The following is a 68476-nucleotide window of genomic DNA, read 5'->3' as shown; positions in this document are numbered from 1 at the left end:
TTGAGATTTTGAGGTAGACCGACGCCAAGAGAGAAAGCGCTGCCTCCCAACAGCGTGTCATGCCTCTGCTGGAACACCGTTACAAGCCAAAACCAAGAGAGTAAGACTGACGATGTTTATGTTTAGTCTCTTGGCAAAAGTTGATTTTAACAGAAACACAGTGAGTACAATAAACACTCCCCCCCCCCCTCTCTGCCCTATCCCTTACTCTTGCTCTGCTCCACTGTACAGACCTGTACAGACCCGAGGGGTTTTTCGAACGACAGCAGTGACCTTCGCTGCTCTCCTGCTGCGTAAACATCTGAGAGGAACTAATGAACAAACGGATGATCGGCCAGACAGCGTCAGTCTCTGCTAAAGCACAAACTCCACTCCCTCCAGCTTTTTCGTGTGCTAAGAGATGAAACAAAAAGAGAAGAGCGAAAGATAACGAAAGAGCTTGAGAAGAGATCGCTTTACTACAACTTTAAACAGATTTCATAAAACACATCACAATGAATAATGATTTTTCTTCTTTTGAGAAAGCGATGGTGCCATCCTTGAGATATTTAATTATTGCTGAAACGTTACATAGAGTATATCATGGTAATATTATTTATCCATTTAGAGTATATCCAAATAGATTTATTTATCTTTATGGGGCGGGTTGATTGGGAAATCTTGTTGCTGTACTTTTTATGTATAAACTGTCTGTCTTTTCTTTTCATTTTAGTTGAGTTTGAAGCATTTGTCACTGTAGGTCCTGATTAATGACATGCACGGTGTAGGAAGGGGAGAGATTTGTGAGCTTTGATATAAAAAAATGCTTTGAGGATGTGCAGCTGATTTTTTCAAACTTCTTTTGCAGCTCTTTAGAATAACACTTCTTGTTACTTATCTGAATTTAAAATGCAGTTACACCTTTATGTGTTTTATAGAGCCTTGATTTTCTTCAAAAATCAGCTGCGCAGCTTCAGGTAATTAAGGCCTATGAGCCATTAGACAAAGGCATGTTTACACAATGCGGTGTTTCTTGAATGATCAAGCTGTGTAACTGATCGTAGTTGCTCTCTAGGGACAGTTGTAGGTTGTTTGTTTTTTTAATTTCAGTGGCTTTCGTTTTGCATTTCTTTCCTGACTGGATTTCAGCATGCATGCATGGTGAGAGAAAAGAGAATGATGTGCAAGAAACAGAAAAAGATAAAGATGACAGAGAGTGTTGCACCTTGATTATTGCAGACGAGTGAAAGAGTGGCAGACTGAAGGAAGTCACGCTGGGAAAAAGATTGTATTTCTGGACACATACAGACATGCACGAGTTTATGATGCAAAAGATGGAGGGAACACACTGTGTGCCTACTGAACCAGATATAGAGACAGTTGGGTATACTTTCGTTCCACCAGCATGATTTCCTCCTGTAACTCTGCGGGGAGGAGGCCCAGGTGACTGAGACAAGGGCACAAGAACATAGCAGTTCATGCCAAACTCACAATTTGTCTGTTTAAGTCTTGTTGCAGAGGCCATAATCAGTTTACAGGTAATTGTTACAGACCAACACTCTGTGCTTTCGCCATTTAGGAGTATCAAGTGAGCATTTGCAAACTGATCACCCCTACGGAGCTCTACAGTGCAGTGGCTTCTTGTATTTTCTACACAGTCAGCCTTTAACTTATATTTTATGTTAAGTCATAAAAACCATGCAGAGTACATATAAATGATCACTGATCATTTTAAAAAGAAAAATCAGTGCCACAAAATGATATTGAAGCTATAGTGGAAATACTCTGGATATGACATGATGCTAAGTAATGGCCCTAGATCTGCAGTTGGCCTTTGAGCTTAAGCAGCAGCTCTATTTTTACATTCACTCTTACTTTTATAATCTCTGTGATTTTTACAGGTGATTATCCCCAGATTTAGTCTCTTCTGAGGATGCCGATGGGACTCGGTGAAATCAGCGAAGTTTACTACGTGGACTAGGAGGGACAAATGTGCTGACAGGCCATGCCAGAATGCCTAAGGGTTGAGCAACCTCTTGGCCTTCACTTACTGTGAGCGTGTACTTCTAGTGAAAGCTTAAATGCTGACCTTGAGCTTAAAAGCCAAGCCAATGTCCTGTACTATATGCAGCTCTGGCTGAAGAGTCACTGCACAGTACAGCGCTGATCTAATCCCTGCAGAGCACAGGTCAGTGCTGGTGTGAGGACTATTTTTACTGAATGGCGTGCACGCATGTTCAACATACACTCATTCCGCTACAAAAACAAGCGAATGCAAAAGTAGGAAGAGGAGTTTGAGCTCAGTTTAGAGCTCTTGGATTCTGTCGTTATGTCTGGTTTCATTCAGGTCAGAAACACAAACATGCACGCAGTGTGAGGATGTGGAAGGCCATAAACGTGTCCTGGTTTTCTTCGGTTTACATTTATCCAGAGTTCATTAGCGACTTGCAGCCAGTCAGTGGGTCCATCACGTTCCAAAAGTAAAAGCAGGCCTCAGTTCTTCCAGCAGTCCACTACTCTCCACCGTCTGCTTTTCTATTTGTCAATGTGAAATGAATTATGCAATTTATTTATTTTGTTTTTTTATTTGCTTCTCTTTTTGACGTGTGGGTTCATTTTGTTGTCTGTTGCTCTTTTCGTGCAGTGACATATCAAAAAAAAAAAGAAAGATGTTTTTTCTATGTAACGGAACAAAAAAAAACTATATGTGTAAAATCAAGGGTAGAGTTCTGAAATATAAGACTAGCAGAAAATATGTTATATTTCCTCCCTTGCCAAAGTGATATGCAAAATTTAATTAATTTTCAAAGATTTTGTTTATTTTAAATGCATGTGTAATTGCTAGAGTAAGCATGTTTCTATGTTTTCTTCAACAGAATCTTAAAAGAAAGGCTTTTTAAAGTCCAAAATATGGAATGAAGCTATTTTGTCTCGATGCCAAGTGTGTATATAATTTACCCAGTTTTCAGACACTACAGAGCCAGGCAGAGTATACCAACTCAGTGATGTTAAAACTACCTATTACATTTTAGCCATTTGAATTTCCAAAAGGCTAAACCACTGCATACGGTAAATCTTCTAGTTCAAGAAATTTGCACACCGATATATACCTTTATAATTAGTTGAGCTTTGTAAGCCAGTCGCTCAAATGTTGTACTGTAAAAACCACAGGGTACACAGGAATATGAACGTACAGGTAAAAGACTGGCACCATTTAGATGTCAGAACATTCCAGGGTTTAGCCTCCAGCACAAAGTGTAACTGACCTACAGTTTCCCGCGTTTTAGAGTTCGATGATTGACTCCTCAGTGAAGCTCCCTACGGACAACCTATTCAGGAAAGAAAACTGGTGATCTTTTACACCAGTCTTTTTTTTAGTACAAATACACAAAAGATTGCTTTTATAAAAACAGTATGCGTGTCAGCATACCTTCCATTTTCGATCGAACCTTGTACTGTAAAGCCCAACAATGAAAATTGTCCTCAAGCCTGATTGTTTACCTGTTGGTGCTACTGAGGTTGGATTTCAGATACATTGCCACATTCCCTAATGTCCAGCACACTACTGCCCACAAATGTACCACAGATCAGTGCAGGTCTCCTTAAAAAAAATCAAGCCGTTTCTCTTGACTGTTACTAACAGATGGCCACGTGTGCAAAAGCATACAGCCTGATGACATCATTTTCCACTTACTTTACAATGCAGAAAAGTAGCAAACAAATTGATTCCTCAGGAAACGCAGCCTGTAAATGAGCTGTTTCATTCATTCACTCAGAGCTCATTGAACTTCTACATAACTCTTTATTCTGCTGCCAGAAAGACCTTAAATTAACTTAATCCCATTATGTAGCCAATTTTAAGGGCTAGTAGTGGCCTCTGAGCAAGTTTTGAAAAATGCCCCTCTCATTCACTCAAGGGCTTCTTAGTACAAATTGAAAAGCCATGGAAAACAGAAAAGAAATTCAAACTAGGCATGGACAATGTGCACTCATAGCCCAAGATTAATATAGTATCGTCAGTTAGGCATTAAAATCATTTTTGCATTTAAATTGAAAATTAGACAACTTGTGTCAAATGAAAAGCTTTTTACTCAGTTTAATTAAATGGAAATGAAAGTTAAAAAACTCCTTTACCAGATGTTCAGCTTCATTTTATTGTGAAACAAAATGTTCCCTCTTCCTCCTCTGAGCTCTGGGCGATGCTGGTGCTGCCACCCTACAAGGTGCATAACACCCATTTCAGGTTTCAGGAATGCACCTCTCAGTTATAATTACTTCATCTAATTAGACTGAGTGGTAGATCCAGGCAGGATGGAATTTAACCAGTGCTGCCACCACCTACAGCAGTGGTCACAGTGCCATTAATGTGATATTACTACCTGGAAAGCTTCAGGTTGTTACAGTTAGTGGAAAAAAGGAGGTGCAGAACAAGTGGAACATCAGTTCCACTCCCTTATTTTCCATCCTCCTGATTAAGACCAGCATTTCATGAGCTCAGACCACGCTGTGTCTTTAAACCGATGTTACAGTGAGAGGGATGAAACCAGAATTGTTGTGTTTTAGGGGAATGGGGGAGCAATATCAAACATGGCCAATATTTGGCATCCATTAGTGGTGATCAATATTTAAAGGATAACAGATATAGAATATAGAGAATATAGTTTAAAAAATGTAGCCCTAGGCAATCATCATTTGTAAGCTTAACCTTTGCAGTCATCTGTGACATCTCCAGATGTAAAAAACATGGACTGAACATATGAACAATGGACTACACGCTGAAACACGCTCACACTTGTAACCGTGATCGGAGAACCTGTCGTTTCTGACTGCTGATTTTACAATGTACGTGACGGACCTTCGTTGAAGGTTCACTGTATATTTCTGACTGGTGTACTGTATGTAAAGACTGAATAAAACCTTGAATGTTACATCGAGCCTGAACTGGCATCCAGCCTGCTGATTTATGACCTATAAGCGAGCGTATTCGTCCATTTGTGTGTTACAGATCGGGTCGTTTTCTGAACGATGTGTTGTGTGCGTGCGTGTGTGTGTGTATAGAAAACGTGAGTGGGTGGATATGTGACCACGTGGGAATGATGAGATTTAGGGGGGGAAGCTTTCTGTGGTGTGAAGGAAACTGAACAAAGGTGGCCACAATTCATATTTATACAGGTCTATTTATAGCAGACAGAAAACAATATTTGAAGAGCTGCGTGCAGCACAGCTGGCTGGTGTAATGATATTTCTGAAGTCAATAGGTGACAGCAGGATTAAAACCTGATTTTATGATGAAAGGACAGGGTGCGTGTATGTGTGCAGTGCTTTTTTCACACTACATGCAACAGAGTGCATCCAAAAAATACAATGCCTGCATGTATGTAGCATGTTTCTGTGTGTGTGTGTGTGTGTGTGTGTGTGTGTGTGTGTGTGTGTGTGTGTGTGTGTGTGTGAGAGAGAGAGCCTATTTGTGTGTGTGCATGTGTGACCAACCCCCATCCACCTTCCTCAGCAAGGTCACATGGTGGCTGTGCTGGACTGGGATTGAAGGCTTGTTGCCACGGCGATAAGCCAGCCGGTAATATCTCTAAGCACAGCCAGGATTAATCTGCCAACAGATGGCTGGCTGCTCAGCACCACTTCCTGAAACACAGACATACACAGAATTCATATTCACCATCATCATCCTCGGCATTATTGTCCTCTTATCCTTTCATATCACCTTTGCTTCCGCTGGGACGCCGCCATACACATCATCAGTTTCCTCCAACATCGAAGCCATCCACCTTTACTGCATCAACTGTAAGACCAGGGTTACGAGTTTTCATCATCACCATCATTTCTCCTCATGTACATTATGATGAGGAGCCGTCATAAATTACTTTTTCTCTCACCTGAATGACCACGGCCATTATCTGAAACTGCCTTCATCTCACAGGGATCAATACACGGGGTATAAGTTAAATCACCTTGTGTGCCTCTCTATTCATCACCATGGCCTCATGAAAATGGAAGCAGGACCTTAGTTCACAGTTCAGAGATTTGACATGTCATGCACACGGCTACTGAGAACACTGCAGAGCAGATGTAAGCAGTGAACCTCACAGTGAAGGTGTGGGGTTTAAATCTTTTGGTTTGGTGGGTACACTTTCTCTGGAGAGTTTCTGTTCTCCATGTGGAATCAGTTCAGCATCATATACCAAAAGTTGGGGGAATTTATTTGTGAAGACAGTCATAGCAGTATTGCCTGCTGCATCTGGAAAAGCCGGTTTATCTGCAGCACACTGCAAGAAAGATGAATGTGTAAGGCAACCTGAAAATGAATGGATGGTAAATACCTAAATGCATGTCCACATAATAAAAAGTGTACCATATGCACATATGTGCAGACTAAGAAAATTTCCTCCTTCAACACAAGTGTCAGGGAGATGAATCTTTTAACTTACCAAAGTAAGTAAAAATGCATTTGTGCATCTGCACTCATCTGTTACAAGCCTAATAATCCATGACTTCATTATGCATGTGACAGGTGACTGTAGACTGATACTAAATAAGAGTCGCTGAACCTGACAAATAGCATGACTTCTTCCACCACAGGTCACCTAGAAAGTCTCTGCTTTAGTTTTGGCCACTAAATTGTAGTATTTTATCCATCTATACTGGTGTTAGCACTAATTACCAGGTATATGTATGTGTGCAGTGTTAGCTGATATCTTTTCATCTCACCCAAATATGTAGCATGATTTTATATCTCTGTGCTGGTGTTGTTCCATCATCTTCATAATAATGTTGACATAAATAATTGCATTTTTATTCTTTTTCCTCCATATTGCAAAGCTATGACATCACACGCCTGATCAGTTGCAATGTTGATGCTGGACAAACATGTTTGTGATGCAGCATCAATACCAACACAGGGAGATTAGACAGACCACAAATATGAGAGGGGTGGAATGTGCTCAAACAGACCTACACACCAGTGGGCAAATTACTGAACTTGAGGTGTAGTTGCTTTTTCAATCAGTAATTAGTGGAGTGAACTCTACACATATTTCAGGGCCTCTCAGAAAAGCCTTTACAAACATCTGGGAGTGAAATAAATCCCTGTGTGTTAAAACCAGGTGTTTAACACACAGGATAATGTGAGATGGGGTCAAGAGGGATAGCTGTGTGCTGCAGATCTATTTACAGTTTACAGGTTTTTATGATTTCTTTGCACTTTTCTTTTCGCAGGATGGAATGATAGTGCAGCATACACCTTCAGTTTCTTAGGTTTCCTTATTGTTTTGTGTACTGGTGAATCCAAAGTGCTGTCAAACAAATCCATTCAGGCTCACAATGTGAAACTACCAGCTGTAGTCAATCATGATCACTAACGAGAACTAGAGAACAGGCTTTGTCAAGTTAAAGGACAGCGTAGAACCTTTAGCACCATTAAAAACATTAAAGTGAATGTATGTATACATGTGAGTCTGTATGTTTACTTCTGACCATCTGCAGATCCAAGATAAAAAAAAATCGGGTTTGAATATATTTGAATATTCAAATCCGATTTTTGTTTTTTAAAGTCAATAAAGATGTAAGATGTACAATTTTTCCACCCTAGAAAAAAAAATAGTTCAAAGAAATCATTAAAAGCCCCAAATTACTATAAGATTTATGCTCATGATACATGTATCCCCTGTATGTATCACCAAAACGAGTAACCAGAACTATACTATAGACAAGTTGCCAGTCAATCAGAGGCTGACAATTAAAAACATGTCATGTCCTTGAACTGAAGGGACAGCAAAGGGAGGGGATGAAAACTGCGGGATGAAAAAGCGTTTATTTTTGGTCTATTTGACAAACAGAATTATGCTACTGACCAACAGCAGAGAACTGGTGCATCCAAAATAAATTAAGCTGTTAATGTGTATTCTCCCGTTTTGTCAAAAATGAAGCAACACTAACAGCTCTTTGCATTTTTTATGTATTTTGACTTGATAGTCAATTCAATTTTTATTTGTGTAGCCCAATATCACAAGTTTGCCTCTGGGGTCTTTACAATTTGTACAGCATATGACAACCTCTATTCTTAGACTCTTGATTCAAATGAGGAAAACTTCCTCTCTTGCAAATAACCCAGCACACACTTTTTTCTTTTCCCCCCAAGCTTTCAGCACTGAATATTCCTAAGTCCATGATTTTAAAAAATGAAACACTGTTTCATAAAAAATAATATACGTAAACACATAACAATTTGATAACATACATTTTTGAACTAATGTGCTAATTCTTGACAACCAGTAGTTAATGAAGAGTGTTTCCTGACACAAAGAGCTAATAGGCAACTGAAGCAGTTAGCCGAGAGCTGAATCAATATGACAGAAATATGTAGCGGTCAGACTCAATAAGTCTATTTATTTAACTGAAAATCTCTAACTTATTTTTTAAACTAAGCCAGTCTTACCACAAAACTCTTCTCTACATGATTTGCCATGGCTGATGGGCAAAGCAAGAAAATGGCAGGATGAACACATGTGAACACACTAACAAAAAGTGTTGAAGAAAGCAATGAAAAGATGATGGGAATCACAGGGTGCATAAAAATAAAACAAGACCATCAGAATGAAAGGAAAGAAGAAAGCTGATAAGCCATACTGGTAATGATAGAAGTAGAACGGGAATGAAATGAAGATTTGAGACAGGAAGAGAAACAAATGGCCTCGAGGAATGTTAAGAATGGTGCGAGAAGATAGAGGAGATGGGTAAGGCCAGAGAAAAGCCTGGAGGGGTAATGAATGGAGGCTCAGGGTGAAGTGAAGCATAATGGAAGGAAGGAAGGAGGGAAGGAAGGAAGGAGGTGAATGGAAAATTAACAAAGTTAGAAGACACAAGAAATTAAAAAGTCACAAAGAGAATGCTGTGTAGAATGCGTAAGGAAAGCATGTAGGGTGGAGTGAAGGGGAGGTGGTGTAAGGCGAGAGCAGAGAGGTTTAAGAGTGCTGCTGCAGCCGCAGAGCTGGAGTAAGGCAACATGCGAACATGCTGGCTGTTCTGCCTGGCTGCCCCTGCTCTGTCTTCAGGGAGAGCAGCTGAGGAGGAGGGAAAGAAGGGGATGAGGAAGAGAGGGACGAGGGTAAGCGATTGCTTTGAGACTGAATATAGAGAAAGATAAATAGGTTGCGGAAAGTGTTGATTTTTTTTGAGGGGGTAACAGGTGAAGAAATGGGAGATGAAGATGATGAAATGGCAGTCATGCTGTTCAAACAAAAGTGGCCTTCTGAGAGTCAACAGGGAGAGTGAGTGAAGTGAGAGGGGCTTTAGGGGAAATCAGTACTATGGTAAGATGGGAAGAAATGTAGAAAAGAGAAAAAGTTTTAAAAAAGGAGTGATGGGACCAGAGAATCAGGAGGCATTTAAACCAATGATGGACAGCGACGCAATGAGTAAGAAGGACAGTAGAGACAAGAGAAGAGGCATGAAGGAGGGTGGAAGAGGAAAAAGAAGAAGAAGAAAAAATAAGGAGAAGGAAAGGAATCATGTCAGAGTGATTGTGAGATGGCGAGGCAGTAGCTCTGGGCAGGGTGAGAGGAAGTGATGCGTATGCTAACAGGAAGGAGCAGATCTCGGCGGCATGCGCCAATCAAACACCAGTCCTCCCAGGCGCCCTCTCTGACCGCCAGCACAAACATATACTACCAACACGTGCACACACACAAACACACAAACAAATTACAAAGCATTGGAGCCGATCCTGGGACCACTTTGCTTATACCTACTTGAACAGACATCTAACATGCATACACAAAAATTAGGACCGGCAGGAGCTTAATGAAGGGATCAAGCACGAATGCACACACAAGGTTCACCTGGCAAGCTCTCAGTGGCATGAGACAGTGTCCAGGCAACGTCTGACCATTTCATTAAGCACCAGCCAATGCATATTCTAACATGCTATGTATATGGAAAATACTGGAGCCATGACGTGAGATGTGCATCATACAGTAAGAAGCTTTAACTCAAGTGTACACCACACACTCACTCACTCACTCACACACACACACACACACACACACACACACACACACACACACACACACACACACATCTAATAATTCATTATGCAGGCCCATCAGACTGTGAAATCATGGAGCCTCCAAGCTCATTAAAGATGACTTTTTAAATAGTACTTATTTATATATTTATAATATTTAACACACATATAATTATTTTGTAGCTTAACTGGAGGTTTTCAAGTTTAACAAAACAGGGAAAGTTACAGAAAAACCCTCTAATTATTAACATATGAAAACCTGTGGTATCTTGAATACCCATCAGCTCTGCTAATCATGTTTTTATGCATACAGTTGCCATATAAATCTTTCGTAGTAACCTGAATAAAAATAACTTATGAGAACACTTACATAAAGCAGCATTTTCACTGGTATTAAAATGATAAAATTACAGTGGCATTATTACCCCCCTACAAATCTCAACTTACTTAGCATTTAGCAGGTAAAGCTAAGCTAACATAAAACTCAGTGGGTGCAACATTTTTTATGTTAACATAACAGCGCTAATGTATGTGGGACTAATAGTAAGAACAAAATTTCTCTCTTGATTTGCACTTTTAAAACAAACTAAAAAAAGGGAGAGGTGCTCCAAACACCAAGCTTGCACAGTAAGCTAGCAGGTAGTCCTGTTAGCAAAGTTAATTTAGCTCGTGTTTTAGGAGCAGTAACAGTAACTACAAGATGAACACAGCTGTAGCCATCAGGTTCATGTCAGCCCTTCACACTCACCATTAGAGTTAACATAGTAGCCCCATAGATACGTATCCCAATGTAGCATTGGGAAGCTATCCTGGAATCTGTGAATGTTTTAGATTAGAAGCATTGTTTAATACCAACCACAGACATACTATTCACATACTAGTCACCTAAAGCCAAGGTACACTTAACAGTTCTATTAATCCTTGATAATTTCATGTTGTGATGAATAATTGTCTTGGCCACTGCTGCTTTATTTAGTTTTTTTCTTTTCAATTTATATAATTTATTTTATTACACTGTTTCCTGTTTATATTCAAACCACCAATGTGTGTTTTTATTAAAATTTGTAAAATTAACTTCAGGATCTTAAAGGTATGGTGTGTAAAATCTCACTATTAGATGTCAGTAGATTGCAGACTGCAGTCTGCTGAGTCATGTTTTCTTACCACTCCCAATTCAAGCACACTAGCTACAGTGACTGCTGTCGGACAAATAAGTGAGTTCCTCATTCATCTGTAGTGAGTGTAGGTCTGATATGAGTCAGTGAAGCTCTTTCCAACGAGGTTTTACTGCTGTTAAATGTTGTTAGCTGGCATTGGTGAAACTTTCTCTGTAGCTAATGTAACATTTAACACTTTAATAAAGTTGAATATGGTCTTTCAGTTATTTGTCAGTAATGTCAGTCAGGTTCTGCTTCCTGTAAACAGAGGCGAGGCTTCTGTGTACATGCACTGAGGCTGAGGTTACAAACCAGGTGAAGAAGATGGCTGGTTAGGAGAAGTTCAGCAAGAAACGACGCTTACTTAGGTGATATGGTTTGTTATGAGTACTGGCTGTCTCCACTGAATCTGGATTTCACCCCAGAAGGTCATTGCAAAGAAAAACTTGTTAAGTTTTTACCTCATCTTTACTCTGCACCTTGCAGAGCATTGCATTTCTAGTTGAAATGGTATCTGGTCTGGTAACACCTAGACTTCCACCTTTACCTTCTTTAAGCTATAGGGCTGACCTATGTTTTATTTGGCATGGGATTGGTTGGGATTGGTGTCACAAGTACATGAGCTGGTCCATGTGCTCTGTCTCTAGAATAACTTTGAGTAGTTCAGTTTGTGGTGGGAGCATTTTATTTTAGAGAAACTTTTCATCTTTCAGGTAATGACTGGAAATGTCTATACATACAGATGCCTGTATAGCTATATCTAGAGGGATATCTGTATATATCCCCCTTCCCCCAAGGCAATGGTAGTATGGTAACATACTTTATAACTTTTGGCTGCTCCCTTGATTAACAAAGGGTCCCCAAAACAGGTAGTTTTGTTTGATTTGGCTAAATTGTTACATTGGATGACCTTTGTATGCAACCCCATAGAGGATTTGTGTCTAATTTTATATTATATTTTAAATGACATTGTAGCCCCACATCCATTTTGGGGAATTTAATGAGGACTAAAAGTGAACGACTGAGGCTTAACTTTTAAGAACAATTCTTTAGGTGAAGACTACAGCTGCTGTATAATCCCAGTCCATGTGCTTGCATAGCAAGCAGTTACAATTTATAGTGTCAGCGCGACACTTTGCTTCAAATTGCTGATTGCTTTTAAATGGTTTGAAATGCATTCAGGTTTGTTTAACTCGTTGAGCAAAGTGGCATTTTGCACTATGAGTTACTCGATCACACATTAGGGGCTTAACTCACCACAGGGGCTCAAGAACCGGAGGAAATCAGAGCCTGTGAGATGGCAGAAAGGATGCCTTTTGTTTTTTTCAGGTTTGGATTTGGAATAGAGAGAAAGACAGAATGACAGTGGTTGTATTTGTACATTTTTACAGCAATTGCCTTTTCTTAATTTGGATTGTTTTTTTTGTTTTTTTTAAGGGCTTAGTGACTCCAGCTCCAGGAAAATGTAATATGATTACAGCCTGTACAAGGAATAAAAATGATAAGGATAGACATGTGATGGTTCAGAGAAGACGACCTAAATGCAGCTCGCCACAGGCAAATAAAATCAATTCATTGCACAATTTTGGGCCACGGGAACGTGGAACATAACATGACAATGGCTGAAAAACTGACAGGAAACCCAGACCCCAATAAGACTAAATAAAAATAAAGTTCAGAAAGCAACACAAATTATTTAAAATATGACAATATGGACCTGAAATCTGATTAAAAACATAAAAACTTAAAACTATCAGTTTTAACATTTGTGTGGTAAAACTACTTGCTTATTCAGAATGCTACATGTCATTGTGGCATTGGTTGTATTTTTTGTATACTTGGTGCTAAAATTAATATAGACCAGCAAAGCTGATGATGGCTTGCAGACTGGAGGGAATCAACATGTATAGCACATAAATTTACAGGTTATGTTCATTTTAAGCTGTAAATTATGGATGGTCTAATTTATTGACTATCTGCCTGACAGTTATTGCCTAGAGAATGACATGATGTATAACCGAAGCGTGAACAAAACCTTATAGGTGCACTCTAAATGATGGACCCTTAAATAAAACTCTCATCATCATGTTAGATTTTATGGGGTAGTGTGTTACCTCGTCTTTTAACAGTAAAGGTGAAATCTAATCTAGTCCATGTTTGATTTTTTTGTGAACATTTGCATTATTTTGATTAAAGCTTATTTTCTTCCTGTCATGTTGATGTATGTGGTACTTCCAAATGCAGACCAAATGCAGAAAAACTTGAAATGTACTGTTAATATTAATCTGGGGTTATAGTCCAAAAAAACCCTGCCAAAACAAAACAGGAAGTGAAATGGACTAAATGGAGGAACACAGACATGAATGAACCTAATGCAGGGAAACTGACACAAGAGGATGGAGCTAAACTCTACAGACAACCAAAACTAGAAGCAAGAATCAAGGAAAAAGAAAACATAAAGTAAATAACAAGACAAACTAAGAATCACCGGTAGATGTTCAAATAAAACAAAACTAGATGCTTTCAGATCTCTTGACATATCAAAACAAGAGAATCACAGGGGTAGCTAAGATTAATAAAGGCTGCACTTCATATTAAGTGAGCCATGATTTCTTTTTGTGTGTCTGTGTGAAACTAAGAGGAATTATTTTCTGGCAAGGGACTTTGCTACAGTGGTGAAATTTACTGTCTGCATTGTCCCATATAGATAATAACTAATGCAGCATATTCTCACAAGACTGTGGTATATTTAATCTGAGCATGTCTGGCACTATCGGTCAATCGTAAATAAAAACATCGTTATAGACTTGTGTGTACAGGGCATTTTGAATTCCTGGAACCAGTGAGAAAAAAAAAGAAAAAGGCAGCAGCTACGTTGTACTGTGTGATGCTGAATAATACTACACCCTCCCAGAGGTTAATAAGTGCATATCCACTGTGGGATTGTATTCATGTATACATAATAAAGTCGAGAATGGCATGCACAGTTACAAATATTTTATTATGGGGATGTGATAGCAAAGAATTTGTTGGAGAGTGAAGAATAAACTAAAGGAAGTTGTTGCTGGCAGTGACAAACTGTAATAACTTCCAGCAGAATAACAAATAGTCGGCCTGTTTGTCATGGAGCAGGAACCTCAATGTAAACAGAACAATGTGCCAGGAGCCATAAGACCTTTCAAACAGTGTGAACGCCGCACACCGCTGTGCCCATGGCAACCACGTGACTTTAATAATTGATGCTATCATTCCAGTTTGTTTATTTAAATCTTCAGCTTGTAAACTTTATAGCCTGTCACAACATTTACTTTGTATATGAAAGCTTGCATGCACTTGGGTATATTATTATTATCTCATGTGTGCCGGATGATGTCTCATATAGGCTTAACATAGCATGTTGTTATGCTTTGCACAGACATGGCATATTCAGTCTGACATGCCTTTTAAAGCAGCCTGGTTTGACAGTAGCCACTTACTAGAAACACACTCTTCAAGTCAGGAACATCAAGAATTGCAGTGAGATACAGGTAAAAGAAAAAATTACAATGCTGCTTTGGAACAAAAGGTATTTGATCTATAATTCAGGTTAAAAAAAAGTGAAATTTGAATTTCCCTTGTCCTATGTCCCTGGCTTACTTCATCCCTGAATATATCTATGAATTATTGAGCGTATCTTCCTATTGTTTTGGCTGTGATATTTCTACTTTTTAGTGGCTCAATACTCCTGGCGTCATTGAAAAAAATAAAACAGTTCTAATTTGCATTTAACATTAAAATCAGTCCCAAGATCCCATCATTGAAGTAATCATTAAAACCTTCTAATGGAGATTTAAAGCACACGACTAATACAAATTACAGCTTTAACTGCTACATTAAGAAAATCCTTTATAGTAGGCATTTCCACTGCCTTTGATCTCTTTTCTTCCTTCACTGTTGCCAGAGGAGCATTCCCCCAAAACTCACATCCTGTAACGTTACGCTGTGCTCCCAGTTTTATTTTAACTTTTAAAAATTCATACATCAAAAAATGAAAATCAGTGATAATATGGTACATGATATTTAGATATCCCAGTTTTGTTTCTGCAGTTGTTGAAATGACTGCACTGTGAAATGCTGCGTAGAGTCAAGGAGCATGTTTTATAGATGAGTGTTTCCAAATGCCCAGGAACAGGGACAGTGGAGATTAGACAGGAGCTCTTTACAGGACTGGACTGTGTCTGCTGAGCGCTTTCAGGGAAACAGCGTTAGGTCAACTTACACTGACAAACACAAATTTTCAATCAAACACACATACATATATATACATACTCTACCAGCCTGCACGTGTTCGCAAACCACAGATATTCCCTATCCATCCATACAACATGCTTTCCTCATATAATCCTCATCACTATGGATCATTACACAGGCTTTGAAGCTCCAATCCGTCACTTTAACTGCATCCCGGACCTCTGACACTTTGTTTATGGTAAGCTGAGGGATGCAGAATATCTTGGAAGCTCTCATCAAGTTACACACATGATGTAGTTTTAGCCACCGTGGTGCAGAGACAGAACAGTGATGATGAAACCTGAAGGGTGATTTCTCATCACTTGACATTTTTAAAGGTAACATACAGATCTGTCTGTAAGAAGTTCTAAATGAGACTGACTGAGAATGAATGAAACCTAATCTTGGTTTGGCAAATTTTTGAAAAAGAACTGAAATTGTTTTTGTTGCATTTGCTGTTTGCAGTAGCTTTAATTATACCTGCACCTTCATTGGTTACCCACAAGATCCCTGTGTGTATCCTCATGCGCACATTTATTAAACAGTTAAGCTGTCACATGCAGAGCGTATAGGAGATTTAGTCCTCAAATTCATCAAAGCTGACAAAAAATATATTTCCTGTCACATTTTCACATTTTTTTCAGATTACATTTAAGTTTAAAGTCAGTGTTTGCAGGATTGAACCCTTTCACATTAATGCGCCCAGGTTATTTTTTTTACTATCACTAATGTGACTCTAATCAAAATATGGCCACAGGTAACACTGAAGACACATTTTATGGATTCATATGTCAGTTTGGTTGGAGAAATTATCATTATACATGGACTGAAATTTTAGTGTGTAGAAAATCATGAAAACACAAATGAGCAAATTTTATTTCCAGCGTGTATTATGGTGTTGGCTTCATAGAAGTGACACCTTTGCCCTCAAATACAAGGTGGCACTAAAACTGACTATGTTCTTGCTGGTTGACTGCGCTCATATAATATAAAGTAATGTAATGACAAACAAATATGCTTTCACAATCTGAAATAGCTAATTTTTCTGTCAAGTACCATCGTGCTCTATATAACATCTGCTGGTCTCTTGATGTGTGTCCAGAGGTGCATGACTGGCCGAAGCGAGACCAAAACGATGACATCAGTTTCATTACACGGGGGCACAGGTGCGATGGGGGGTGAGCAGTCAGCATAAAAGCGCACTTATCCTTTTATCTGTAAATTCTTTTTCTGAAAAAAACTGCTATTTTTAAATGAATGTGCAGATCTTTTAGATTTAGATTCTTGTAGATATGTTCCAGAGAACTGTTCCATGAACGTTTGAAACTACGCTGAAGTTTTACTCTCTGAAAATGTTTATGGATTACCAGGAACAAGTTTTATGTAGCTTTGCCACTTTGTAAAAGTATTTGCAGATCGTTTTGGCATCTTTTCAGATTCTTAACTTATATCTTTCACACCTTTTTATAAAATGATGCCTCTGATAAGAGCAAAAAAGGAAAGGGGAAAGGAACATATCTGTAAACCTTGTCATGGTGATCAAACTCATGTGGATATTTTTGATGGTGAAATGGAAACAAGGTCGCCATGCATGTCTCCATTTCTGTATACATTAGTGAATGAGTATACGTTCTATTGCCTGCTTCCTCGTTACCACTTCGAATGCTGTTGCCGTAACTTCTTTTGCTAAAGCAAATGTTAACTTCATGCTATTGGAGCTCAAATTATCTCACCAACTTGACCACATTTGGAACCAGAAACTGGTTCCAAATAAATGCAAAACTTAATTTTCTCCCCACAGATGATAAAACAACAACAATGATAAAACACACCAGATGCACATGCTTATGGACCCATATGATATGTTTAAACCCACAAGCAATATATTTCCCTGCTGAAGTTTTGGAGAGAGGAGATGGGAAATGGATTTAATCGCAGTAGATCTAAAAACTGCAAGAACTCACAAGAAAAACAAAAAGAACTTCTGCAGCTGGGAAACGGCTGCGATTGCCAGACAACCAGTGATGATAACAAAGAAAGAAGCCCACCTTGCACTAGTACTGTGTGCAAGAAATCAATTATCCCCAGTGCCGAGGATCTGCCGCTACAGATCAGTTCTTGTAAAGGAAGGTGCCAAGGTTATTTTAAGACAAGCTGAGATGTCTTCCTGAACAATTTTGTCCACCTCCACGGTTGTTAAAAAGAAGACTTCCAGCCTTGGCTTTATTGCTTGTGGTAAAACTGTTCTACCTGGTGATTCAGAAACTAGAGCTCTCAGCATTCAGAGGATATTGTGTGGGGGGCTGACAGCAAAGGCAATGCAATGCATTGCCTGCGAACATATGAAGAAGTGCACAGTAAACTCTTTTCTTCCTGACAACGCCAGGAAATGTTGCTTGCAGGATGGATGTGGAGCACTGAAACCAAATGACTTGAACTGCATATTTTTTTCTGGAATTAAAGAGCGTAGTTGGCCCATAGCATAAAAGCCATTATGTGATATAATTGCTGTTTTTGAAACTACTGCAACATGGTTTTAGAGACTGCGTAAAACCAACAGGAAGAAGGCTCCACAGCAAAAACTCCAACATAATTTATACCAAATTCATAAATGTTGTATTGTTGAGGCTGCTGAAAACATATGAGAGATGGTTTTAATGGGGCATGGAAATGGCAAATGCATGACAGCAGAGAACAACAGTATTGCATCATTTACTTCTCAAGGACCTCTAAAGTAAATCCATTTGAAGCAGACCGTGTTTTAGAAAGCCTTTGTTTTTTATTCAGTAGCCTATAAGTATTTTCAAGGGCAATGTTATTTTTGAAACAGCCCTTCTTGTACAAATGTTAGACAAGATTTAACACACAGAGGAAATCGATACCTTAAAAACGCTGAGGTTCTCGCCAATCAGATGACTTCTACATAGACTGCTTTTAGTGCTGCATACACATTACATTCTGACAGACTGAAAACTAATCACAGGAGCCTGCTAATGTAACAGATGCAGCTGCTGCAACATTTCAGGATGTAAACATTAGGACAGCATGTCCTTAATATAAAGTTAAATGAAACTTTCTCAAAATAAATTGTGTCTACAATTTGGATTTGATCCTGTCTGTACTAAATTGGCCACTTTTTTTTTTGGGGGGGGGGGTGTAATCCCTGTTCAACTGTATGTTGCAGCTGATCATGTTGCAGCTATCTGACACATTTAGGGGCATAATCAAGTCGACCTGTTGAATTTCAAACTGGAAATCAGAAGCTGATGATCTGCTGGGATTTTAACACACAACGTCTCTAGTGTTTGTAGAGAGAGAAAAATATCCAGTGAGCAGAAGTTAGCTGGATCTTGTTGATCTTATAGGTCAGAGAAGAATGGCCAGACTGCTTTGAGCTGATAGGAATGCAACAGTAAATCAAATAGCCACACATTACAACTAACAAATGCAGAAGAGCATCTCTGACTGCACACGTCGAACCTTGAAGCAGATGGGCCACAGCAGCAGAAGACCACAGCAGGTTCCACTCATTAAATGACTGTGATAACTGCAGACAGATGCAGGATTCAGGAAACAACGGTAAGCTCAAAAATCAGCTGTTAACTCAAAGGAATACAAAAGTTTGAGTATTTGCAGAGCAAGAAATACAAAAACAAAGATTCTTTAGGAAACCACGGGACAGGAAAGCTCACAATCAAGAGAGACAGCACGACAATGGACAAGAGGAGACTCAGACAGTATAAAAACACACACACAGGATAATAATGGGATTGGTAACAGGGGGGAAACACAGCTGGGGATACACACACATAAAGGAATTTAAACTAAACACAGAGATTAACAATCACCAAAATAAAACAGCAAGAGGACTGAACTGAATGGGTTCACTGTACTAATATGGCCCCCACAGGCAGTAGATCTCAATCTAATAGATGCTAAAGCTCTTCATGTGATTTCACATCACTGTTACCTACTTCTTTGCTTCTCATGCGCCTTAAATGCCTTGTAAAAAATAAATCGATAAATACAAAATATGTGTGTAGTACTATTTTGAAAACTCTTGTGCTGGTACCTCTGTCCTGATCAGCGCTGTTGTGCAAGTAAATTATGGTGGTTGAGAAAGTGTTATGATCTTCATCTATGTATAATAATTCACTGTACGTAGACGGACCAATCCAGCTCCATGAATTTTTGTATAGCCACATTTTTGTGTAGGTATATTTGTTTCTTCATGTTGAGCGAAAAACAGTTATTACAAAATTATTTCAAACTGAGTTTTGTCTTATGTAGTTATGTCAGAGATTTGCAGAGTTGCGTCAGCCAGATCTAACATTGCTAGTAATTACTTGTAAGATTCTGAGCTGTCACTTCCCCTTTCTGTAATTTCGTAGTAGGTCTGTCAGCATCAGCAGTTAGTCATCTGACTTTGGATGTAGCTATAAGCCAGAGTGCCATCAATAATTCTTCCCCTTTAGGCTGTTAGATGTCGGAAAGGCACGCAGATGGACAGATGAGTCAACTGCCTCTTCAACAGGAAAAAAGCTGAATGTCAGGAAGAACTGGCAGAACTACTAATTAGATTTGGATGGAGTTGACCTAAACTCTGAGGTGAAGGTGAAAAGAGTCCATCTAAGTCAGTCATTATGACCTCTGTGTAAATTGCACATTCATACTGGTTCGTTTCCCAATGTGTGTTAATCTCTGAAGCAAAAGAAGAGTGGCTCAAAATGTACTGTAGTTATATTACACTAAAACTCTCTCTCTATAGGAGAAATGTGTTAATAGACAGACATGTAGCAATATTAAATGACTACCATATTGCAGTCTGCTCCAGTATATGGAAGCCTCCACACCTCTTCTGAATCATCCTGAATAACTGTGGCCCGTTAGCAGGAGCACTGAAGCTCCACAGTGTGACTAGTCTGTCAGTCGCTGGTGCACAACTCTGGCCTGGCTATGCTCATTGAGCTGGTGGTGTGTGTGGGTGGTGAATGGCTGGAGATGTAGGTTTGCATGCGTGGATGCCTATAACAATATGAGCTGTCGGTATGTATGTGTGCCATGTTTTCTCCTTATTATTATATTATGAGTTTGTCATTAATATTTTAGACATTTACATTCGATTTTAACTTCAACTTTTTCCCCTCATCATGCATTATTAATACAACTCATATTGTTAAAATCCAACCGGGTTCATTTTTAAGCCATAGTATATGTGTTCAAAATGAATATGCAAATGAGTATTTACAAAGTATGTACAAATATATACAAATAAATGAGGTCTATGAAACAGTGTTAACGGTGAACAAGTGGCACCGACTGCTTTGGCATAAGTTTTTCTAATGTTCAGACTGGGTGAACATCTACTAATATTACACTGACAACAGAAAAAGACAATACAATACACACTATCTGCCATCAGAATGTTGAGGAAGATTAAATATTTTTCCATAATTGCATGATCTAGTATGATCAAGGTGGCGGCATCTCCGAAATGGGGTATAGGAACAGTTACAAGTTACAAAGCAAAAAGATCAATAAACAAAAACAGACCCTTAGTAGGGTGATAATGTGCCAAATGAAGGTCCAAAATTTGAGTTTATTATTACAGACTGCAGAAAAGTCTGTATTTTGCTCCGCCTCTGAAAGGAATACAAACAGGATAAATAATAAATCAGTTGACTCTAAACACTTATACAACCCATTATACTGTGTGATCCACTGTGGTTAGAGGAGAGGAAAAATGAAAATACTGGTGGCCACCAGTGTTACCCCTCAGCCTTGTAGCCTTGTGGTATAAATTTGAAAATCCTAGGTGATTTTCAGAAAAGTTGGCCTTTGACCTTGTGATCAAGGTGCAAAAGATTTTTGGTAATTTAATTTATGGGAGGAATTTGAAAATCTCACTTTTCATCGTTCTCAAGACGTTGTGTTCCAAATTCTTTATATTATTTTATTTATTTATAATATTTTCAGAAAACTTGATCTCTAGCCGTGACGTTGAGGTCAAGATCACTGAAATTCGCTGACATCCCAGATTTTTAATGGATGGACCTATTGGATAAATGTTAAAATCCACCTCGTTCTCATGTTATCGCCTGGCTTGGTGACGACAATACCAAAGGAGGTGGTTGGTAAAAGTGATTGTGAAAAAAACCTCTAGCATTATGTGTGGCAAACTGAAACAAAGATATTATTATACTTTCAGAGTGACCATATTGGTCCAGTTTTATTGGAAATACAGGATTTGCAATCAGTAATCGTAATCAGTGTAAGGTTTTCCTGACTTTCAAAGTTGACCCATGACCAACAATGGTCTTCAAAAGGCCAATGATGACATCAGGTAGACCGACTATCCATTCATCCATTTTCTACCACGTATCCAAGCTCATCCAGGGACACCAAGTTGTTCTTAACCCAGCCAAGAGACATAATCTCTCCTGCGAGGGTCTCCCTTGGTCCCTCTCCTAGTAGTATATAACTGAAACACCTGGCCTAGGAGGCATCCAGGAGGCATCCTAATCAGATGCCCAAGCCACCTCAACTAGCTTTTTTCTATGTGGAAGAGCAGCGGCTCTACTCCGAGTCCCTCTTCAATGATGGAGCTCCTCCTCACCCTATCCCTATAACCACCCTTACAAGGAAACTAATTTCTGCTGCTTTCGGTCACTACCCACTACAGTAAGGTCAGATCCCCAGTGGCAACAGTCTAAAGAAATGTACTGCAGACATTCCTCCACAACATTTTCCAGATGTAAAAACTCAAATGGCTCTCTAAAGGAAACTCCAATCTAGTTCAAGCTCCTGTGGGTTAACCCAACACCACCTGATGGAGAAAACACATTTTGGCACTCCTTTTTGTAATCTCAATCTTTCTTTCAATACTTGACGTTCTTGCCAAAAGGTGAAGGCTCGAGCAGAAATCAAATGGCAAACATAATGCTCTGCATTCCTCTTACCCTCACCACACTGTTACAGTACAGTTTTTTGGTTTTGTTTCTTACTGTAGAAACCCTTTCTCCTCTTTCTTCTTACAGTTTAATGTTGATCCTAACAAGATTCAGAAACTTGAACTCTTGATGTAGAAGTAATTCTAAACCTTGATGGAGAAAACCACCATTTTACAGGAATGGACCAAGACGTGGGTGTACCCAGCCACACACATAATGCTGCAAACCACTGCAATGCAGGTTCAATATCATGATTTGATGGCACCAGCAAAACAACCCCTGTTGCACATTTTCTGTCATTTTTATTTTCAAATGTGTTTGTTTTTCACGCTCATCCAGCTCAAATAACTGAGTTTCATCAAAACTCAGTTACTTCTTCAATTTATGGAAATCAGCACCAGCAGGGAAAAGATGCACAGAACTAATTCTACTTTATGAGACAGGCAAGTAAGGAAAGATAGACGGAAGATTATACGACACAGTAGATGAAGATGAGACAGATGAAAAGAGAGGCTGATTGCTGCACTATGTGCTTCCTCTGCTGTCCAGCTCCCGGCTGGTGCTCGCATGACATGACAATCTTGGCTGAGCACGTATTAAGCACGAGCCCCATTAATTAGCTTTCAACCTTCAACGCGATAAAGGACTGTTGGCATGCATGGGTGGAGCAAGGGTGGGATTATGATGATAATGACAGAGGGGGAGAGCGGGAGCGCTGTGCAAAGAGAAAGTGAAGCTGATGAGTGATTTTGAATTCACAAGCGCAGGCCAATTTCTGTCGAAAAATTTTACTTCTTACTACAGCTCATACAGTTGCAGAATTTCGAATGAATCCAGCATCAGTGGTACAAAAGCATGAGAGAGCATGTGTGATGGAGAGACAGGGTGAAGCAGATGATCAAGGCTGAGCTGCATGGATGGATGAGTGCACAGATGGGTGAAGAGTGAGAGATGAAACTGAAGAGATATTGTGGGTACGTCAGAGGAAATAAATGAACGGAGGAAGAAGGAGGAAAGGGCAATGATGAAGCTATGAGGGACAAAGACAGATGAATGGATAATGATGCTGGGGTGTAGGAGATGAAAGTGCGCTGTAGATTATGATTAACTTTGTCGGCACTGTACATGTACATGTCCTACATCATACTGAGTAATGCTGTAATGCATAGTTCGTGGACTGCGCCCATGAAGAACTTGACAGATCTTATGTGCCAATGCCAAACAGCTCATTCTGCAACTGACTCCAGTTTTGAGCACGAACTCTGGATGGACCCTGCTACAGCAGTACATTGGTGCGTGCTCCAAGCATGCCATATTTGACTGATCTGGATGGGGCCCATGCCATAGGGATGATATGGCTGAGATCATAATGCAGGGAATAACGTTCTTGTATTGTGAACTAAAAAAGTGATTATTTTTTTAATGAAATGTTAAAATATTGATGACCAGGATACCATAAGGGCAGGCTCATGGTACATCTTGGCTTTATGGCCAGTGATCTGGTGTTATGATTTACAATTACATCTCACATTTTTCCAGTGTGCAATCCCTGCCCACTCCACTCTGAATGATTCCTTGGATATTATACTGAACTGTTACCCTTAAACATGCATTAGTGTGTAAGTATCATAGATAGGTTTGCTTTAATACAGCATCAATACCAGTAAAAAAATTGATTGGTCAAAAACTCGAGCTGTTTGACTATTAACGTGCTCGACACTTACAGATCCAGACTCCGTGTGCCGAAGGAAAGAAAACACTCAAACTCTCCAACAACTGCAGATAAGTACTACTGAAGTGTTATTTATAAACCTCAAATCACAGGTCTGTCCCACAGCTGCTTTTAATGATGTCACTTCCAGTCTTTTACCAAAGATGTCACTGCTTTTTACAGTTTAGGTATTTTCTAGGGAGCTGATGTGGCACTTCCAGTATGAGTGACAGAAAGATGTGAAGGGCTGCTATGCCCCATGTGGACATCAAACAAGTACAAAATGGTGACTGTTAGACTAACAGCGTTATTGAGCTATGGCTGTACAACAACACAGCTGGTCTTTTATCACATTTTATCACATGTGCATCAACGCTAGCTTTATTTACCTCAAGTGATTAACTGGGTCATGACATATGTCTTATAAAATAAAGACAATATGTAGTTTCTCTTCACAGATTTTTGAGAATTTAGGCAGTAAATACTAATTTCAAGAATGGTGAAAGAAAGCTATCACCTCATTCTGTTCTGATCTTTAGGAATATCGACACATTAAAATGATATCTGGAAAACCCGCAAGCAGAATAATCTTTACTCTGACTTCTGCAGAATCAAGCAGTATTTTAGACGGGGGTCTGGCTCCGCTTCATGAGACCTCCCGCTGCGCCTGTCTGTGACAGGAGGCTGTCATCTTGGTAATCAGCTTATCACCTGAAAGAACATTGGGTCCTGATTTAGGTGAGGGGAAGGGGCTAAGATTGGTTGGTTATGTAATGCCTCACACTCAACCACCTAACAAATCGGATGCAGTTATTAATGTATGACATCAAAGGTATGTTTTAGTAGTAAACTAACACACACACACACACACACACACACACACACACACACACACACACACACACACACACACACACACACACACACAATATGTGCAAAAACTGAAGTCCTTTGATTACATATACATTTTGTTACATAACTAAATGTACACAGTTACATTTAATGAAATATGATCAAATTAAATTTAATATACTGGTAAATGTTAATTTTATACCAAGCATATTTTCCCTAATGAATCAATATTTGAATAAATAAACTGTTGACTTTATATATTTCAGTCGCATGTTTACTCAAGGTCATTGCTTCATGTTTACGAGGGTCAAGAATCATGTTTTTTAGTGTGTTTCATCTCTCTTCTTTGCAACTTCTGAATCAGTTTTCCTCACCTTCATCTTTTATTGGATTGTTTTCAGCTTCTGCTCAGTCTCCACATCCCTTTTCCCTCTGTTATATTTTAGATTTCTTTATTTTTCTTCATCACTTCATCAGTGCTTTCTGCATCAAGTAGTCCGTAGACTCGCACAGTTTTAATTACATTAGTCAAACATTATGGTCTGCATGCTGAAGTACTTAAAAATCTAATAAATTATTAATAAATTATACAGCTGAAGCAAGACTTGTGTAAAAATAACTTTGAGCCCACTGAGCGGCTCACAACTTCTAAGATTACTGATCTTTCATGTGACGTGTTGCTATTTTCAGCTAAGATTTCTCTTGTCTCTGAACTCTGGTCCATGTTCTGCCTCATGAAAGCAGCTGTACTGACGGCTTAAGAACCAACAGTGCTTTTAATTTTAAATCCTGTGTACCATGAGTGGATGGTTGATAGGTAGTGGCATGGGAACCTGATATTTCAAATGACAATAAAGCAGACAAGCCAAGAATTTGTAGTCGGGACTGAAGGATGGACCCTGGCCTAGTGGTTTCCAGTAAACACCTTCTTAACAATGAAGCACATTTAACACCCAGTGACTCTGGCTGTCAAATGTGCTTCAGGCGAGGTTATTTAATCATAGTTTGAATAGAAGCAGATATTACCTAGATGATATGCAGCCCAGAGTCCATTATGAGATTAATGAAGCTGTAGCGGAGTAAAAAGATTGAGCCGTGATTGATGACGCCGAAAACGAAGAGCCAGAGTCTGAACATGCTTTAAGTTATTCATGATTAGCAGTTCGATCTCACAGTCAATTTGAATCTTTTGTCCCCCCTTCGTGTTATTCCTTTTGCACTGTGCACAGCATGCACTGTATTTATATGCATGTGCGCATTTGACCTGTAAAGTAGGCGTGCTTATTATGCGCCACGAGCTCATCTCAATATTCTGCTGACAAAAACGGAGGGAAGTAGAGATTAGAGAAGATGGTAAGCAGAAATGATGATGCATGTGCTGAGATTATACATTAAAGACCCGACTGTTTTATGAAAGGAGGACAAGAAAGGCTTTGTGTGCAAAGTTCAACAAGAACGAATGGGAATAAAAAAAGATGAAGAAAATGAGAGGAAAACTGTCAAATGACTGAAATGTATAATACATTATTCCTAATTTAGCATGTTCTAGTTATAGTTTTAATTTGCATGAATATATCCTTCAGAGCAGTGCATTATAATAATTCTTGCAATCTTATCTCATATACTCAGCTTTTCATTTTCTTGAATTAGGTGAAGCTCACCCATCAGCACAACTAACAACAGACACAGCATATAAGCTCTGTCAATTCAACGTGACTGTAGAGGACTGAAGAGGTCCTTCGGGATTTCCGTAGATACGCCACAAGTGAAGCAGGTTTGTGTTGGCATCAGTTTTTTAACTTGCGCAACTGATGTATTATGGCTCATGTAGCTAAAATGTAGAAAAAAGCCCTTTATTCCCTTTGCATTATTCATCTGCTGCTGCTTTGAAAAGTGTCTCCAACCTAATGGGAATACTCAAACAGTATGTACAAAAACAAAAGATACAGGGAAATAGTTTGAAAGGTTTTTTTTTAAATTTTAACTATAGAGGAGGACTCATATATAGCACATATATTTATATAGGACTTGCTAGATACTAAAGTACCGTGACCTCAGCTTATGGACATATACCCCAAACATGCTGTTCTGGATCATTCCAGCACACTTTAACCAATCAATTATACGGTTTTGCTTCTTTCATCTCTTTGTATGTGATAAGTAATAGATATACCTACACTAATAGGATTGTCTTTCATTTGTTTTTGGTAAAGTAACAAGCCTGGTTTGAAAATATAAGTAGTCACAGTTTTTGACTTTGAATTAAATTTTTTGAAAATACCTGTGTGTGTGTGGATCCAGGCTTACATAGACAGGGCAGTGATTATCATCAACTTTATGTACAATACTTACATAGTAAATGTTCTCCTCTCAAAGAAATAGCATCACACAGTCTGAGATCCTGCACAGGAAATCAAGTAAATCTAAAGAATCCACATAATATGTGCATTTCATTTGAAATAAAACAATGAAAATCTTCAGGAGCCAATGAAAATCCTTAAATATCACAGACTGACAGTGAGGTCATTGTTGTGGCAATAATTTGACAACTACATACTTGTGATACTTTCTCAGACTGTCCCGTAACCCTGGAGAAAGGAACCCAATGTAAGACAGAGAGGCAGGTTCAGTAAATAAAAAGCAAATCTTTAACGGCTGATCCAAAACACCAAGGACATACAAAGTCCCAACATAAAAAGAAAAAACAGGAATAAGACAGAACAGGATACGCTGGGCTGTTTAGACACAGATGAAAACAATTAACTGTTAACACAGGTGCAACCAATGAGGGCGGAGCGGGCAGTCACAAAAGAAGGAAAACACAACATGGGAAGTGAGCACAAGGAAAGACAAGGAGCTGCTTTTATTTCTCTCGTTTGTGCCGTCGTCTCCTCTGCCTCCAAGCTGATATGGCCTTAAGAGGCAAAGTTACCAAGTGGATACTTAAGCAGGACCCAGAAGACAGCAATTGGCAGTTCACATACTTTATTAACGCAACAGAGAGCTATATTAGGAAATAATACAAACAGGGAGGGATCTATTGGTTCAGAGAGGAGGCTCAGGGTCAGCAGCTGAAGGGACTGAGGCAGAGTGGCAGTACAGTGGAATCAATGGTATGTTTGAAGGTTTGCAGAACTGCTTTACTTGACAGGACGGTAGCTGCTGGTCTGGTTCCAGGGGTAACTCAAAACCAAAGCAGGGTGGAGTGTGAAAAAATGCATCTGGCGTCTAGGAGAGAGGAGCTGTAATCAAGGATCCACAGGTGATTTTACTTTCAGCAGATAAAAGTGGCACGACACTCGGCCAGAGTACGCAAATCACAGCAGGAGGACTCTTTAAGCAACTCTCAGCTTTACCCACGTGTTGCTTCAGTCACTTAAGATAATCAGACTTTCTGCCCTTAAACTGTTGCTGTTTGCATGTGTCTGTATAACATCTTATCACATTTCACCAAGTTGTGAATTTAATTAAATGTGGCCTTAAATATAGAAAGTGTCATGAACGCTGTCACATCTCAGATCATAGAGTACAGCTGTAGCTGGGCGGTAACAAAAAACAGTTTCTGATACAGTTTTGTCAAATGTCACATTTAATTGGCATCGCTTTAAAACTGAGCTCCGAGGGGAAGCCGTCTCATCAAGTTAGACGCTTGTTGCCTAGCCTCCTCGCTCGCATCTCGGGTGGGAGTACAACATAAAATCTGAACATTTCATGCCTCCTCTGTCAAACAGTATAACAGACACAGATCTAATGTAGCTTTCCTGGTATTCCATACAAATCTTCAGAAGAAAAGATGAAGGTAACGATAAGGGTAAATCACAAAACACACAAAGTGTTGTTGAGTATTCGTTTTTAGAGTACGGATGCTTCCAATCCAAAATAATAGTAATGAAATCTATGAACTCTTTCTTTAGCAGTTTCTTCTCTTAGTGGCCCATAATTGGCATCAACCCTATCTTCTATCAATTGTCCCACCTCATTAAACTGAGCTACTTCAGACAATGGGTTCCTTGTTTTCCATTTCTGTATGACATTTTAAAAGGTTATACTGGAATTTCTGTAATTTAATAATAGACTGTATTAAAATGGTTATAAGCACATAACTGCCACAACTAACATCTGCTAACTTTAGCCATAGAGTGCAACAATAATTGACTTGATCACAGGCGTTTTGTTAGTGTTTCAGCCACATGTCTTATGACACAATGAGTCAGCATGTTCAAAGGTTTAGAGAACAAAAACAGATTATTTTATTTCTGATGTGAATTCTCAAAGGAAGATCCAACCCAAGCCTTGATCCAGTTTTTTAAACCCTCCACGCTGGAGATGCACACTTGGGGCTGCCCACCCCAGGAGAGAGTACTGAGCTCCAAACTGCAGCATTTGATGGTGTTTGCATCCTTGCCTTACACGTGCACAAGCCAGATTTGAAGTCAGCGCAGCACGGTGAGCCTGCGTGTGTGCACGACACACCATCTCACGAAAGTCAGTGAATACTGGTAATTTTAGGTGTATCAGCATTTTCCAAAGCTCAATACAGCTTCAATCTAATGACATGCTCTGCTCGGCTTATGCTATTCTTGGTAGATGTGCTATTCCGAGTGAAGTCTCCCAGACAAGATAATGGTGCTGTGTGTAATTGGGCAGCATTTATAAGTGTGGGTTGGGTCGGCGTGCTGTTCATCACCATGTAAATTAATTCTGCCAATGGAAATTAGTACAAATGTGTGGAAAGGAAAGATAACAAGATGATGATTGTGTGCTCTGGTGCACGGACACACACACAACACGCTAAGGTGTTTGAATAGTGAGTGAATGTACAAAAGATCAGGAGACACACATCACATTAACAGCCCGGTGATTTAATGCAAACTTAATTATAGAAGATGTGTTTGCGCTTCAGGAAAGGAAAATTGGTTCATCCATGACAACAGTGCACTTATTTTACCAGTTAAACTCTCCAGCTTTTTGTCTGGAAGATACAAACATCTGTGCTTTTCAGAATTTTAAGCACAAATGCCCCTTTTGCCCCTCCAAATTGACTGTCCTTCAAAGACAGCATTAAACAAACTGGCCCAGTATGACCGCCCACTAATTGCTTTCCTGCCAGGACAGCAGAGATTTACAGACTCCGCTGGCCTTATGGGACCTGGTCAAAACAAAACAACTCTGACAGCCTCTAACGGTCTCGAGAATTGGTGCAGTGGTTTGTGTTTGTGTGTGCGTGTATGCATGGTGAACGTGTGTGTTTTTACTAGATCTCTCCAGAAACTGGGAAAAGCAGCAAGAGAGAAAGAACAAAAGAGACCATGAGCGGCTAATGGCTTTCCCACAGGGCCATCACTTACTCTAACTCACAGTAAAAAGTGGCAAGCCATAGGGGAGCAGGAACTGGGAAATTTCATTTTCTAACAAAACTGGTAGCAGTGTTTTCTCTTCCAGAATGAGAAACAGTCCCAGTGATGAACGTCTGACAAATGTGGGTGAAAATGAAATTTGCGTTCTTATAATCGTGGTAGTTTTCTTCAAGCATGCTCTAATGCTGCCTGAAGAGCATGAATTGCTTTGAACTCAATGACAGTCTGCCAGGCAAGCAGAAGGAATATTGGATTTACATCAGGCCGAGTGAGCAGAGAAGCATGTATAATTAGTAAATATGACGATTAGAGTCATGTGAAAAAGAGAGTACACCCTCTGTTAGCTGTAAGGAAATAGTAAAAAAAATGATCTGGTCCTTAGCAGTGCTTAAAATGAGGTAAACGCCTCAGCTCTGTACCATTTAGACATTTGTGTGAGTTAATAGATGGTTGAAATAAGGTTAAATTAACCACTTATAACAGCCTCAAAATATATCTTTTCAACTTTAATTTTTCAACCAATTTAGATGTAATGTCTCTTTTAAAAAGGCTATAGACTGGCCAACCAAAACTGAAAACAGTGTCATTTTTTTCTGGGGAAATGATAATAAAATTAAAGATTCTCTGTAATGTCATCAGAATTTTGTAAGCCTGCAGTCTCAGACTCAACATTATTACATACGTTAAACCATCCTGATTCCAACCTCTGCTTGGCATCACTGTTGTCTGGAGCAACCCTGTCAGTAGCTGAGAAGGTAAAAAAAGAAGTGCAGGGCAAATTGTTGACATCAGGTTGATTGACAGCAGAAAATTATTCATAAAAATAGTCCTCTTAAAAGCCCAGCAGGCAACCAGAACATGTTGTATGTAAGGATTCATTGATTTTATTGATTTTCCCGCTGCCACAGAGGACAAAAGAACACCAGAGAGCTCAGAGTGACAGTAAAACAGTATGATCACTCATTACTATTAAAAATACCCTACAGTGTATAAATACAAGATGTCTGTGTTGGTGTGCTTCACAAACACTAAAAAAGGATGTCAAGACAAAGAATATTATGTCTTGGGATCAGTGCATCTTGAAGACAGGATTTTGTGATTTTTATAAAAGAACTGTAGAAAGAAAAGTAGCTGCCAGTGCAACTCCTGAGCCTCCTGGCAGAAGAAATTTTTACCACTTAATCTTAATTCCTCCAGAATTAACATGGAAAAGCTTTCATTGCTCCTCCTATCAAATTGTGCCCTGGCCTGAAAATCCATACAGTCTGACAGTCTGAAAATCTGACAACAGAAGGGTGACTATCATTGTGAAATTTCACTGAATGCAAACTGTGGAAAAAGCTTTAAATGTCATTTTGTCAAAAGACTGAAACAGTGGTGACATCATAGCTACATATTATAGTGCAACATAGAGAAACCTGCATATAAAAAAATGCATGAATTTTATGAATTTTGCAGAATTCCAGACTGTCAAAGATTGTCTGTCGATGCAACTAAGATACCAGTATGAGAGGCATATATTATATCCTTCCTAAATAAATGCACTATGGCACTATGTACACTCTGGCTCTCTTCCACAGCATGTCTTTTGTCCTGTCTTGCTTCTGCTGGATGGCCCCGCCCCTCCCTGAGCCTAGTTCTAACGGAGGTTTCTTCCTGTTACAGTTTTTTCTGAATGCTTAAACCCTAACTGTGATTCCTGTAGCACAATCTCTAAAACTATTCAGACTTATAGCAAAACCACTCACTGAGTTTGCAAAACTAAAAGCACAAAAACTGCTTTGCACTCAGTTTGCAATTTTGTAACACACACTTTGCAAAACTGTAGGCACAATTCACTGCACAACACTCAATTACCAAATTTCCAACACACTCCTAGCAAAAGTATACACATGTATGGCTATCATTAACACTAATTTGCCAACTGTCTGGCACACTTTCACATGTGAAAACTTTTTTAGATAATTAGTTCACTTTGCAATCAGCCTAAGCACTATAATACAGGTAAGCTGTGTGTGCGGAGTACAATGGAGGGAGCAGAAAGAGTGAGAAGTAGAGGAGGCCGAGGAAGAGGACGTGGAGGTGAAGAAGTAGGACGAAGAGGACGACAAGGACAAGGAGGAGCAAGAGGAAGACGAGGAGGGGGGAGAGGAAGATGAGGAGGGGGGAGAGGAAGGGTAGGAAGAGTAAGAAATAGAATTGCTGATGACATCAGAGCTACAATAGTGGACCATGTCATCAACCGTGGAATGACCCTGAGGGTAGCTGGCCAACGGGTCCAGCCTAACTCGAGCCGCTACACTGTAGCAAGTACCATAAGGACATCTTGAAATGAGAATCGGTTAGTACAGTCACTTCGCACAAAGATTTGTAGCACTGCCATATGCCAATGAGAAACACACCAATACCATTGATGTAAAAATACTGAAATTGTTACTTTACAGAATTGCTAGATGACCAGATGCTGGGGGCAGAGGAAGCATGTTCACTGCAGACCAAGTAACCCATATAGTCATTATAGCGATTGCAAATAATCCTATACTTGGAAATAAACACTTGTGTTTGTTTTGATGTGTTTGAATAAACACCAGTACTTGAAGTTTGGATCCCTCTATGCTTATGGATCTATGACAGAAGTATGAGCTCAAACTGACATGGCCTACCTTGTGCACAGAGAAAGCAAAAGCCAGATGTGTTTTGTATTCATACCATCAGTGTGCAGTTGGCGCATTGTGTGCTTAGTAGATGATGGCTTGTGTGTACTGTTTGATACGGAAACACCATTTTTACGAAGGTGTGAAGAGTTAATCTAGCTGTGTTTGCTTTTGCAAGAGAACTACAATGTTTTGATGATTGGGTGACAGGTTTTCTTATTTGTGTGAAGAGTTTTGCAAAATTAGCCAATAGTTACAAAAAATGTGCTTAAGCAATCAGAAAAAACTGTAAAAGGGAGTTTTTCCTTCCCACTGTTGCCAAAGTGCTTGCTCATAGAGGATCATATGATTATTGGGTTTTTCTCTGTCTATTATTGTAGGGTCTGTTTTACAATATAAAGCACCTTGAAGTGACTATTGTTGTGATTTGGCGCTGTATAAAATTTAAACACACACACACACACACACACACACACACACACACACACACACACACACACACACACACACACACACATATATATAATTGAAATTGAAATTGAAACTGAATTGAAATTTCAGAAATCCTGTTGTCCTCCTTTGGCTATTATGTTTGCCAAATTTTCAATATCAAAATTTTTCGTAGAGGCATGTATCGTATCAGTTTGTTCTCACATTATTGTGTTCACAAAGTTGTCCATGCAGCGCCCACCCCAAGCCTTTCAAGCTGACGGGTAAATATATTTAAACTGTTTCGTGTAGCCAGTGGAATGTTATACAAGCATATTTTGTAATTAGGAGCACGAATAATGTATTTCCTTGTCTTCTTGTGTTTTGATTGTCTTTAATTAATGTCTTTATGCTACCCTGTAACAACAACAATAACAACAACAACAGGAAGGACATTTTATGGGTCAATAAATCTATTAATTAATGTTACTGGTTACCTGATTGTGACTTCACTGTAAAAAATGAAAATCACTCATGCACAAAATGCAGTCATGCATTCACACAAGTCAAAGTCACGTGAGTAATCCTAATTGGCCAGTTTTTGGGGAAGTAGATGGCAGCTTTTGTTGATATGACCCTCCTCTGCTCTTTTCCCGAAAAGCAGGCGACCATCACTGTTGGGCACAAGCTCAGGTTTTATATACCTGGTAACTGATCTAGCACCACTATTCTTGGCCGTTCACACTTTATGTGTTATTTAAGAATCTAATGCTACCTCTCCAAAGCATTTGCTGACATTTTTATGGCATAGACTAGCAACATGTGCAGTATAACTGTGGTCTCACTTTTTGTTGACTCCACACTTGAAGTGAACACCCGGTCCTTTAAGGCATATATGAACAGAATGCATCAAACTTTATGTGAATTATGGGAAAAAAGCCCATCAGTAACGCAGCGAGGTGCACGGAAAAGCTTCTGGTGATTTGTTTCTAGGTGTTTCCGAGCAGAGCTGCATGCAGAATACTTATTTACTGAATATCTCAAACTGATCAGAATCTATGATCATCAGTCGCTCTGACAGTTAACTCTGAGTCAAACCACTTCCACACATGAGCACTTTAACCATGGAGGGAAAAAACAGAAGCGTTGTCTAACAACCTCTGATAAAGCATTAAAATTCTGCTCTAGTAAGCAGCGCATCTATTCTGTGCACCAATCAATTCACTCATTACCTCTGCCAGTCACTTCGTTTACCTCATTGGTCCATATGTTCATTCAGCCATTCCTTCAACAGTGTGAGTTGCTTGCACTCCACAGAGACTCTTACTTTGTCACTAACTTCTCTTCCTCCTGCCATGTTTCCATTGTATGAATCGTGTGATACATGTGCAAAATATTCTGGCAGGGTGTTTTATTCATGCTGATTACTGCTGCATTGCATGGACTACCGACACAGCTTTAAGCACTAACATCAGCATCACCATCACACCAAAGAGATCTTTTTTCAACTGTGGCTTCTTTTCTCTGCCTGTCATTTGCAAACACTCAGGAAAAGTGCTAGCCATGATCTCATTTGCTAATTGTGTGCGCCTCCAGCAGCTGCGAGCCGCCCGTCACTTCATACTGATGGCCTACGTAGGGAGGTGTGTGCGTGCGTGGAAAAGGGAGTGTGGCATTGGCTTGTTTTTCAGCAGTAAATCTGTCTGATGAGAGACATTTCACACTCTCCCTTATCTCCCTGTGGTGTCAAAGAGAAAAAACACTCAGTGCTTGCAGAGAAGTTCTATAAAGAAGTGATACTGACATAGAGATGTATGCCTTGAGGTGAATGATTCAGAAGCATACTGACTGACATGTCAGAAGCAGACAGCTATTTGTATGGTCTGAATAATTAAGAGGCGACACAGGAGAATACAAACAGCAGCAGATTCATAAAATGACTTCAGTATCATTGGCAGTGGTGTATCACTGCCTCCTCTACCTCAGTGTAGAGGAGGCTAGACTACAGTCTATCTGCAGATTAAATTAAATCTCATTCACCTCCTTTTTACTGAAGGTTTTGGAAGCTGTAAAGATTTAGATACAGACATGATTTGCATGTGATGTTGTGATGACTGCTGTCTTTAGGGGTCACCACAGCTGCACACACAACTGCATCCATGGATCTTCTCTGTCGTCTTCCTCTTCAGCATCTTTTTTCCAGTATATCCCTTCTCTGCACATGTATAAACCATCTCAGCCTTGCCTAACCTTGTCTCCAAAAAGCTCCATCCTGGTCACCCCCAATAAAAATATTCACTTCTTCAGTTCTGACAGATTTTTGTCAGTGCTACCGTCCCCAAACTATACACTACAGCATGTCTCACTACCATCTTGTAAACTTCTCTTTCACTCCTACTGCTGTCCTGTCACAAATCTACCTAACCATGCCACAACTCCTCCTGGGAGATGACACCCACAGCAAACTCTGCAACTAACTGTCTGCAGGCAGGGCTGGAAATCTTAACACTTCAACCCCAAAACATAAATATCGTATCTGTTTGATTATTTCTTGGATTTCTGTGTGGAGGTGTGCAGCCTGACTAACCCAAGCTGGGAGAACTAGTGACCCCTGACACTCTGAGGTTTGCAGCATCAGTGGATTAGACGTGATTCTTCACTGTACAACCAAACATGTTTTCCGGCTACACAGGACGAATAACTTTATGGCTAAAACCTTAATCACAGGAGACTGCAATTAAAAGTTTTGGTTACCTGAAAATGAGCCAGTGATATCCTCTTTATGTTCACTTCAAATCTAGTCAGATCCTATTCCATGAGAATCTAAATAAAATCCCTCAAAATAGTCAGACACCTGGGAGACAATCAGGGACTGAAGCAGTTTTTCCTTTGTCCCAACTGGCCTGGTACTATGAGGGATTTGTGTCCAAACAAGCAAATAAACGGTTGATTGACCTTTAAACGTTTTTTTGTTTTTATGCTTTGCACCTCGGAGCCACAAAACCTACACAGCTGTTCTGACTCTGCCAGACAGAATCCCATTTGAAGGATGAATAACTGGTAACTGATTTTTACAATCAATTTAAAAATCGATGTTGGTATTCTCTTTGGATATCTAATTGTATAATTGAATTTGGACTATTTTTTGAGAGCCTTAGTCTGCAGTGATTTAAAGGTTGTGTTTAATGATACAGAAACACACTCAATTTGAATTGCAGCATCACATCAGCTGTGTTCTTGCATGAAAAGCAGAGTGAAGATGGAACAGGATTAACACTATCCCCGCTAATAATGCGTGTGTTATTCTTGAATATTTAGTTCACTGCACATATAAGCATCATACTCTTCTGCACTCTTTTGTGTTTGCCTGGTTATAAACGTAAGAGTGTAACGTGTTGACAGCTCTTTCTGATGTCAGGATGGGGGGACAGTAACCTGCTTAGTGTGCATATGCAAATTCAATTATACGCTCCTGGTGTTTTAAAACGATTTTGAAGGAATCGTTCTTAATAACAAGAAGATAAGACAGCAGTGCTTTAAAATGAGTTAGCACACTGGCAAAAACACTTCCAAATGTGACTTTCGTTGAGCTTAAAATGTTCCTTTTTGATAAAGCAGATAGTTAGTTAGGGCTGGATCATGTGACCCTGAAGCCTAGGTTGCTGGGGATTTTCCATGATGCCCTGAGTGTTTCTTTTTCACTCACAACATGCTGAAACAGCAATCGTTTAATCATTAGTTATTATTAAGCTCTGGATCTCTTCCACAGCTTCTCTTTGTCCTGCTTCTCTCAACTCACCCCCAACCGGTCTCAGCAGATGGCTACCCCTCCCTGAGCCTGGTTCTGTTGGTGGTTTCTTCCTGTTAAAAGAGAGTTTTTCCTTTCCACTGTTGCCAAGTGCTTGCTCACAGGGGGTCAGTCTAAACTGTTGGGGTTTTCTCTGTATTTTTGTGGGGCCTTGCAGTACAAAGTGCCTTAAGGCACTGTTGTTATTTAGCGCTATATAAATAAAACTGAAATTGTACTCTTTTCATAACAGTGTCATGTATATACATTTGGTAATCAAAGACATTGAATGCTTGTTAGACCATGTTTTTTTCTCACTGCCTCACGATTTGCCTAGTTGTAAGTCCGTCTGGACTTGATGAGGGAAGAACTCCACTCAGGAGCTTCTAATCTGGACTAGACACGTGGATTGAGCGACACCTTGCGGTGAACACGAAAAACAACAACAAACTGACACCAGCAAGAAGCGGAAGCGTGCGGTTTGTCCTTTCCGACTTTCTGTAAAGCGGCGTCAACATGTCGGCCCCCTTGACAGTAAGTTACCCTTCAAATTTCGACTTATTACTGCATTAAGCTGACTAAATTACATGTTGTACGTAAGGCAGGCCCGGCAGGCTTAAAGCGCATGGTGTTGTTAGGATTTTGCAAGGTAGCTGAACCATATAAATACGATAAGAGTAACGTTAGCTAATGTTAGAAAAGACCTGTGGTTGAATTTGTGTGAGACACGTTTTTACATAACCTAACTGTAAGATACGTAATTATGGCAAAATCTCCGTGTCTGAATGGAAAACAAAAACCACACTGTTAACAGACATGTGCTGTCATTGATTCTCTACTTAGGTTTAACCTGACAGTAGTCACCGTTCATATCCTCCATCCCATTTCCTGTCTCTGTGCACAGTATCTACACAGATGTTGCCAGCGATCAGTTCTCCTCGTTGTTGCTAGGCGACAGTGGAGCACCAACTCAGCATCTCCTCCTCCTCTGCACAGGAGACTCCTCCTGTTCCTCACCCAGCGTTTCTATGATGTAGAGATGCTCCTCAGGTGGAGGTATCAGGCACAAAGGAGCCAGCTTCAAAAGAAAAATGTGTAGGACTCATTTTGGGACTTTGTAACATGATGATGCACCTGTTCCTGCTCCTGCTGCTCTCTGTTGTTTGGTGTAAATCACTGACTTTTCTGCTACTTTTACTTTCTTCCAGCTACTATAGCTACACACAAAGGTTTTATGGGCCAGACATAGCATCAGCGTATTACATCTTGAGTCTGAAGGGAGGATTTAGGTAAGTGCCTTGTTCCCTTGTGCCTGCACTGTAGCTATAGAAGGATTGTTTACATATTTAATAACTGTCCACCAAACATTTTCAGGTTTAATAATGGTCAGTTTTTTCTTGAAATCTTGAAAAATAGTTCCAGGATGAAATTTGAGCCGTGTTGCAAACATTTCTTGCACAGAAACAGTTTATTGAAGGGAGAAAAAGAGAAAAGGTTCAGATATGCCAAATTACTCAGCTGGCCTGAATATCATTGGTAATAAGATAAGATAAGATAAGATAGAACTTTATTAATCCCTCGGGTGGGTTCCTCTGGGAAATTCGACTTCCAAAAAAAGCACAGCAACGACCGGAGTTACAGTTACAGAATTGTTATATATATATACACACACACACACACACACATATAAATACAGAGACAAATATAAATAAAATATACAAAGGGGATAAATAGAATAAATAGGAATAAAAAATAAAAATACAAGTGAATTGCACATTTCAAATATTGAGTCTATTGCACTGTTGACTATTTACAAAAAGTATTGCACAAGGTATTGCACAGTGAGGTGAAGAGGCACTACAGCTTAGTTGTTCCCCCCTCCTTTGTCCTCCTGTTTCCTGTTTCCCCTCCCTCTCCCCTCCAGAGAGGAGTTAAACAGTCTGATGGCGTGTGGGACAAAGGAGTTTTTAAGTCTGTTAGTTCTTGTCTTGGGGAGAAGCAACCTGTCACTGAACAGACTCTTCTGATTGTTTATGGCCGTGTGCAGAGGATGCCCAGCATTGTTCATAATGTCCAGCAGTTTTTTTAGTGTCCTTTTCTCTGCCACTGTCACCAGAGTGTCCAGCTTCATGCCGACCACAGAGCTAGCCTTCCTGATCAGTTTCTCCAGCCTGGATGAGTCCCTCTTTGCTGTGCTGCTCCCCCAGCACACCACAGCATAGAAAAGTACTCCAGCAACCACCGACTGGTAAAACATCCTCAGGAGCTTCCTGCAGATGTTAAAAGACCTCAGCCTCCTGAGGAAGTACAGTCGGCTTTGGGCTTTTTTATACAGGTGCTCTGTGTTGCATGACCAGTCCAGTTTGTTGTCCACCCACAGCCCGAGGCTCTTATGGAGTAATTAATCCAAATTTGAAATTTGTGGTTCAAATTATTGAACACAAACATCTTCACTGTGAGATGGGGATCACAGTGAGTGTCTACAGCCAACAGTAAAACATAGTGGAGGCTCTGTCATGGTTTGTGGCTGCATTCCCAGTGGTGTTGGGTCAAAGCTGATTGGCTGCATCAGATTTTGATTCAACATGCAATACCATGTTGAAAGTGTCTGATTGGCAACAGCTTCATTTTTCAGCATAAGAATGATCCCAAAACACTGGCAATGCAGTAAAAACTCACAGTGAAACACTGATAGTGTTATGGATTGGCCTCTCCAGAGCCCAGACCTCAACATTAGTTAAGCAGATCAGTGAGACAAAGAACAGAACAAAATGCAAAACATCGAAAGAAGAACTTTTAAGAAGCCTGGAGCACTATTCCTGAAGAAAGCTTGACCAAGAGAGTTCAGGCTGTGCTGAAGAATAAAGATGATGAGCAGATGAGTCTCATGACAAAAGCACTAGAGTTGGATACTTTTAAACTTTTTAGTTTTTTCTTTTCTCTTGCTATTGCTGTTTCGGGGATGTGTATATATATATATGTATGTATATGTGTGTATATATATATGTGTGTGTGTGTGTGTGTGTGTATACGTGTGTGTGTGAAGTGTTTGAGTTAAGTTCTTGTCTTTGTGCTGCTGTGATCCATGATTCTCAGGTATGTCGGCCAGTCTGAGTGGTTTCGTACAAACCAGAGGGGCAAATTCAGCTGGGACTTCTTAAATCACAAAAACACGCCTATAGAAGAAGCAGACATGAGTTATACCATCATCAACTACACAGGACTGGAAAATTTGGGTACTGAGTTCAAACTTAATTTTTTCACTTGCTGATAATTAATTTCTTTAATATTCAGCAAGCAAGTCTAGTTTCTGATCTGATTTATGTCACCACAGAGAGGCAGCGATCTTTGCGGACTCTAAAATTAAAAGGCTGTCCTGAAGTGGACGACTGGTTCCTGGCCAGGCTCCATTTGTTCCAGGACTCTCTGGAGGAGCTAGACATCTCACATTGTCCACGCATCACCACAGGCGGCCTGGCTGCGCTCAGGAATCTCAAGTAAATGAGCCAAAATGCATCAAAATACTAGTTAATATCACTAGTGATATTTGTTATAATACAGTTTTTTCTGATTGCTTAAGCACATTTTTTGTAACTATTGGCTAATTTTGCAAAACTCTTCACACAAATAAGAAAACCTGTCACCCAATCATCAAAACATTGTAGTTCTCTTGCAAAAGCAAACACAGCTAGATTAACTCTTCACACCTTCGTAAAAATGGTGTTTCCGTATCAAACAGTACACACAAGCCATCATCTACTAAGCACACAATGCGCCAACTGCACACTGATGGTATGAATACAAAACACATCTGGCTTTTGCTTTCTCTGTGCACAAGGTAGGCTATGTCAGTTTGAGCTCATACTTCTGTCATAGATCCATAAGCATAGAGGGATCCAAACTTCAAGTACTGGTGTTTATTCAAACACATCAAAACAAACACAAGTGTTTATTTCCAAGTATAGGATTATTTGCAATCGCCATAATGACTATATGGGTTACTTGGTCTGCAGTGAACATGCTTCCTCTGCCCCGAGCATCTGGTCATCTAGCAATTCTGTAAAGTAACAATTTCAGTATTTTTACATCAATGGTATTGGTGTGTTTCTCATTGGCATATGGCAGTGCTACAAATCTTTGTGCGAAGTGACTGTACTAACCGATTCTCATTTCAAGATGTCCTTATGGTACTTGCTACAGTGTAGTGGCTCGAGTTAGGCTGGACCCGTTGGCCAGCTACCCTCAGGGTCATTCCACGGTTGATGACATGGTCCACTATTGTAGCTCTGATGTCATCAGCAATTCTATTTCTTACTCTTCCTACCCTTCCTCTCCCCCCTCCTCATCTTCCTCTCCCCCCTCCTCGTCTTCCTCTTGCTCCTCCTTGTCCTTGTCGTCCTCTTCATCCTACTTCTTCACCTCCACGTCCTCTTCCTCGGCCTCCTCTACTTCTCACTCTTTCTGCTCCCTCCATTGTACTCCGCACACACAGCTTACCTGTATTATAGTGCTTAGGCTGATTGCAAAGTGAACTAATTATCTAAAAAAGTTTTCACATGTGAAAGTGTGCCAGACAGTTGGCAAATTAGTGTTAATGATAGCCATACATGTGTATACTTTTGCTAGGAGTGTGTTGGAAATTTGGTAATTGAGTGTTGTGCAGTGAATTGTGCCTACAGCTTTGCAAAGTGTGTGTTACAAAATTGCAAACTGAGTGCAAAGCAGTTTTTGTGCTTTTAGTTTTGCAAACTCAGTGAGTGGTTTTGCTATAAGTCTGAATAGTTTTAAAGATTGTGCTACAGGAATCACAGTTAGGGTTTAAGCATTCAGAAAAAACTGTAAGTACTTCTTTATTTCTTTTACTGTCTCTGCCTGCTGCAGGGGACTGAAGCATCTGAATGTCTCATCCCTACCTGGGATTTCAAATCCTGGCCTGGTCATCATCCTGCTGGAGGAAATGCTACCACAGTGCCAGATCACAGCTAATGGCTACGACCACAATCTGAGGAAGGTGGAAGAAGAAGAAGAGGAGCAAATGCAAAGACAGAGGTAGCATGTGGATTGGGATGGAAATCAGAGAGGAAACGGGCAATCTCTTCTGTCTGTTCATGTGCCATCTCACTCGATACAGCCTGTGAGACATCAGAGAAATGCAGCATGGAGAAGGGCAGCAGATACAACAGCAAGAAAAAATTAGCAGAGCCAATATATCTGACTTATGCAGCAGTTCACAAATCCCAGAATACACATTTTTCCTTAGAAACAGGTGGTTGCCGGGGGTCACTGACTGGTCTTTAGGCCTTTAGGCCTTTCCATTGACCTCAATATCAGACTTATAGTTTATGAAGTCAAATGTGATTAAACAATCACAAACCCAACAAACTGGGTTGCTTTAAACCAGAATCAGTTTATAGGTATGTACACATATGTGATGTAAATTTATATGCCACCTAAACCGTTTCTGTCTCAATTGTTGCTGAATGTAAATATAAGTGTAAATATAATAAAGACTGACAAAGAATAAAGAGTGTGACAATTATTGTTAGCTTTACTGCCAACTCTGAGTTGGCAGTTCGTCTTGTAACCGGAAGGTTGCCGGTTTGAGCACTGGCTCGGACAGTCTCGGTCGTTGTGTCCTTGGGCAAGACACTTCACCCGTTGCCTACTGGTGGTGGTCAGAGGGCCCGGTGGCGCCAGTGTCCAGCAGCCTTGCCTCTGTCAGTGCGCCCCAGGGCATCTGTGGCTACAATGTAGCTTGCCATCACCAGTAGTGTAAAGCGCTTTGGGGTCCTTAGGGACTAAATAAAGTGCTGTACAAATACAGGCCATTTACCATTTACTCTTGTCACATGTTTTAAAGATAGTGCAAGCGATGTCGTCACACATCACAGCGTGTCTGTATGTATTTGTAATCTGCACTGCAGGAGCTTATGTGAGGAAACTAAAGCCCATAATCCAGTGTGAGCCTTGTTCTGCAGCAGTGTCAATGGACTGATGAAGACACCTATGAGAGAAGAGTGAATGTGGGTGAAGAAACTGCTGCTACTTTTGTATGTAAATATACCATCTCAAGTCATTTGGTAGCATTTATTTTGTTATGTTGGATAGTACTGGAAGCTATATTAAAGTACAAAATGTATAATAATTTCAAATGTTAAGTAACAGTTTACTGACTACATGCATTTTTGGTGATATTTAATATAATATCAAGTATTGGGATCAGCTGTAGTGATGGGCACAGCGAGGCTTTGTGAGAGACTGAAACGCTGGAAGGAGTTGTGCCAGAATTAAAATGAGGTTTTGAACCAATCTGACACCCGCAGCCTTCTACTGACACCTACTGGCCACTTTTTCCTATTATCACATGTATTGAAAATGCTATTTTGTGAAGCAACACCAAAACAAATTAATTTATAAAACAAAATATATGGAGAAAAGGCTGCTGTGTTTATTGTAATATCCACACAGGTTGTGAGGATTTGAATGTCGTCCACTTTGTAGGTGAGCTCAGTGTAAACCAATGGATTTTGTGGAACATGATTCGTCTATGGTAGAATGAAGTGTGAATGAATGCAGCTAATTATTTCATGGGACATGAAAATAAATAAGAGAAAGTCGAAATGGTCCTCAATTAGTAATTTGTGGGTGGAAACTTCCTTACCCTGAGGATTGTTTGAGGTTTTAGTTTGCGAGCAAAGTAATTGTCACATTTATGGCCAGTTTTCTGACCTTAAATTGTGTGTTAGTAAATCAGATTCACTGATAAGGGATGTCTGTTCGTGTTTCCATGGGAGTGACCAGTCGAACAGTGACCATTAAAAATTTGAATAATAATTATATATATATATATATTTATTTATTTCAAACAAATTCTCCAGTGGACATCACACTCACGGTGAATTAAGTAAAAAAAAAACAAAAAAACAAAATCTGATATGAAAGAAAAAAGGAGCACGTGATCTGTCAGCCTGAGATCTGAGATGAGAAACTAGAAATTACACTCTAAATGATTACATCACCCAAGGAATGCGGGAAAAGGTATTTTGTGGTATAGACTGTAAGTAAATATCAAAATGTATTATTATTATTATTATTTACCTGGAGGCAATTTTTGTATTCAAAAATATATCATAATTATATAATAATATAAATTAATTTTAAAGCTGTTTTAGGGTTAAAACCAAGAAGCAGCAGTTAAGAACTTTCCAAATGCTGGTATTGGCATTGGATAGATGCTAGCATGACAGGATTGATGATACTTTGTTTCTGTCCTCGAAGTTCAGTATGTAGTCCACTGCATTTTTGGAAGTGAAGAAGAAGAAGAAGAACATCAAAAATGCACTCTGAAAAATGTCTGAGCCTTTATGTTTGACTTTGGTATCTTATTTTTTTAATTATTAAAAAAACTAAACATTTTTTTTTATAGCTAATAGCACATTTAAACAACAGAAGTTGATCAATAAAACCTTAAAGACAGCCACATTTACATTAAAAGAAGAAAAAAAAAACAGTTTCAAAATAAAAAGTTGAAAGGTGTGTTTTGTTGTGTTCATTAATTATTGTGGAAAGCAAAAATGACAGTGATTTATTGGTCATTAAAATGTGTTCAGAATTTCGAAATTGATTATGATTCATCTCACAAGTCATAACACACTGCTCCCGCTACATAAGCTGGCTTTATGGAGTAAAGGTCTCAGTATCGGTATTGGTATGGGCAATACTGACCGCGTCTTTACTTGGTGTTACATCAATACGTAACTTTGCAGCATGGTACAGCACTACCCACCTGTCGAAACTTGTGTGAAACACATCAAACTGTAAATTAGCATTGGCCACATGATGTGGGTGCTTTGGTTGGAACCACACCACCGAGCAGTGTTTCGGAGTAACTGGAGTCAAATAGTCTTATCGAAAGTCCCAAACTGAAGGTAGGAACAGACTTTTCTTGTGAAGCTGAACAAAAGAGTAAGCACGGACCGCGTTTGTGACGGACAACAACAGAACAGCTAGCTGTGTGTTAGATACCTCTCATAACTTCTTAAAATTCGGCATTTAAATCGATTGTCATCAGAACCCTTGTGGTGTAAGATCCTCAGCAGACGGATAAATGTCTGATTCGTCAGGTAGGACGGATGTATGATAGTTAAATTTCGGTTAAACTTCGAGAATGTGTCGCTGTTTCTGCGTGCTAGTGTAGCTAGCTTCAAAGCTAGGTGCATTCGTTTTACGTGAAACTGTGCGGTGAGTTTGACGTGCTGTTTTATTTTTACATTTGTAGAACTTCCTAAATCAGAAAAAGAGGAGGAGGTCACTCCCGAACCAGAGGTGAGAATAGTAGTGTGTGTGAAGCAGTGAATGCTAGCAGCGAGGTGTGGTTAAATCCGTCAGATTGACATAATCCAAACAAAACCCTCATTTGTCAGTGTCTGAGACAGGAAGAGGTGATAAAGCTGTTCAGCAATATTTCAGTGCAGTGTAGATAAATGTGATATGCTTGTAAATGTTAGTATTGTTTCCTATGCAGGAACAATCCGACGACAGCAGTGAAGACGAGGCTGCAGGAGACGTAGACAGTACGTGAACACATAGACACGGGATTTATAACTTCTGTATTTTCATTTTCACTCTTACTTTACTGCTTACATCCAGTGATTGGACTGGTTCCCAGTTGTATATATTTCTGCTGTTAGTTTGACCATTGTGCCAACCCAGCAGTATAATGTACTTCTTAGTAGCTAAATCCCAAGATATACTTTACTACTTGTGACTAAACAGTGTCAGTGTCCTCTGCATTTTCCTGCTAATGCAGTGGCTGTGCTGAGACATGTTTTATCAGACTAGGAGCTGCCTCTTGACTTGGCTGAATGTATCGATTTCTGCCTTTATCTGATTTTCCCTGTGTTCCCATCAGTGGATTTCATGCGCAACCTCTTCTCCAGCGCGCTGGGCCTCAGTTCAGCTGAGAAAGTCCTGGATGAGCTGACTCTGGATGGAGTGGCACGATACATAAACAGCGGCAAATGTGAGTCTTTGCCCGCCTTCACTCTGCCCCCCACCGGAGTGGATCGATTTACCGCTTACGAGCCTGTTTCCACAATGCAGTTATTATTGATTGAGCCGCAAGCTTCTCTGCTTTCATGCAGGTAAAAACATCATCTGCATGGTTGGAGCAGGAATATCCACATGTGAGTATCTCTCTTTTATATCACAGAATAAGCACTTAAACTGCTTAAAGATCACCTCTTTTATTAATTACTATTATTATAATAATCATTATTATTCTTAATGAGTAACTGAACATCATTTCTCTCTACAGCTGCTGGAATCCCAGATTTTCGCTCTCCAGAAACTGGCCTGTATGCAAACCTGCAAAAATACAACTTGCCTTACCCAGAGGCTATTTTCCAGATAGATTACTTTAAGGTTTGTGAGAGATTGTTTTGGACATGCTTGAGGGGAGATAGTGGCTATAAAACTTTGCCCATTTATTACTCACTTCTTAAACAACTTTGTATTCGCTAATATTGACACAAAAAACAACATATTAATTACTGTCGGCCTCGAATTCAACACATTAAACCATAACTCATATTTCAGTCAAAAAACTACTTTTTTATGTTCATTTTCAGCTCAATTTGTTTTATTCTTGGACTCTCCCAGAGTAGGTTCCCATGATTCACAGCTCAAAATAAACCCCTCAGATCATCCACTATCTGAAACATATCTCTTGTAGCTTTCTTTGCCCTCCCTTTAAACCATGTTTCTTGTGAATGGCTTTGGCCATGTTTAGTATGAACACGCACCATTGTAACAGGATAAAGTAAGTAAACACATAAAAGGTCAACTTCAAGGCTTTGGCTTTAACTCATCTAGATTTATCTTGTAACTTTTTTGAAATTGTTATTTTAGAAAAAAAATTATCTTTTTCTCCGTCTCGTATTTCAGAAACATCCAGAGCCATTCTTTGCCTTGGCAAGGGAGCTTTACCCGGGACAATTTAAGGTACAACACGCACACTTGCGGATTATTTGTCACATGTGTTGTTATATAGAAAACTACAAATGGCCTCACACTGTGTTCATTCTCTCATGTTGGACCTTTGCGGGTGTTTAGCCAACAATCTGTCACTATTTCATGAAGATGTTGAAAGACAAGGGCATCCTGAGACGCTGCTACACACAGGTAGGAGGAACACTCGCTTTTCACAAATGAAGTCACTATTGCTGCATTTACATTCCCGCCTGTGTTCATTCAGAATATCGACACGCTGGAGCGAGTAGCCGGGCTCGAAGGAGACGACCTAATCGAAGCTCACGGGACGTTCTACACGTCACACTGTGTCAGCTTCTGCTGCCGCAAAGAGTACAGCCTGGAGTGGATGAAAGGTGTGGTGTTTTTGTTTTCTTGCTTTGGATTGTTGCTTTAGTCTGATTAAGAGACACTTGGAATCTTAACTTTCTCCTGCTGTCTTGTAGAGAAAATCTTTTCTGACGACATTCCCAAATGTGACAAGTGCAGCAGTTTGGTTAAACCAGGTCAGTAGATGTTCATTTGTTTAAATGTTAGTAATGTTGAGTTTCAACCATGACTTTTAGAAAGTCTCTCTCTTCTGCTTTTTCTTACACAGATATTGTCTTCTTTGGAGAGAACCTACCTGCCCGATTCTTCACTTCAATGAAGATGGTGAGTGGACACCAGCGGCTTGTGAACATTCTGGCATATTTTGAGGAAATGTGATGCAGCTACTTAGTAACAGTAAACGTTGTTTTTGGGTTTGGTTTTTTTTTTTTGGTAAACCTTTCAGGATTTTCCTCGTTGCGACCTTCTCATTGTTATGGGGACATCCCTTCAGGTTCAACCATTTGCGAGTCTAGTCAGCAGGTACTGCAGCTCAACTTTCACATTCCTGTCTGAGCACAGAGACCGCCACAGTAATTGTCTGGTAGTAGACCACAGACCTGCAGGAGAGTTTGTTTGAGAGCTTTTGCACTCAACCACATTTTATAATTTCATGTAGATCTGGTGAAAACTTTATTTTGTGTGTTTCTTTTTCATTTAGGGTTTCAAAAAATTGCCCCAGACTGCTCATTAACATGGAGAAATCAGGGCAGGTAAGCACTCACCACTTCCTTTTCCTTCTTTCTTGGATTCTTTGTGCAGGCTTGTGTTGATGTGCGTCTCTGTGCAGGTTAAGCCCATGATGAGTTTGTTTGGTTTCGGCGAAGGGATGGACTTTGACTCAGACAAGGCTTACAGGTGATAATGAGACACAGCTACTCCTCTCCATAGCTTTACTCTGCATTTGCCGTTTACTACAAACTAATATAAACAAAAGATCTTAATGAGTGCAGTGTACTGTAGCCGTACCTTTACATTAAGCTGCACAATATATGTGTCAAATACAGTTTAACAGATACTCAGGAAAAGGTTTTTTGTTTTATGATTTAGTTATTTTTATGTGAAATGTATGCTGTAAGTTCAGACTGATGCACAGAGTAATGAACACACATCACGCAGGCCACCATTTTACAACCAGAGGGCACCAAAGACTTATCTCTGTCCCAAATGGAATTGGTAGATACTTTGAATATACTACATTTTTTTTCATACTACTCACTACATTAATGATTGAACTAATTTATAACTACGTTGCTCAGTATCTGACTTGCTAAAAAGTTTCTATGAAACTGAAAAGTCATCGAAAGTTATCAGATTCCCTTTAAATCAGCGGTCCCCAACTTTTTTTGCGCCACAGACCGGTTTAATGTCAGACAATAATTTCACGGATCGGCCTCTGCGGTTTTGCGGATAAATACAACAAAATAAGATTTCACGACCAAGACAAAAACTGTGATATTTTGTAAATATAATAATAAACGCGTATTCACTGTGTAGTTGTGTAACTTTATTAGCAGTGTCCTCCTAAAATCCGCCAACAACATGAGATTAACAGCCTTCTCTCTGCCCCTTAGCTTTCTGGTCGCTATGGTAACATGTAAATATTTCTTTCAAAATAAGACGCACAACTACAACACGGGAAAAGACCTAGGGAAACCAAGTTAACAATAAAAACCCTGAAACCATCAATTTCACACCCGAGCCTCAAATCTTGCAGCCCGGTACTAAACGCCTCACAGACTGGTACCGGCCCGGGGGTTGGGGACCGCTGCCTTAAATGACCAAGAAAGCTTTAGTGGAAGCAGTGAGTTTAATTTATTAGCATCTTGTGCCAAAACAAACAAAAAGCAAATAAATTAAAATGATGGTTATTTTTAAACTGCTTTCTTCAGTAAGGTGTCCATTGCTGCCTTATTTGCAGCTCAGTTTATGCTGTAAAAGATAAGCGGTGCTGGTGTTGTCAGTGAAATAAAAAGTTGTTTTGCACTAACACGTTGCTATTTATTTGCCTCTCTCTCCAGAGATGTAGCTCACATTAGTACTTGTGATGATGGATGTTTGGCTCTAGCTGATCTTCTGGGATGGAAGGTAAGTTACATGTCCCCTTTCAAGGATGCTGTCCTATGTTATGTTTTTGCTATGTTTTTAGGCCTATCATGTGTAAGGTTAAAACAAGTAAACACTGCTCAGAAAGTGATGGGAACACTTGATCATCAAAATATAACATAAAGTAATTTTAACTTCAGGGTATCAGTCTGTCTGGTTGGGAAGCAGAAACCACTGTGAGTCCATTTCACCTGCTTTGGTGCAAATGAGAGTGACAACAGTTGTACTGTAGAGGTGACAACCACTAAAAAAAATTTTGCGTGTGGACCATTTCTTACCTTTTTTTTTTTTTTTTTTTTTTCCCTTTTCTTTTTTTGGCTGTTAACTTTTTTTGATCTAGTTCTGCATTTTGCTGGTGTCCTTGTCACTGCTGTTAGGATGACACAGTGCCTGCAGTCAATTCAGATTGTACAGATAGTTCAGCTCATAGGCACAGCCATAAGTGCTGTCACACAGATGTTTGCTGTGCCTCGCAGCACAGGGCAGTAGAAGCAGTAGAAGCCGGCCTAGCAGGAGGGTCAGTGTCTGCTTCTTTGTGGGAGGAGGAACAAGAGCGCATACTCATACATATTTAACACAACTGTCAGAATCAGACTACATTAGGGTAGCACGAGGGCCTCATGTCCTTCAGTGGGACCTTTGCTGATAGTGCAGCACCATGCAGCTCGATTAACCTTTGCAAGAGAGGAAGTGGTGGGTCTGTCACTCCAGACCTGCTAGCTGAGAACCTCTGGGATGTCTTATATTAGTGGTGACCCATTTTCCTTGCAGATGAGAGCAGGATCAGACGGATCACATGTGACAGGCATGAAAGAGTCTGGAGACGTTGTGGTGAATGATATGTGATATGACCAGCTTGGCAGAGGATCAATGATGTTCTGTGGAGGCATATCCTTAGACAGTGTTAGCCAACAGTGCTTACTACTGTTAGGTACTGAGATGAAAGTTTCATTATGCCAGCGAAGATCCTGTGTTCCTCCTGGTGTAGGACAGTAATAATAATAATGGATTGGATTTATATAGCGCTTTTCAAGGCACCCAAAGCGCTTTACAATGCCACTATTCATTCACTCTCACATTAACACACTGGTGGAGGCAAGCTACAGTTGTAGCCACAGCTGCCCTGGGGCAGACTGACAGAAGCGAGGCTGCCATATCGCGCCATCGGCCCCTCTGGCCAACACCAGTAGGCGGTAGGGTAAAGTGTCTTGCCCAAGGACACAACGACCAGGACAGAGAGCCCGGGGATCGAACTGGCGACCTTCCGGTTACAGATACGCTTCCCAACCCCCTGAGCCATGGTCGCTGTGCACAGTAGCCGTGCTCATGTGGCCAGAGTGCATAGGCTGTTCTTAGATGATGCTGGCATTGATGGCATTAACTGGTCCTCACATGCCCCAAAACTGAATCCAACTGAGAACCTTTGGGACATCCTATATCGGTGCATCTGAAGCAGCCAAACAGCAGCAGGGAGACCCTGTTGGACATCATTCACCATCTCATGAGGCCTTTAGAATGTTGTGTACATGCATGTGGAGGCCATAAACATTACTGAGCTGATCGGATTTAAATTTTGAACTTTAGATTTTTTGTGCGATTATGTAGCCCACAACGTGTTGATTACTTTGATGATTTTGTTTAGGAAAAAAACAATGTGTCTAAAGATTTTTAACTGCTCTTATTTATTTTGTTTGTTTTTGAGCAGCAAAAACATCCTAGTGTCAAGGTAGCCTATTGTAGATCATTGTGAAGTTGTGGTTTTCCTGATGGAAGAGGTGTCGCAGTACAAAACAAAAAAAAAAGCTTGAGCTGTTTGTCTTGTAGCTTTTCTTGTTGCCACCACTTTGGGCTCCATATCTCAGTGACTCAGCTGCATTAAAGCTCTTGTTTGTTACGTCTCTCCAGGCAGAGCTGGAAGAGCTGGTGAAGAAGGAGCACGCCAAGATCGACAGTCAGGATGCAAAAGAGAAGGCCAGTGAAAACAAAGGAGCGACAGCCAAGGCGAGCTCTGCATCAGCGCCACCAGAACCCAAAGCTGAGGAGTAACCAATAAAAAGCTCCCTGATTAAATGAAGCTCCTGTGGTGATGTCACAGATTGAAGTGGCATCGGGGGGTTACCTGGAAGCGAGGCTGTGGTGGACTTTCTGACATCTGTTTATATCAGTCATTTGCATTTTTTTTTTTTTTAACTCAGTCTAAACTGTTTATCACTTTCTCTGTGGCTCGGCAGATTTTATGTTGCAACAGAACCTATTGTTCATTTATCTGTATTGCAGTAGCACATAGCGTGCCCATGTGCGTTGTGGTTAATGTCTCTAAAACAGGCGCCATTGCACTTCACAGCGGCTCAGACGAATATGCAAACCAGCAATTGAACATGTGATATTTTGTTTAATCAAAAATGATCTTTTCTGTGAAGATAAGCGGGCTGTTTTAGGTGCTGTGTTATTTCCCTCAAGCCAAAACCTGCTGTGCTGATAACTTTCCTACTAACAAAATTAACTTCCTGATGGGTGACTGCAGTTGGGCACATGGCTCTTCTAAAATGTCTCAATTTGTAATTTACCGTGTTTTTCATGTTCCTCTCATGTTTAATTTTTTTTAATGATGTTTAAAAAAAAAAAAAGCAATGTAAAAAATGCAAAAGAAAGTCTACACCTAAGTTGATTTGGGGCATGGGGGACATGAGAAGATCTGGTTTTATTGTAAACTTGTGTGATCATGAATTGATTTGTGGGTTTAAAAATACTCGGGTGGATGCAATAACATTAACATCTGTACAATGTCACAGGAACCAGTGCAACCCCCTGCAATAAATTTTACCTTTTCAAAGCTGATCATTTTCACTTCTGTTAAGTCTTTCATAGAGGAGTTGGTTACACTGTGGTTATGTATGCTACATGGACAAAGTATAGGACCACATGCACAACACACCTACAGGAGCTGCTCAGAAACCACTGCCATGACGCTCCTGCTTACGTTAAAGCCAGGGGGGGTCTGCAGATGTTGGGTCTTGGTGACTTTTACACACCATCACCTCACCTCGGCAACACCGCTTTGTATACTTCATACCTGAGTTGCTGTGATTCCTAAATCGTTACCGTGGCACTCTTGAATTAAGTGAGATTTTTAGAACGACTCTTTCTGTCGCGAATGTTTGTGGCTTAACTTTGTACGCCGGTACCAATGAGACCAATCAATGCTAATATTGTTTCTTTATTATGTGTTCTGCTATAACAATGTATCACACCTCAGTGTAATGGATCTCCTAAACTTCATCCTGATGACAGCATCCTTCCAGGGCCTTGAGGTTTCTCTCTCTCCACTGCTGCCCTTGTCACACAGGAAAATATCGCTTTAGCCCTGCAGCCTCAGTCTACCCCATATGGTGTAGATTGTTTTTTGGAGCATCTACCTGCATAAATCTGCATAAGAATGAATGCTGTTTTCCCCAAAAAGGCTGTTATTTTTCAACATTTTCCAACTTCTCGCAGGCTCTGCAGGCATTTCATTCAGGAAACAGATTTTACAGGAGAGCTCAGAAACACTATATTTACACCAAATACACCACACAGAGTAACCTAGGTAACGTGGTAAGATACAGTCTGCCTCATGTGCCTAATTTTGTCATGCTTCAAAATATTAAAAAATCTTGTTGAGAAACTTTAAAAAAAGTGCACACATTATATAAACATGAAATATATGGTCTTGGCCTGTTTCTGTCACTACTACAGTGATGGGTGTTTTCTAACAGTTTTTTCCTGGCTCTGTATGATGTCAGAGAAAGGAGCTTATTAGGGTCACATCAGGCACACAGCGTTGGCTGTGAACATCGAAGGTCCACCTTCATATTGCTTAAGCCTCCTGTTTACACGAAGAAGTCAATGACAAGAAAGGTGGGTTTAAAGGAAGAGGAGGAGCCAAAGCAGATCATAGACCAGGGATGTCAAACTCATTTTACAGTATAGGCCACATTCAGTCTCGGTGTAAAGAAGTGTAATGGCATATTTAATCCCTGGAATATCTTAATATATAATTGCCCAGACTGTCCTGTAATAATAAAACAAATTTCTATAGTAGTTAACTACATTGGTGTAGTGTGAATGGTCCTGGGGGACCTCTTCACTAAGAGGCAAAGATGTAAAACCTATGAAAAGTGTAAGTCTTATGTTTCAGCTTAGGGCGTAATATCTGACACCCCTGCCATAGACAGTACACAAGGTGACTGTAGCTACCATGTTATGATCATAGATAATTCTACATTTTTAAATAATGTATGACAAAGACAACAAAACAAGCGACTGAGCCCATAAACTCACCAATAAAGTGTTCACAGAGGTCAAGTCAGAACGCTGTTTTACCACACACCTCTACAGGACTGAAAGTCTTTTTGCAACCACAGCTGTTGCTATCGAGTGGCCTTCAGATGGGACGCAGGTTTAAGTCACTTCCACACCTTCATGTTTTTGAGCCGGAAGCTACCTCTATGCTTCATAATGCTGTATAAATATACTTAACACATTTAACTCAAGCCTGAAAAATTGTCTCTTAATGCCCCCGCATTTTTGTCAAGTGTATGTTGTTGTCATGTACTGTCATACAGGTAAATCGCAAAGGCACGTAAATATGCAATATAATGAAAGTTAATTTACTATATGGGTGCATATTAAAGTGAAAGAAATCATTCATACCAATTTGTCATTAAGTATATGAATTTGCCCAAAGCATGACCAGGTTAAATAATACTTAAACATTTGCATACGGTTGTAAGATTAATAAAGATTCATGGAAACCTTTTTTAGAGTCTGAGAATAAAATATGGAACTGGAAATTATCATTATAGGTCTATTTTTAAGGTGGCCTCATGTCAGTGCACATTAAATTACCCCAATGTATTGCCAGATATAGTTTGTTATGATGTAAACTGAATGAAATTCTGCTACCGTGCTTTCAAGGCTTTACTTTGCACACTGGTATTTTCAGGTGAATACTAACACAAGCTAACGTGTGCAGTTTATTTTTAGCCTTGTAGATGTGTTAACATGCAAGCATTCAATAAGAACAAAATACTTTTGCATGACCCATTTCAGACCCGATGACAGCAGTAGATAAACATCAAGGATCTCCCAAAGTCGCTTTTATTTATGATTGCATGCATTGATCTGAAAGTATCAGAATGTGCATAATCTCTGGTTCTGTAGTTTTTTACAAACTAAGCAACATCGACAATGGGGAGGAAGTTTTAACCTGGTTTTAAACTGATGGTTACAGTGTCATGGTGTTGGCAGGATATGATTTAAGCTGCAGGTGTGACAATGCTGCTTCTAAAACTAAAACTAGAAGTCTGCTTGCCACGGAAATGGTGACCAAACAGCAACACCCCAGTCTGTGGTTTCTTCGTAAGGCTGAGATGAGGTACCATGACAGAAAATAGCCTCAGACATGTTCAGCCCAGTCTTTACTTCCAATACTTCTATTTTTCTAAATAAAGTTGCAAGAAAAAGTGCAACTGATTTTGAATTACCAGTATTTATACACTGGTTATTTAAAATGCAATTAGCCGTAAGGTGCAAATATGGACAAAGTGACTAAATTAATCCATTCAGATCTTGAACATGTTATATAATCACTCACGTAACAGGCTGGCAAAAGTGAGTAAACTACACTAGGTTTGCTTACTTGCACCTCCTTTAGCAGCAAAAACTCCATCGGATGTGTCTTGTAGATGCTTATGTGACCCACAAAGAGGTGAAGAGGAAATATTAACCACAAATGTATACTCAATCATTCAGGTAAGGAAATCCCAAAAGATTCTGTTGATCTGGACGTACCAAATGAACAAAATCAACGTTTTGGAATTTAATTTAATTGATAATGGTTTATAAAATACTGTGGGGTTAGTGTGTGTGGCGAGTGAACTATTTTCAGTGTCTAAAGTAGGGCACGCCAGACAAACTTTGAGAACCGCTGGGCTGAGGTCAGGTCTGTGCTGGAAATGCCAAAACACTTTTTTTCTTTATCAGCCATACTGTGGTTGGTCCACTTTTCATGCTTTGGGTTATTGTCACCAAAACTCTCCACAGCTTCATACTTTGTTCACATTCTTCTGAAGAATTCTTAATGCAATTAAAATTCATTGTTGCCTCGATGAATGCACGATTTCCATCAACCTGGGGCAACAAAGCAGCCACAAACCATGATGCTCCCTCCACCGTGCTTCACAGCTAGAGTGAGGTTTTCATGTTGGTGTGCTGTGCTATCTTCCTCTGAACACAGCGTTCCTTATCGCTCGTCTACCCACAGAACAGCGTCCCGTAGCTGCGGTGGAACATTCAGACACGTCGGTAATTTTTGTACAGCATTTTATCCTTCACCTGATATTTGCAGGTGTATTGCTTTTACCATTGGATTGTTTTAGGGTAGCTTGTTGCGCTCTTGTTGTGATCACTGTGAAGAACTAGTGGAGAGGAGCTCTGCCAGAGAGGAAATACAGAGTTAACAGCAGTTCAGAAGAGGCATAGTATTGACAGAGAATTTGTAAAATGTAAATGTAGCTACAACACTTGTACTGTACATGAATGGAGTCATGGAGGGCGTCTGTGGGTGGCAGGTGGCAAGCCAAAAGCTAGCAACAGGCAGAGGGTGGGGCAGGCTGGTGATCAGGTGAGTCCTCCTTCTTCTTCACACGTTACAGAGAGTGGGTGATGAGCTGGAGGTTTCCACAGGCAGCTGACAAGTGTGTTTCCAAGGAGGCAAGATTTCCAAGAGAGCTGGGAGCAGGGAGAGAGACAGGATTACTACAGACAGATGATCATAAACAACAATAATAGTTACAAAAGTGACCTAAAGTTCACCATATTGGCAATGACGACCTGGCAAAGAATTGGCGCAGATATAATAATGATTAATAATCTTAAACAGGTAGGAAGGAGGAAACCAGGTGAAACTTCATCCAGGGGTGGATCCAGAGGGATCAGCCAGCCCAGGAACTCCAAGAAAATCAGGCTTTAAAGGCCGCACTCTGACAAGAAGTAGAGTAGCTTTAAATTCATTTGTGTACATTTTTCTTATTGTATATTTGTTATAATCTGGTCTTTAAAAAAACCCCCAAAAAACCCGTTTATATCACTAATCAATCTTTCAGACTTTTTCAATAATTTCACTGTGCATGCTTTTATTTATTTATCCATTTACTCTTCCCACACTCAGCATTTCTCACCAGTTGTTGGAACTGAATCTCAATGACTTTGTCCATCCTCCGCTGTGAGCGAGTTCTCACACATGAAAAGTAAAACCATCCGTGTGATCTTACTTTAATCAGATGATGTTTGTCTATAATTATCACAGAGATGAAGACATGGTGAAGCATTCTCAGACCATTGGCTGTTCTTAGCTTTGATGGTTTTACAGTTCAGAATCAGATCAGAAGAAAGGTGCTGCAGAGAGAGTAAGAAAATAGGCACATAGCTCTTTAGAGAACATGCAGTGTTTTCTCTCTCTCCACGCTGTAGTCAGAGCTGGGTTAACCACAGGCAGACTTGGAGGGGGGAGGGAAGGGTGAAGAAGGTGTCGTGAACATTCACATGAAAATTGAAACTACATTAAATGCCAGCGTGAGCAGGAGGCAGAAGCAGGCGAGCATGAGAGCCGTACATCAAATACCTGAATTTGAGAAACTTAAGAAAATTTTGCCGCGAAACCTTTTGACGACGTGTTAGTGAGAAAGATGACAGCTTCCTATTTCAGCTATTCTGAACTCTTAAGCAACACTTTGCACTGCGCAGAAAGAAAGAGTTCAAGAGTGGGAAGATTGCAATATGTGTAGAAACTGCTAACAGTGTAAAGGAGGGAAGATACGCCAACTAACCGAGCCAGCCTGACACATGTGAGTATCAGCTATTTCTATACCACTAATGTGCTTGTGTTTAATTCTCTGTCTAACATTGTCTTGAGTTTGATGTCTAGTTATTAAAAATGATTGTCCCAGAAGCCAAATCTTAGAGGAAACTTTCTTAGTTTTGTATACTTTTTTTTGCTGAATTATGCACTGTTAACTACCCAGATTGTCTTTTTTACTGAATGGACCTTCTGTTTTATCTACAGCTGATGTCCATAGATGTAGACAAAAATATGTCAATGTGTTTGTGTCCAGGGCTGTTCACAGTTCAGTTAATGGGACAACAGCCATCCCATGGAGGAGCAGCAGGAGGAAACTGTCACTGCTGGATCAGCTGAAAGGCTGCCAGGAGGCCTGGTGCCCTGGGGGAGCCTGGGACAGAGAGGGGGCTCACGCTGCTATCTGTGGGACACCTGCTGGGGTAGGAGCAGACATCACTGAATGACTCTCGCTGTTATTATGTGACATCAAGCGTCCAGTGTGTGTCAAATGAAGTCCAGATGATTGATCAAATCATTCAAGGATCTCCCTGTAAAGCTTCCCACTAACACTAAATAATGACTCTGTTTCCTCACACGTCCTTGATCTTAGTCATTGCCTGCTACTCAGTTTTTTTTCTTTCCCCTTGTCCTATTTGGCAGTGTGGCGATCAGAATCGTTGTCCGACGGCCAAAAAACGCCCAACAGATTCACTTTCCCAATTGGACCATTACGGCATAACAGCCCACTTGATAGTCATATTTTATTAGAATTTGACCAGTTTAATCAACTGCTACTCAGTCGATTCAATTTTGACAACTCTTATGCAATAAAACAACTTTACATTTAATGACTTACTTACTTTGCATTTACTTTTAGACTATTTTTAAAAAAAGAAATCTTAGTTCTTTATTTTTTTCTCAGTTTCCCGCCAGTGTCTCCCACTTCCCAGTGTGTCCTCTCTTCTGCTTCCTCTCCCAGTTTCGCTGCTTTTTGCGTTCCCAAGCTCGAAGTTGCGGGCATCATTTAAATTTTCTCTAGCAACCAAGTGTTTTTTGTGGGTCTGAATGTTGACATGCACTCGTCACTTAAATGTAGTTCCTTCTTTTTTTTCTATTTGAGGTCTGATAACACAACGAACGGTTTTAAATGCAGAAGTAGTGCTGAATAAAAGCGAGTTCATGTCAGGGAAATGACATTTCATGGTGGGTTTGGCTGCTGCACTCGCAGGGAATGTAAGTAACAAAGTAACAACGTATGATGCTTTACGTATTCATTGTTCTCGGTTATTATAAAGCGTGACATGGAGACAATTACACTGAAATGCAAAACTCTGACTGGCAGCAACAAGTCGTTGAACCGTGACAAATGTGTTATGGAGGAGGAGTGTGCTTTTTTTGTTTTGTATTAAGTGTTAAGAGACAAGTTTACTGGCATAATGTGATAAGCAGAATGCTGTGGAGGTTGTAGTCGACTTTTGTTCAATCAGATGTTGGAAGGGAGGGTTGATTGACTCATTTCTTCTTGTTTTTATGAATGGCAAACAGTAAGATGGCTGTTATGAATCAGTGGAAGATATATTTTTCCTAATTGCCGCCGTTTTTGCTGTCTTTCGGTGTGTTTCTGTGCTCAGAGTTTGGTGACTTCAAGTAAGCTTGTCAGTCTTTATTTTTGTACACACAGAGCCTGAAAACCACTTCCTCTGTACATGTTTGTAAATGTGTGCTGGTCTAAAGAGCACCTTTGAATTTGGCTGTGATGATGTAACTACTTGACAGAGCCGTTGCCTGGGATTACATGCGTTTTGCTTTACTCAAGTTAATTGTGTCTCAACTGGCCGTTTTATTGTCTTTGCTTCCAAAAAAGGTGTCGTGATCGATGCAAGTCTCTGTGCAGACAAAGCAAAGCTCTGTGTATAAAAGGAGACATGAAGAAGTGAAAGGGCCTCTTGAGATATTCACACCAGAAACAGAAACACTTCACATTTTTTTCTAAAGTGGACAAATACCAGGAACAAGATTAGTCTTTTACCATCACTGACGAGGCTAGAGTCAGCAGTACAACGTTTTAGCCTCATCACTGGCTGTAACTGATCCTGTTTCTTGTACATTTTTATGCCATCTAAGTTAAAATACATGAATCACGTTAGCCCGCTCGAGTTACAGCAGTGCCTGATTCAATGAGGCCTTTACAAAAGCTAGTCACAAGGCACGTTTAAAGACAGAATGAGTTTGATATGATCTGAGAGTAAGAACCTAAAAATAAATGCCCTAACTGCAAGACCCTATTCACAGTAATGCGAAAAAGAAAGTGCAGCCACTTTCACTGCTAAGGTTTTGCATGTCAGCACATATAAAGATCATCTGCTCTTTAGAAGGTCTTCAAATTATTCAAATGCAACCTCACATGAATGACAACAAATGTCATACTGTCATTGTTTATCAGCTCTATAACATCAAGTAGAAAGTACATTCTCTGATTCATTAGCTTGTAAACCCACCTTTAGCAGAAGTATTTCTTCAAACTAATAAAGTCACACAGAGAGTGGGCAGTTTGACTGGGCCATTCCGATGCCTTCATTTTCTTCTTTTTCAGCCATTCTGTCATAGATTCACTGCTGTGTTTGGGATCATTGTCCTGTTGCATGACCCACTCTGGGTCAAGCTTTAGTTGTCAGACAGATGGCCTCACATTTGACTCTAAAATACTTGCAGAGGAGTTCAGTAATGCAAAGTATCCAGTTCTCAAGCCCGAATCATCACCCTTCCTCCAGCGTGCCTGACAGCTGGTATGAGGTTTCTGTACTAAAAAAGCTGTGTTTGGTTTTTGCCAAACGTGGCGATCTGCATTACGGCCAATCACCTTCACTTTGGTCTCATCTGTCCAGAGAACATTGTTCCAGAAGTCTTGTGGTTTGTTCACATCCAACTTTGCAAAATTAAGCTCTGGTTTCTCCTGGCAACTGTTCCATACAAGCCATTCAGTCCTTTTATAATCGTACTGTATCATTTAGTGCTAACTGAGGTGTCGGTATTAGATGTAGCTCTTGGGTTTTCTGCAGTTTCTCTGAGCATTGCACGGTCTTCAGGTGAATTTAATAGGATGCCACACCGGAGAAGACTGTCATAAATGATCTCTACTTGTTAATAATCCCTATTACTGTATAATAACCCTGTACTTCTACAGTAATAAATTACCCTGAACTTACAGTCTATTTCTGCACGACATATTTCTTTGCTGCAGGTATCCCTGAGTGCCAGTTTAAGGAGTCAGCACATGGTTGAAAGCTGGGCAGGAAACTACACACGTAAAACTCTTTTAGTTATCGTTATGATTATGGTTGTTCGGAAGATGGTGGCATTTTGTGTTAGCATTTGTGTTTATTTACTTTAGTCCACTCTTGTACTGGTTTATAGTTTTTCCACCATGAGTTAAGACAGTTTAGTCGGCTCTGATGGCTAAAACAGAAGCTAGAAAAGAAACAACATCTTTGGGGTCGTGGTGTGTGCTGCTGTATCACACATGTGGTGTGAACTGTGAGTGAATAAAATGCACAGTAGAGAGCTCTCTCTTCTTGTCAGACTCAAGGGCTGCATGAAATATGAACGAGTCCTGCCACCGGCCTGTGGGCCACTCTTTGAAACCCTCGGTTTTCAAGGTTTTCTTGTATAGGATTTGATTGGTTTTAATGAAGATGGATTTGCGCACTAACAGTGTTGTGGGGCTCAGTTTCAGGTTTTAGTTTTGATGCATGCGCAAAATAAAACATGAAGAATAGAACATGGTTAAAGAAAATCATGTGATGTGAGCGGTCCTAAGCCACACTGGTTCGTCACTCAGAGTTAACCATCATCTACAGATTCATATCAGCATCTCTGAGTGGGCAAACAAACACTTATCAGCACTTAATGCATGAGCCCTTAGACATTTGCAGTGTGCATGACGCTCTGTCACGTCGAGATCAAATCAATTGACTCTTGTCACAGAAATTCTGACACATTTCTTTGTAAACCACACGCTAAAATAGTTTTTTTTCTCTCTGTGTCCATCCATCACTCAGTTGTTCTCTTACTGCTGCCTGCTTACCATCTGGCCATGCCTTGTAGCCTGCCAGCGTGAACATTTAACCCTCTCGAGGCAGGCGTTGCCGATTTGCAACAGTTAAAAACTAACAACCTGATTACCCCACATACATATTTTATGAGTTTTTTTTACTCAGAAGTACCACTGCAGGACTTGGTTGTGCATTAGCAACAAAAAGTTTAATTTGAGCCCGAGAGGGTTAAAAGTAAACGTTCTCCTGCTTAACAGGTTTCTGTGACAGTTGAAATCTTTAAATGAGTCACACGTGTGTTTCCCTGCAGAGTTTCCTGGTTGTGCGGGACTCTGTGACGTCTCAGCCAAGCCTGCTGTGTGTGTCTGCCGGAGCGCAGAATGAGGAAGTCTTTGATTATAATATCAAATGCACAGGAGCAGGTAGGATCCCGCCACATGCAAACATCTGTGCGTGTGTGTGTGTGTGTGTGCGCTCGGGCGTGCATGTATGTGCTTGTGCTTGTGTGTGTGTCTGTGTGACCAAGCTACCAATTTCCCTGCGTCATTTTTAGTGGTTATTTTATGAGTCAGTACTTCTGTCAAACATGTCAAACTGAACCGATAAATAGAAAATAACCTAGTAACGTCATGGTTGCACTTTCTCTTCTCAGGTTTGTGTACCTGCAGACATGGCAGTTATTGTAGATTGATGCAGATTAAAACATAAAACTCTGGTCCTATTTTATTTATTTACCAAACTTTTCCACTTACTGATCTACATGATGTATCTAAAAGATTAAAAAAAATCAAACACTAAAGGGTCATCTGACTCCTCTAGCCTGCAACACCCTCTTCAGGCTTTATAAACCACACACTGCCAGGAAATAATCAAGCTGTAAAGCTACTGTGGAAATATGTGAAACCCTAACGCTGGCTTATCTTAAGTTCCCTTTTAGTTTTTTTCTGGTATAAACTTTGGTGCATTTCCAGGAAAGTATTTTTCACCAGAGCATTTCAGAATGAGACTAAAGCTGCCCACTCTTTCTGTTTCTCTCTGACAGTTTTCCAACTGTCTGAGTCTCATCTGTCTTTCTCTGACTTGACTCAGCTGGTGCTCTTCTACTCTCTGACCAGGTAAGAATCTCCTGTCTCAGCTACATAAAAAACTCTCCATGCTTGGTTATTGGTGGAACTGTGGACATTGTGAAAGACTGTTCGAACCTGTGTTTAACCAAATCCTGTCTGTTTATCTCTTGGATCTCTCTCCCTCTGTGTTTCAGGGATGTGCTGGATGTTTGTCTCCACATTCCTCGCTGGATCTACAGCGTAACAGACACAAAAAAAGAGCGTCTTTCACAGCTTGAACCTAGTGCGTCCGGGCCTTCCTGAGCTTTTGCCTTTCATAATCTTCAACAAAACAATACAAAACTGTGTTGAGGAGCCTTGTCAGCTAATTTCACTGATATCTCTGTTGCAGAAACTTGGCTTTCCACACCGCCTGATCAACAGACTGATCAAATGTCCCAAAGGGAACCAAGCAGCATGATGTGCTCCATACAGGTATGTTGCTTATCTACGTGTGTGTAGATTTTTGTGAGGGAGGGGGAGGGACTTAAGGGGAAATGGTGTCTTTACTTCCTTCAGTGGGTAAATCAATAGCCTGGTAATTGTCTCAGAAACAGAACATTCATCATGCAACCAGAAGCACCACTCCAAAATAATGTTCAGGTGCCCACAAGAATATTTAAATTAAGAATAATTTAACTTTCTAAAGTGGTTATATGTGTCTATTATGTAACCAATGTTGCGTTCTATCCTGTTAACACTGTATGTATGTGTTTTTTTTCACTAGCTGACGTCCACAAACGGGGCCCTGTGTATCATCAATCCCCTCTACCTCCGTGAACACGGAGACGAGTGGCTGACCCACAGGCCAGCTGCCGCACAGCCGTCAAATTTCAGACGCCTCAGCACCACCCGGCAATGGGCAGGCGCAGGGTTACAAAGTAAACGAGCCATCTCTTTGGAGCAAGAAACCCCTGCTCCCAATACAGAGAGCTCAGGTCAGTGCACCAACTTCAGATTTCACCCAATATAAAAAAAAGCTTCCTCAGTTCTGAACAGCAATGTTAGACAGTGTAGTTTCATTTCCCCTCACAGTTTTGGAAAACAATGCTTCTATCTATCCAGATCAGGAGATGCTTTGAACTTAAAGTTCCTCTCCTTGCACTGTTTAAACCCCTAAAAACCTTTTCTTCCCTTTATAAAAAATAAGCCTACCAATAAACTCGTAACTGTGTTTTCCATACATTTTGTACATGCAGTCCTGGTCAGTTCTGCTGAAGTGTGTGAGAGGCAAAAACACAGGAGTTTCTAAATCAGGAAGTCCTGGGCCACAGAGAGTATGCTGTTCCTGCAGGTCAGGGGGAGAAAAAAATCCACTGTGTCTGGTGCAAACAGGAAGTGGCTTTGTGCGAGCTTTTAAAACTAAATGGAAATATCACCACAAAAAGCATTCATGTGGGTTAGCACTTATTAAAATACTTTAATCATTGTCAGCTGTTCTGTCGTCTTGCTCCACACTTGCACATGGCTTGACCACACTGTTAATTGCTAGCTCTGACAAGTTAGCCCTGCGTAGCAAGTGGACAAAACTAATTCCTATGGTTGTTTTTGAGACTGTCAGAGGTACATCATATTTCAGAAATAGTTAAAATGCCAGTCCTGTCTTTCTGTTTATGTCACTTGTGATATCAGTAAGTGGGATCAGTTAAATTCATTGCAAAAAACTGTGATGTTATTCAGGTTTAATCAGAGCCTGTTCCGCTGATTCTGCACCAACTGAGCAAACACCAGCAGGGGTGGTCCTCCGGCGGCCCAGTCGGGATTTAGTAATCGCCCAGCCTCAGAGGGTGAGCACGGGGAGCCTACCTTCATCCACTTCCTCCACCCCCAGAAATGGAACACCTGAGTTGCAGCGCCACAGCAGCCCCGTGCCTCAGTCTCCTCACAGGGTGTCCTGGATTGAGGATGGCGTCTGGCTGCCTCCACCCAGGCCTTCTTCCTTGCTCCAGCCTCCATCACTCGAGCTTGACTCGCTTTCAATCAGCAGCATAGAGGAAGAGATGGAGCCCCAGATGCTAAGCTCGTCACATCACCACGCTTCAGCACACCGTTTGGCTGATAAGGTCCTACATCGCCTTTCTGCCGTGGGCCAGGCGCTGGGTGGGCTGGTAAGCCAGAGAAAAAGACTGTCCAATCGTGTGCAAGAGCTGAGTGAGAAGAAAGGTGCTGCATTTGCAGAGGCTGTGAAGGGATTTGTGGAGATGACATCGAAGAGAGGGACTGATTCTAGCGGTGTCACAGGGTCGGAGTTCTTACAGGAAGTGAGATTATCACTCACATCACTGAGGGAGACACTGCTGGACTATGCAGAAATCCAGATGTTACTGGAAAGCATAACTGACTTAAACGACTCAGAGATTGGTGAGTGGGCTGTGACATAACACAGAAATGATTTTAGGTTTTTGTTGTCAGCATAAATGACAGAATATATATTTTGCATTCTTAAAACCTTGTGGTTGAACGCTTAGTGCTCCAATAATTATCCCTCTGCTATCTTTTGATCCTGGTGTAGACACCCTGGTGGAGCTCTCCATCCACAAAGTGGCTCTGAAGCCTGTCTCCAGCCACCTCTACTCCTGCATAGAAACCTCCCGAACCAATGATGGCACCTTCGAGCGTCTCCAGAGCAACCTGCGCTTGCTGGAAAAGAACGAGGTGACTGAACTAGGAGGTTCAGCAGGAGTTGGAGTTCCTGACTCCGTCACGCTTGATCGTATCCAGCAGAAATGGAATAATATGCACGATGTCTACTCTCCAAACAAGAAAGTGGAGATCATGCTCAAAGTCTGCAAGAGCATCTATCACAGCATGAGTGCCAATGCTAGCTCAGGTAGCCTGGCAGTGTTTCGTAAATACCACTCTTCTACTTTGAGTCGCTTGGTTGCTATATCCACTTAAAGTCATGTTCTCCTCACAGCAGGTAAAGTGTATGGAGCAGATGATTTCCTGCCCTGCCTGACGTGGGTGCTGCTCCGTAGCAACCTGGTCACCTTGCAGGTAGACACAGATTACATGATGGAACTGCTGGATCCCACACAGCTACAAGGAGAGGGTAAGCCAGTTATAATTCAAGGACAATGTAGAGGAAGTGTGATGCTCCATTTGAGTAAATCATGTTTGAAACTAAATAGAAGTTTTTCTGACTTTACTCAGAAACTTAGTAAGTGACTTGCTAACACACTCTGACAGTAATGCCTATGTTTGCCTGGTCAACAACTATCTGGAAATCATCAGTTGTGAGAGGAAAGTGTGTATTCCCCGACTGGTTGTGAGTGGATGCTGGAAGTTGCTAGGATGAATTGGTCAAAGGGATTGCTTTGGTGGCTAGCAGATTGCTGCAGTCACCAGTAGTTTACATGTGTGTTTACTCCTCGATAAATGTAAATAAACTGTGCAAAGTAAGAAACTGGGCTAAAATGTGTTTACTCAGGGAGTGAACAGCAAATGTTTGCACACAGGTCCGCATTTTTCATGGAACTCTAACAATCTGCTAGTAATGGCTTTGCACATTTTTCCCTAATGATGGCTGCTCACTGGTCTCCAGGCCCACGTGACTAAGGGCTTATTCTTTTAAGTGAAGCCTTTTTTATAGTCCTGCAAATGTGTTCATCTGCATACCAGTTTAAATTTTGATGGAGGAGTGGCTCTTGTGTAGTCCTCCAAGATCCTGACTGCACATGATTGGATGTACATGAACTTAAAAAGTATGGCCTTTTAAAGTCTAAAGATGACTATAGACTATAGAGGGCCTTACCCTTATAATTTTATTCTTGCACTACTAATATGGCATTGCATACTTAAAATAATCCTTACGTTTTCTTAATTTTGTCCTTGGTGCAGCCCTTTAGTTTTTCAGCTGTCTGAAAAAAACAGTTTTAGCTCCCCTTTGTTTTAGTGATCTTTCTTTTGATTGGCTGCCCCTCGCACACAGGAAACAGCAAGTGGATGGTGTTTCTGTTCTCGCAGCCTCAGAGCTGTATGCCTGGGATGTCACACAGCGCAAAGAACAAACAAATATGAGCATTTAGTGTACTCCCAAGGGCTAAGCTTTGGGTTTAATCAGTCCCCCTACATGTGTGGAACTTTATGATGACACTTTGTAGTTGTAGTTTTGTAGTTTCCCCCCTGCTTATAGGTTGTCTCACTCAATGTCACCTTTTTCTATATCCCCATATCAACAGGTGGCTACTACCTTACAACTCTATATGCCTCTCTCTACTACATCAGCAGTTTCCGCCCACGACTGGCTGCCCGTCAGCTCAGTGTGGAAGCCCAACAGTCTCTCAATCAGTGGCATCGCAGACGCACACTGCACTGTAACCAGTCGCGTCGCAGCAAGCACAGACGGACTATTCGGAGGCAGGTTTGTCGGGACGGGAGTAAAGATGAAAGCAAAAATGAAAATGCATCTGTTAGTATGGAGGGGTCACAAGAACAGAAAGAACGCAACACAGAGGCTCTGCAGACACTGAGCGAGGAGACAGGGAGGGAACAAGGAGCCAATGACCAATCACAGCCTACTAGTCCAACTTCAGACTCTCAACCTGTGACACAGGAAGAGGAAACAGCAAGCAAACAGGAAGATAGCCAGACTTCTGGTGAAGGAAAAGAGGAGGACCACAGAGCATTATAATGAGATGCACGTCGTCAGGAGAAGGTCAAAGACCCTCAAAATGTTCTTACTGGTCAAAGCTATTTCACACCTGTTGAAATTCTTGCAAAGAGGTAAATTAACCTTTTAGCATGTGTCACTAATACCATGGTGTCAGTTAAGGTGAACGTGTGCCTGACTCAGCCTGAGGATTGGGGCTCCTCTTGGGTCTCATTATAAAGCTGGAGGGTCACAAGTTGAGAGGATGAATGAGATACTAAAGTGACATTTCTTAAATTTGAGCTGTTTTCTTCTAAAGTGTAACAAGGGGTGTCACACATGGATACCGCTCTCTTGTCACACTCCAAAAAGATTCAAAGCACTGGTCTAAATGACAACAAGTTCAATGTCATAAGTGAGCTGTAAAGACAACACTTGTTACTAGAGACTTGCTTAATGGGAGCTTATTTGGCCACCATCATCAGTGTAAATGTGTGACATAGATCTAGTAATTGATCACATTGATCAATTAACAGTATATATTAAACATAAGCGATGTATTTGATACAGTTGCTTTATCACATTTCCTAAACCCCCCTGACCAGGAAGCGGTTGCATTTTGTAAGCTGTGCCCTGGGTTGGAATCCTTCATGCTGATTAATTTAAACTTGTATCATTCGACATTTTTAAATGTGGTCATATTAAAGCCTGCCAAAAGAGTGAAGTCATTAAGGTCTAAAAAAGTCTGCTTAGGTTGTACAGTTTATTCTGCTCTTTTTAGCACCGCCTACAACAGACGGCTATTTTCAGGTAAATGCAGTCCCACTTTGTGTTGCTCGTAGAGTTTATTATTATTATTATTATTATTATTATTATTATTATTATTATTATTATTATTGCAGAAGCTTGCTCCAGGATGAAATGCTAAAATCTACTTGGACTTGTTGCTAACTTTATTAATTTTGTTAATAGCGTTAAATGGTGTTAACAGTAACATTTTGACAATGCTATGGGCATGTCTTTTCCTTTCGTCCTAAAGTGGCAATAAATTAAACTAATCAATAAATAAAACTGAATCATTTGATTTTCTCAATTCTGTCTCAGGCTCTTTTCTAACAGCATTTTGCTGCAAAGGCATGTGCTATGTTGTTTCTGGTCTCCAC

General features: G+C 40.3%; 3 protein-coding genes across 4 annotated transcripts; all 3 read left to right on the top strand.

The window, feature by feature from the left end:
- The first annotated feature begins 37628 nt into the window (after positions 1-37628).
- dmac2 (distal membrane arm assembly component 2) lies at positions 37629-42732 on the top strand. 2 transcript variants are annotated; one of them, XM_085479263.1, is made up of 6 exons: positions 37629-37715; positions 38086-38276; positions 38390-38470; positions 40278-40417; positions 40516-40678; positions 42063-42732. In XM_085479263.1, exons 1-6 carry the CDS (start codon positions 37698-37700, stop codon positions 42232-42234), a joined length of 765 nt encoding a protein of 254 aa, XP_085335389.1. In that variant the 5' UTR covers positions 37629-37697; the 3' UTR covers positions 42235-42732. The 2 variants fall into 2 exon arrangements, with proteins under 2 accessions (XP_085335389.1, XP_085335388.1); XM_085479262.1 differs by lacking the exon at positions 37629-37715 and adding an exon at positions 37764-37830.
- Positions 42733-45136: 2404 nt separating this feature from the next.
- On the top strand, positions 45137-52523 carry sirt2 (sirtuin 2 (silent mating type information regulation 2, homolog) 2 (S. cerevisiae)). Its single transcript, XM_085479261.1, has 16 exons — positions 45137-45304; positions 45460-45506; positions 45706-45754; positions 46093-46203; positions 46325-46366; positions 46498-46604; positions 47127-47183; positions 47295-47363; positions 47437-47566; positions 47657-47716; positions 47809-47864; positions 47986-48062; positions 48241-48292; positions 48370-48437; positions 49601-49667; positions 51591-52523. The coding sequence occupies exons 1-16, from the start codon at positions 45289-45291 to the stop codon at positions 51729-51731; spliced, it is 1149 nt and encodes a 382-aa protein (XP_085335387.1). The 5' UTR covers positions 45137-45288; the 3' UTR covers positions 51732-52523.
- A 4776-nt stretch (positions 52524-57299) lies between these two features.
- rinl (Ras and Rab interactor-like) lies at positions 57300-68015 on the top strand. The gene is made up of 11 exons (XM_085479260.1): positions 57300-57571; positions 57839-58004; positions 61927-62038; positions 62659-62731; positions 62878-62966; positions 63075-63157; positions 63450-63660; positions 64403-65083; positions 65235-65552; positions 65640-65774; positions 66904-68015. Coding segments are annotated over exons 1-11 (2322 nt in total). The 5' UTR covers positions 57300-57569; the 3' UTR covers positions 67356-68015.
- The last annotated feature ends 461 nt before the right edge of the window (positions 68016-68476 follow it).

Source organism: Copadichromis virginalis, linkage group LG14 (genome assembly GCF_057382275.1).
Source record: "Copadichromis virginalis isolate Kocher_CV1m ecotype Utaka linkage group LG14, C_Virginalis_male_GT1.1, whole genome shotgun sequence".
NCBI classification, from domain to species: Eukaryota; Metazoa; Chordata; class Actinopteri; order Cichliformes; family Cichlidae; genus Copadichromis; species Copadichromis virginalis.
The sequence above is the reverse complement of the archived record's forward strand: the minus strand, read 5'-3'. Positions and strand labels throughout refer to the sequence as shown.

Coding starts and splice junctions, on each gene's coding strand:
- dmac2 (XM_085479262.1), top strand. CDS start 37,807: ATGGTGTTGTTAGGATTTTGCAAG. Junction 37,831..38,085: donor TGTTGTTAGGATTTTGCAAG/GTAGCTGAACCA, acceptor CTCTGTGCACAG/TATCTACACAGATGTTGCCA. Junction 38,471..40,277: donor AGTCTGAAGGGAGGATTTAG/GTAAGTGCCTTG, acceptor CATGATTCTCAG/GTATGTCGGCCAGTCTGAGT.
- sirt2 (XM_085479261.1), top strand. Junction 45,755..46,092: donor GGCTGCAGGAGACGTAGACA/GTACGTGAACAC, acceptor TGTTCCCATCAG/TGGATTTCATGCGCAACCTC. Junction 49,668..51,590: donor CTGATCTTCTGGGATGGAAG/GTAAGTTACATG, acceptor ACGTCTCTCCAG/GCAGAGCTGGAAGAGCTGGT.
- rinl (XM_085479260.1), top strand. Junction 58,005..61,926: donor TCTGTGGGACACCTGCTGGG/GTAGGAGCAGAC, acceptor GTTTCCCTGCAG/AGTTTCCTGGTTGTGCGGGA. Junction 65,084..65,234: donor CTTAAACGACTCAGAGATTG/GTGAGTGGGCTG, acceptor ATCCTGGTGTAG/ACACCCTGGTGGAGCTCTCC.